This window comes from Watersipora subatra, chromosome 9 (genome assembly GCF_963576615.1).
Source record: "Watersipora subatra chromosome 9, tzWatSuba1.1, whole genome shotgun sequence".
Classification (NCBI taxonomy): domain Eukaryota; kingdom Metazoa; phylum Bryozoa; class Gymnolaemata; order Cheilostomatida; family Watersiporidae; genus Watersipora; species Watersipora subatra.
In genome coordinates, this window is record NC_088716.1 from 53,157,744 (window position 1) to 53,224,946 (window position 67,203).

Sequence of the window (67,203 nt, forward strand, 5' to 3'; positions counted from 1 at the left end):
ATAGCTAACTTGGTATTGGTCATGACAATAGGCATGTGGTGCACAAAAATAGAAACCGTTCAATATTTCTCTGATTGCTAAAATTAAGGCAATGAATTAGTTCATGGGCCAATTCCGACGACTGCGTAAAAAGAGATCATACTAACTTTCCAACTCATGGCTATTAACCATGATGTATTTCAAGTCAGTACAAGCCAGCGACAAATATTGATAAACAACTGAAAAGTCTGTTTCAGAACATACCGGTATGGATACTGTTTGAATGCCATTCTATCACTATTTCATAAAAAAACAATGAATTATGTTTTCGACACCATCTAGACTCTCGTCAACCTAGCTTCAAGAAGTTTGAGACACACGCTGTTTTTATCATTCAAGTCTTAGGCTACATAATTTTTTACCAGTCTTCACTCACTAGAACATCAAGTTTTGATTCTCATGGTGGCAATTTGGCTAGAATTATTTTCGTAGTGTAATAGTTGGAACATTATATCTTTGTATACAGTAAATCTTACAGTCTTTAATCAAGTTGATCTCCTTACATTTTTATAACTACGGATGTGGCATAGAAAATTTGCTGTTCACTCAAAGCCATTTAAATGTTGGTAAGGCTTTCTTTAAATCAAATATGATCATAGCATCTGCAATCACACCGCAGTCATGTTTAAACGGGTTAGAAATGATTTTAATCTAATTTTAGACATTTATTATATGTAACAAGCATTTTTCTGTTAAAGCCATGTTTTCAAATTACTTAAGATGGTAATATATGCGCTTCAACTTCATTGTCGGAGTGCTGTTAGCTTTCATAATGGTGAATTTTATCAAATATATAAATAGGTTTGGCTGATAAAAACAAACTTAAAAGTAGTTAGAAGCAATCATTTTCTTGCTATTAGATTCAACAAAAAAATGCATGATTACGCCACAAGAACCAAATTGCCAATGGCAGTGTAGCAAAAAGTGCTAGCAATGCTATTCTTGGAAGAGGGTTAAGGAGTTATTATTTGAAGATGATGAAAACGCACAATAACATTTGCTTCTTTCAAATTAGCAACAAATGTGTAACTCACATTTCGAATCTGTGTCAACTTCTTTGATATAGCTGAAGGCTCATTAAGAGATTGGTCAGCCTCTGATTCACCCAACATGCCTTGCAGTGGGAGTTCAACTCACGTCTGCGAAAATGTAGAGAGCGGATAGCAAGCTATGGCCTACCTACTTCAAAGTAGTAACACCATGAGAAACACGGAAGATAACATACAGTTTGAGGTAAAAGAACTAACACATCGGCAGTTTATGAAGCAAGATGAACATAGTACACAGATGATGAAAGGTTGATTTTAAAAATTAATTTTCAATGCTTCTTTTGTGTTAACCGCAAGTACACCCAGCCTACACAACACCATGTATACGTAGTTGCTAGAATCGAACGACAGTTGAAACAAATGTGAATAGATATGACTGATGATTAGAACAAACACATGATCACAATTAACAAATCAGTAAAAGGCTTTACAGACTTTTAGGTTAGTTTGGCAAAGGCAACTATTGATCTACAAAAGTATTAATATAATCTCATCATAAAACATAGAGCTTATTAAAAACTGTGTATCATAAGTCTGATTCATATTTACCCAGTAGTGATAATATAGTCACAAAACGTTGATTAAACATTTGAGTTGTCTAATGTCTACTGGTAGTTATCTTGTCTGATTAATAAACTAAAAACCGATCATAATTTTGCATGTTACAGGTCGTCAACAGCTTACAATAATTCTTTACTAATAATTTCTATCTAAAAAAGATTCTGTTTATATTTTAAAATTTTTGCTATTATTACAAACGGACGAACTCGTATTGAGTAATGTTAACAGACTGAGAAGAAAAAATGTAAGCTACATGTATTCTAGAATCAGAGACAATTAGTGTCCGGTTACTAGTCGGATTGGTAATTACTTGAAATATCTCTAAAAGTTCAATGTAAACAAATAATAAACCTAAATTAGCAACGAGTAAGCATTTGTTTCTTACTTATAAAATTCTTCAAACTTAACGAGTCACAGATAACGATATCCAATCACTTCGACGCACCATCACCGGAAATTGGTAGCTGTAGCCTTTCCTTGACACGGGGAACAAATTATCCGACGTAGCGACTCAATTATTTTTGCATCTATGAGCCTGAAATTCAATAAAACAGGGCTTCAATTACCGGTTTACATCGACGCAAAATATACGACATCCTCTTTCGCTATACATGTACATAATATTATATTGAAATCCCTGCCAGAAATACAAGTCGCAGCCTAGTAGCAAGCAGCCGTTCCGCACGCACGTTATTTTCTGCAACCTGCTATCGCTGAAGCAACATGTTTATTGTCGTCTAGACGTTATGGACCGACAAGCAACTAACGATTCGCCAACGCAAACTGTAATGATAAATTGATAAGTATCGTAATTATCTGTGTACCGGTCTTGTAGCAAAAGCCAGAGCTTATCAGGAAGACAGAGACTGGCCGGCCAGGGGGAGGTGTACCAACTACAAGGCATGATCGGAATCTAAATTTAGTTCGTGTTTGTAGTCTACTAGTTTATTACGCGCGCTGCCATCGCGACTGTCTTTGACGGTCTGGCGAGATCATAATTACTAGCATTAAGATGTCACGTGCACTTAATTAATTCTATTACATTTTACTGATTGACAGAAGGAGTATTTTAAATGAGTATAAATAGTTGAACTGTAGCATTGGGACATATTGATAAGTATAGGTTTAAAGATAACAAATGAATAATAACTAACAACTATTTACAGGGGTAAGGAGTGGCCAAAGCCGACTCCTTTGAAGTGGGCTAAATGCCCACTCCATGTGGAAGTCCTTGTATCTGGATGGTAGGACTCCACAGTTAGCTCGAGGCTGACGCTCAAAAACAGGCGTGAGACTTCTTGGGATGTTGGGGTTGAGACAGTATTTTGGATGTGGTTTGGCGGGAGGCTGCAACATCACTGTCATCTGTGGGAGAATACTGGGCTTTAGCTTTCTTAGCAAAAACTGTAGTCATGCAAGCTTGATCAGGTTTTAAATGAACATGGTTTCTTTGGATTACGGGGTGATCATTATCTACAAGATAAGTTCTGGGAGAGTCATGATGATCTATGATTATGCCTGAAGACCATTCCTGTTCAGCCCCAGTCCTTATGAGAACAAAAGCCCTAGGTTGCATTTCAGTTAGAATCCCTGCTTGGCGATCATGATATGCCTTTCTCTTCTCTTGGTTAGCAGCCAAAGCCTTGGCTGGTTCAACAAGTACAAGTTTGAGTAGCTCAGCTGTAATTGGCGGGTCACGTATTGATCTGTTAGACAACATATTTTCCAGACTGAGTGAACATCTTGTCACTGGCAGTTCTCGATATCTCAGTAGTGAGCGGTATACATCTTCCCATCTTCTTCACACTTCTTTGATTCTTCTTCTTTCAAGTTTTTTATTGTCTGCACATAACGCTCAGCCATCCCATTGGACTTTGGATAATGAGGACTTAAGGTCACAATGGTGAAGGACCATTCAGATGCAAACCTTTGCATGATTTAACTGTTAAAAGGCATGTTGTCAGCTAAGATTGGTACAGATAGACCATATACAGCAAACACAGACTTTAGCGCCAGTACCACATCCTCGGCAGTCTTCCTCTTCAGTAATCTCAGCTCAAGGAAGTAAGAGTAGCAGTCAACAAGTACCAGATAGTCTTTGCTTTTATACTCCATGATGTCCATAGCAACTTTGTTCTAAGGAACACTAGGTACCTCACGCGGCATAAGTGGTTCTTTCTGTTGGCCTACAGTAAATCTTGCACATGTGTGGCAGCTCGTAATCTCATTCTTTATATTAGCAGATACTCCAGGCCAGAATAATGACTTTCTAGCACATTCTTGGCACTTCTCAATGCCCAGGTGTCCAGCATGAAATTTTTTTAGCATTGGCTTTCTCAGTGAGCTGAAAACGATCAGGCGTTCTTCAAAGTATAGAAAGCCATCTAGTTCATATATATCAGCTCTTATGCTCCAATAAGGCTGTAGAAGTGTCGAAGCCTGACTTCCCACTGGCCAGTTCCAGCCATCCTTTTGGACAGTCCTTAACAGTGGCATTGCATCATCTTCAGCATAAACATGCCTCATAGTGTCAATTGTACCAGCATTAGCCTGTCTTGACAAGCTGTTGTTTTTGTGTAGTTGTCCCCCCGTTGAGCGGCGAGCAACAACAGCTTGTCACAAGACGTACTGCACCTGATGCATCAGCTGCACTTATAGGGAGTTGTTCTCTTCCGTCTACGCGGCTTGGCCACGATGTTATGTCAGTCGCTCCATTGGTAATCATAACGGATTTCACGCAAAAATTTATGTAGAAAAAAACAAGATTACAACGTTTAACCAAAGACCAGTTTCTGTGATAAACTTTAGTAGAACTTAAGAATAAAATAAACTCAAAATAAAATCCATAAGAACAAATTAAACTGACTGATACAAAAATAGAAATAAAACTGACTGAGCGCACAAATAATCACATGTTTAGTCGCTGTTGTTGCCTAAGTTCTCAAATTCTAATAAAGTTTACTGCAGAGAGGGGTTGCCAGTTAAACGTTCTTATCTTAATTTTTCTACATAAATTTTTGCGTGAAATCCGTTATGATCACCAATGGAGCGACCGGAATAACATCGCAGCTGAGCCGCGTAGACGGAAGAGAACAACTCCTTATAAGTGCAGCTGATGCATCAGGTGCAGTACGTCTTGTGACAAGCTGTTGTTGCTCGCTGCTCGACGGGGGGACAACTACGCAAAAACAACAGCTTGTCAAGACAGGCTATACCAGCATCGGCTTCCAAGCTGTGAACTATAGCAATCTCATTCTCAAGGTCCGCTTAATCGCTAGTAATGATTTAGAGATAAGCTCGGGACAGCGTGTCAGCAACATAAAGGTATTTCCCTGGAACATACGTCAACATTGTATCGCTGAAACCTCAGCAATAATTTTTGTATTTTAGGGGAAACTTTGTGAAGAAGTTTATTCATTATAGGAACCAGAGGTTTGTGATCAGTTTGTGCATGTGCCTTGCGTCCATATAGGTAGCTGTGAAAACGCTCACAGCCAAACACAACAAGCAGTTCATTGTCGATCTGGGGTATTTGCACCCTGTCTTGGTTAAACTTTTCGATGCATAGGCAACAGGTTTACCCTCCTGTAGCAACACAACTCCAAGACCACTCTTCGTGGCATCAACCTGCATATGAGCATTCTTAGTTACACCAAAGTACTGCAAGACTGGTTCAGACGTGCGTAGGCGTTTAATATTTCGGAAGTTTTTCTGTTGCTTGGTTGACCATGACCAGTGGCTATCAGTTCTCAATAGTACCCTCAATGGTTTTATGCAGGCTGACATGTTAGGTATGTAAGCCTGTATGAAAATTGAGGGTACCAATGAACCTCTGTATTCTTTCTCAATCAGTAAGATCTGGCATGGCATTGATTGCAGTCACCTCGGGATTGGGTTGTAGACCATCTTTCAATACTACATGGCCAAGATATGCACCTCAGACTGATTGAATTGGATTATCTATTGATTAAACTTTACATTGGCTGCTTTAGCTTTTGCAAGTAACCTACGGAGATAATTATCATGCTCTTGCTGTGTTTTTCCAGCTACAATAATGTCATCAAAATATACTGAAACACCAGGCAGGTCTCTAAATATCTGTTCAACCTTCTTCTCAAAGACCTCAGCACTTGAGCGGAGCCAAAATGGAATCCTGTTAAAGCAGTATCGGCCATATGGGGGTGTTGAAAGCAGTCAGCAGACTACTCTTTTTTGTGAATTCCACATGCCAGTATCCATGTTTCGTCTCCATAATGGTGTAGTGTTGCATTTCATTAAACCGGAAAGCAATTTCCTCCAGTGTTGGTATTCTGTGGTGTTCACACTTTACAGTTTTGTTTAGATATTTTAGATTCAAGCATATTCTTACAGAACCATCCTTCTCTACACATACCATGCTACTGACCTAATTTGTTGGTTTATCAACTTTTGAAATAACTCCAGAAGCTTTCATACTATCTAGTTCCTTCTTCATTCTGTCCATCATGCTCAGAAGTACACGCCGATGATGGTGGTGGACAACAGGTTCCACTTCCTCATCAATGCATATCTCATGTTCTCCTTCTAGATGTCCAATACCATTGAACACATCTGGGAACTCATTCAAGATTGAGGCATAACAAGTCACCTTATCTACATGACAGATTAATCCAAAGAGCTCTGCAGCTTTTAGACCTAAAATGAGGGGCAGGTTCTCATCAACTACTTCAAAGTGTACTCCATGGTTGATACCGTTATAGTTCACAGAAAGTTGTAGATCACAAACGTTGCTGATCTTCAAACGGTTGTATTCATAAAGGTTTACAGCAGTAGGGAAAAGTTTGGCTTCTAGAGAGTGGATGGTGTTTAAAGTGATAGTTTGTTTCAGCTGCCGTATCAATCTTGAAAGAAATCTATGACTTTCTGCTTGTAGCTCAGATTCATTAGCAAAATCTAAGATTTAACAGACTTAATACTTTCAAAACTGACATCGAAATATTTCGATTGGAGTTGCCTTCTCCAAGTGGCTGACATCAAAATAATTCGACCTAGGTCATGTGACTAGTTTTTGACCTCCGATCGACTAATATTGCCGAAATTCTAATAGCCCTGAGTTTTAGCTTTGTGTACAAAAAACCTTGCCAATATGTTAAATAGAACTGGAAGTATTTGTGAAAACCTCAGGCTATGCCAGAATAGTAACTTTGTCAAGTTTATTAAAAGTTTGACAATATGGCTAGGAATTTTTCCACATCAAGACACTCAATTGATAAAGAAATAGCTGGAAATATTGATGAGTTTGTAAGTGACAGTGAAGATGTCACTGTCATTTACCAACTTATCAATAGATGTAGATTACTCTGATGATGAAGGTAAATAAAATTGAAAATGCTCTCAAAATTAGGCACAGTAAATGAAAACCACAGCATGAGTGAGTGAAAAATGTCAGTGCAGTTTCACTTTATTTAGTTAGTCAAGAAATGGCTTGACGATCAGATGATTTAGATTCACTCATTGATAGATTCCCGATGGTTGTAACTCATCTTGTTAGCCCAATCTTTTATGGCCAGACACATCTTATATGGTTAGTTCCTCTGGCTAAACTATTATTGGATATGTGACTATTGGCTAATAGTAGTAGGTGACTAGATTAGTTCTAAAACTGCTTTTATGTAGTATACTTCTGCAAAGTAGGATATTTTACATTCTACATGCAAAGTCAGACTCAACATTTATGTAGGCTATGGGTAGATGAGGGGTGGAGGGTGAGGGGTGGGGTGTGGAGGGAGAGGAGGGTTGGGGGTGTTGGGGGAGATTCCTCCTCCCCCAATCTACCCTGTCCCAAGCGACTGATTTTTGAAGCAGGGTGTGGACTATTCATACATTTATATGGAATAGCTACTGAGCCATTATAATTGTATTAGATTACAATGATGAAGCGGACAGGAAAGTTGGTGGTGGATCCGATTCAGATAATGATAGGCCTATGGATATCGATGATGATGGTGACCACGTACCAGAAATGAGCAAGAGCGATTCTAAAACAGGCCATTATGTGTTGACTGTTTTTTTTGCCATATCATAGGCCTAACGCAAAATAATGATATGCCAAATCAGATATAAATAATAAAAGTATTTACTGCAATAAGCAATACCTAGTACTCTGTTTCTGAAAATTATCATTTTTGCTTTGAAAAGGCATTCTTTGTCCTGAAATTGCATTAGTTAGAGTCGGCAGAATAAACTGTTTAGTATGACATGAAAGCTCCTCTTTTCAGCTCCACAATCGTGTGCTCATACACAGCTTTACTAGTATTAAGATACGGCCACACGAAACGATTTGTTCGTTAGTTCTGACCAAAATCACGAAATGAATGAAAAACAGAATTATTCGGCCAAAATTCACAGAATTGTGAGAGCTGTGCATGCACACTGAAATCATCGACGAAATGCTTTTAATTGACTAAACAAATTATTAGCGAGCACAATTCTATCAGCTTTCACAATTTATATAGTTCGAGGCACATAAAGCGACACGCAAGAAAAATACTAACGCTACTCGCCATAGTAAATACGGTACAACTGACTTGATTGCGCGAAATATGGCAACACTTTCTACAACGGAAATTTTGCTGCTAAATAAAAATTGTTATTATTAAAAAAGAAACAATTCGTAGCCATAGTGTCCGAACAATAAAAACAAACAATAGCACAATCCAATCAGTTGTATTGTATGTACTGTGTTGAATTGCATTGGTACTTTTATTGTGTGCCGTAATACATTTCTTGGACTAGGCCAATTGCACAAGCTGCTAGAATCGTGCTCCCTAATAATTTGTTTAGTCAATTAAAAGCATTTCGTCGACAATTTCGGTGTGCATGCACAGCATTGACAACTCTGTGAATTTTGGCCGAATAACTCTGTGTTTTTCGTTCATTTCGTGATTTTGGTGAGAACCAGAGAAAAAATCGTTACTTGTGTCCATATCTTTACGGTAGACACATTATACAAATGAAAAACCTTCAAAGTGGCCAGCCACTGGAGAAGGATTGTACTAAAGCAACCAGACGTGAAAGTGTTACAATTCAATTTGCTTGGGATAGCATTTACCGAGCCAACAAACAGGCTATTCATCTGTTTTTCAGTTTTGCTTTTGGGTTTGTGGCATATCTTTTCAAAATGGTTTTTTAGTCCGCAGTTATTACAGGTCTCTCTATAGGCCGGGCATCGGCCTTCAGCATGGCTATATCCGCAATATTTGTATTCTTTGCGAGGCTTGGGCTTCTTAGGGGTAGCACTCGAGTCGCATTGAACGGAATTAACACAAGATTCAAGGGGCTCATTATGTACAGTAATTACAGCTGTGTCGCGGGTAGATAATCTGGACGTTTGCTGTTTTGTGATTTCTACAGCAGGTATGTCATCCAAAGCATTTTGTAGGTTGATGGTCCGGTCCCTAAAAAAATGTTCTTTCAATTTGGTATCAGATAATCCAAATACAATACGACATAGTAGCATTTGATCACGCAACTTACCAAATTCACACTTGGCAGCTTGTGTTTTCAATCGTTTAACAAACATGTCAATAGACTCGCCATCAGTTTGATTCATTGACCAAAATACATACCATTCATACAGCATGTTTCATCTAGAGTTAAAATATGCCTCAAATTTTCTAATACATCAGTTAGTACGCCTCTGCTTTCACCAACTTCATACTCAAACTGACTAAATATCTCTGTAGCCTCCTCACCGGCGTGATTAAGCAGTAAAGCTACTTGACGTCTGTTAATCAAAGCATTCTCAGGCGGAGCAACACGCTTCACATTTGGGTTCAATACCAAATCAATCGCTAGCAAATAATTCTAAAAAAGATCTTTCACTTTTTCCAGTTGTCAGAAACATTTCCTTTAACAGAGAGCTCTCCAGAAGCTTTCAAGCCACTGTTCATCATAAAAATTCAAGGTAGTCGCAGAAGCAAACTACAAAAATGAAAAGCAGAAGCATGAAAAAAAACAAGCCAATCAGCAAAGCACTGTCCAAAAACTTCAGCTGCCACTATGTGATGATAAGTATCGTAGACAATTGTGTACCGTGTACCGGTCTTGTAGCAAAGGTCAGAGCTTATCAGGAAGACAGGGACTGGCTGGCCTGGGGGAAGGGTACCAACTGCAAGGTGTGATCAGAATCTAAATTCAGTTCGTGTTTGTAGTCTACTTGTTTATTACGTGCACTTCCATTGCGACTGTCTATGACGGTCTGGCGCGATCACAATTACTAGCATTAAAATGTCACATGCACTTAATTAATACTATTACACAAACCAAATACGTTTTGACCTATGTTATTCACTAGAAGATATGTATTACATAAACATGGCATGCACACTCATGTAGGCCATGTTTGTCAATCAACGATTTTATAATAGAGTCACGAGAGCTCAAGTTCTTCATTACATGATGTTAGAGGTATAATCTAGAGAGCTGTGTTGATCTCTAACTATTGCAAAATTAATTTTGCAATAGTGAGAAACATAGGACCTTATGAATATATTTCCCAATATCGATTGAGGGAGATAGGCCTACATAATTGTATCAATATTATCACGGAGTGAAGAATAAATGCGCTCATGAGCATATTTATAATGTTTCATAATATAATCTACTACAAGTAGATACCATTGGCTGTCATAGTAAAACAGATTGCTCCCAACTTTTTCCCAAGGATATTTGGAGAACTGTGACTGCATCAGTGGCTGATGGACTTTGTTTCCATTGACCCTGCATGTATTACAACTTCTTACCATCTCGGCAATCTGTTGAGATATGCCAGGCCACCATACAATCTGTCTTGCTCTTTCTCGACACTTGGTTATTCCTAGATGGCCTCCATGCAGAGTTTGGAGAAATTTACTCTTTCAGTTTGAGGAATGATGATACGATCTTCGAGGGTCAGCAGCTTGTTTTGGAGAGAGATGTACGATCTGTTTTCAAAGTAGGGTCGCAGATCGACATCATCGCTAGACAGGTAAGCGGGCCATGAGCCTGAAACAAATTTGATAACCTGAGCGAGAATTTCGTCAGTCGGTGGTAGTTTAGCCAATTCTTGCAACTTACTCTGGGATGCATGTAGACTTTGGGACTGTGACATGCAGAATTCAACTTCCTCAATGAGGCTTAAATCTGCCATGTTTGCCTCTGCTTGGGAGCGAAACAGCGTATCAGCCATCACATTCTATTTACCTGGGATGTGTTCGATGACATAACAAAACCTCATGAGTCTCATTCGAAACCTCTGAATACGAACTGTTAGCTTATTAAGCTCAATGTCATTTAACAAACCGATAAGAGGCTTGTGATCAGTTTGTATGCAGACTGTTAAACTTGTGTACTGTTTTGAAACGACCTACTACCGGTATTTTGGCACTAGGTCCATGTAAGCACTTGTCCGATGCTTGTAAAGGTGCAGACATACATAGCTTGCGAGGTATTATTGACTCGTCTGTGCCTGAATCCAATTTGAATCGTACAGGTATCGGTAATTTGTCAACATTGATTGTTTTAGTCCATGTCGCATCACCACTACTGCTATGTGGCTCATTTACGGTATCGATATACACGTGATCTATGTTTTGTTGGCTATGGTTTAAAGCAGCAGCATCCTGTTCTTATACGACATGTACGTTTGTCTTGTTAGATCTGCATAGCTTCGCGTAATGTCCTGCCTTCTGAAATTTGCAGCAGACTGCAGAATATTTATTGCCCTAAATGGTTTTAAAGTTAGCGTGAATATGGGAAATAGATATGACAGGACCAATAAATTTATGTTGCTATGCGAGAATTTGTACTTATTGATGGTTCGAGTCATACCAGCCTCTACTGTTCTCTGTAAAATAACATAAGCTTTTGCATCTTGCTTGGCAGAGGACCAAAAATTATGGCGCCGAAAATGGCAGCCGTGTCTAGAAAGTGCTCTCGAAAACTGTTTATTTAATGGAAGTTTTTATATTAGTTAAGGCAGCTACATTAGCCTACTGTATCAAAATCGATCGTAGAACACTACTGAGCATTGGGATAATGACTAAAAAACTCCAAAGACACCTCTGGACAGTAGAATATAGAGTTAAAGTCAAGAAACGATCACCTGAGATTTTACGGAGTAAAAAATGTGGCAAGATAAATCAAGCAAGAGTCTCAACAACATAGCGGGATTAAATTAGCTTTTCCTAGCATCTACCTGTCTAATGTGAACAGACTGTATAACAAGGTAGACCAGCTTGAATGCATTGTCGTCAAATTTTCTCCTGAACTGTTGCGTGATTGTTTTGACAGAAACATGGCTCACTGATAATCACTTACTGCCAAATCGCTCTACCAGGATATCGGTCCATTAAAAGTGATAGAAACAATAGCTCTACTAATAAGCAGCAAGGAGATGGATTAATTGTTTATATAAATAATAAGTGGTGCAATAACGCTATGCTAATTTTGACCCATTCAGAGTCGACCCTGGAGATGATGGCAGTCAGACTATGACCATTTTACTTACCTAGGAAATCATTCTGGTTACCTGCATCATCATTCTCGTAGTATACTGCACTTTGTTTGTAACGCCCACTTCTGCAGTAGTTAAGGTCGCTGTGCATAAGATAAACCATAACATTGAATCGCTTGAAAAGGGAAATCCCTAGTCAGTTATCATTGCACTAGGTGACTTCAATAGTGCAAATGTGAGACGTCCCCACTTCTATCAGCAAGTCACATGTACAACCAGAAGGAACAAAACCCTAGATAAATGTTAACTCAATATGAAGGGAAGCAACAGATCCACCGAATTGCTAAAATAGGAAATTCTGATCATGACTCAGTTCTTCTACTACCTAGTTACACTCCAATATCTAAATCAGCAAAAACAAGGAAAATCACCAAACAGGTCTGGAGTAAACACAACATAGACAGACTGCTAAGCTGCCTTGATGATAGTGACAGGTCCCAGTTACTCAGCTCCTGCTCTGATGTCTCCTAATCATGTGATATGCGAATGTATACCATCCAAGTCAGTTAACATCTATGAAAATGATAAAACCTGGATTACTCCAAAAATCAAAATGTTGATTGACAAGTGCACTACTGCCTTTCATGAATAACCAAGAACAACACCGCATAATCAAATCTAAAGTACATCGGGCCATCAGACAAGCTAAGAGACTCTATGCTTCTCAGATTGAGGGGTCCATGCAATCCAACAGTAGTATAGCTTGGTCTAATTTGAAATATATTTTGAAACTAATAGATGTCTCAGAAGTGCTCACTGGATGCTGATGTTTTGAATGAGTTTTATAACAGATTTGAGAAGCAAAATGGTTTGCCTATTCTCCCTGATCTAATGTTATGTGAAGATTTATTCTCTTTTGAAGTTTATGCTGTCATTAGAAATGTACTGGTCAACAATCAACAAAAGCCCTGGCCTAGACAGCACTCCAGCCTGGCTCATGAAACTGACCGCAACATCGTTAGCAAATCCATTTACTAAAATCTTCAACATGGCGGTAGCTGAAGGGACTTTCCCATCAGTCTGGAAAGCTTCAATTACCAAGCTGATTCCAAAGTGTGCAGGTGCGATGTCACCTAGGGACTTTCGTCCAGTCGCATTAACCTCCATCCCAGCTAAATGTCTGGAGAGGCTAGTTAGTAGCCACATAAAATAACTACTCACTGATGAGAGCCAGTTTGCGTACAAGCCAAACCGATCCACCGAAGATGCTCTGATTGTACTTATAAACATAGTAAGCGAACATCTGGGTAAGAACGCTAAGAACTTTGTGTGCACTCTCTTTATTGACTCCACGAGCGCTTTTAACACCATCAATCTAGCGCTGTTAATAAAGAAAATGGTTTCCCAGCCTGGCATTCATCCTAACATAATCAACTTGCTGTACAGCTTTTTAACTCTTTCACTGCCTTTCACTCTCTTTCCCCAATTGCGTAGTAGCTTAATTTTATTATTCGTTGACGACATAACCCACGATCTTTAGGACTTTTATGGTGTTGACAGTGTTGTCCAAAAATTTCTCTATAAACTTAACCTAAAATAACGAAGCAATTTCAAATTTTTGTTTGGGAATTCCCAACATAAAAACAAACATTTTTTGTGTAAGTTTTGTAAGTACTTCCTGAGTTAGAAAAAAGATAATTACTCATGTTGATGACATTATAGCTAATTCAGATTCAGATTTTTGTGATTACACAGATAATTAAAGTAGCAGCACTGACTCTGATGGTGGTGAAGGTAATAGTTTTGTAAAAGTAAGGAAGATTGGAGAGGATCGTTTTAGCTTCATAGCGATCGTAGCTTCACATAGCTTTAGTAATGCACAAAGTATAGATACATTGAATTTTTTGCATGGCAGTGTTTGTTAACAAGTTGGAAAAATAAAAGATATGACAAAAATTTTCTAGATAAAGTTTTAAATTGAAAAAATAGTATATACATATCATTAAGCAATATCGGCAATTTTCGGTAAAATGGCTGGCAGTAGGCTGATAGCTAAATTTGTACATTAACGGCAGTAAAAGGGTTAACCAACCGAGCACAAACTGTGGAGACCTCTGCAAATACATCAGCCATAATCAAATCAACAGGAACACCTCAGGGGTGTGTCATCAGTCCCTTGATGTTCTACGTCTCAGACATGCCATGTCAGCACGATAACATCAAATAAATCAAATATGCTGACGACACGATGTTCCTGGAGTTCCTCACAGCAACGCAAACATCAAACCTCCAAGATGAAGCAGATAATCTCAGTAACTGGTGTCCATGACCTTCTGCTAAACTCTAAAAAAACTAAAGAGTTAATCTTCAGTAACTGTCGCGATAACCCTGTCGTTCACAATCTAGTCATAAACAACTCGACTATTGAGCAGGTGTCAGAATTCACCTATCTTGGCATAGTTCTGAACCAGAAACTAGACTTTAAAGCCAATGCTGAAACGTGTGTATCCAAAGCTCACAAGAGACTACATATTATGAGTGAACTGTGGCAACTGGGTATCAACGCTAGTCTCAACACAACATGCTATAAATCTTTTATCGAAAGTGTTCTGACTTACCATCTGGTAGTTGTCTTCTCCCATCTCACCAATGACTCTAAGAAGTTATTACAAATAATAATAAAATCAGCCATAAAACTTGGTAGTGTTTCGCAGTTGAAGTCTGTCCACCAACTATATGACTGCCGCCTAGCCGTAAAAAGCTTAAGGCTAATAATATCAGAAGCCACACCAATCTTAGTTTTGACAAAACTACCCTCAGAACGTCTGTCTACGATAAAATATAGAGTGAACCTACGCAAACAATGTTTTAGATCTAAGTGTATACCGTATCTTAATCACATTTTTACCAAGGAATATGATTTTTATGGTTTTAAATTTTTATTTTACTTATGTATTTTTCAGTCACCATCAGTTTTTCATGAGCATATATACAAACATTTTTGTTTCTCTTACTGTGACAAATACACACACGCACACACACACGCACACACACACACTTCTACTTTAACTTAAGAGGGTTTTCTCCATGTGTCATTTGTGTCTATTAAGCTGGCAAAGCTTGTGATGCAGTTTTAGAGTGCAACTCTGAGCTAGAGAACAACCTAAAAGAGAAACAACTGAAAGTAAACCCACCAACTGCGGACACGAATCTTGTCAAAATCTTTGCTTTAAGAGACAAAGTACCGAAGTTTAACCAGAATTATCAAAACCAAAAGACAGTAAACACCATGTCATTCCTAACTTTGGCAAGACTTGCTTCAATCCGGGCCATGGGATAAACTGTCTGCCCAACAACTTGATTCAATTCTGTGTAGTCAGCACAAACTCAGACTTTTTTATTTGGTTTTTGACCTTATCATGATAGGGTCACACTGATCAATAGAGTCAATAACAGAGTGCATTACACTTTTAGCAACCAAATAATCCATTCTTGTTTGCTTGTAGACGATAGGGTGTATGATAATCGCCCACAGTGATAGCAAAGGGTATGCAGTCAGGGCACAATTATATGCTTGTCACCTATGCTTTAATAACTAGTAATTCTATTAAAAATTGCGGATGTTTGAAGGGTGTAAAAACAGAATCTAGATTCATCACATTTATGTCGATGTCCAGGTTATTCTGTGTCACCTACAAACCTACAACTGCCTATCTGTTTTGTCTAGAGTTATATGTTTACATCTTTGCTTTTATCTTTCAGTTTGTCTTGCCAAAGCATAATCTCAAACCTACCGATATTTTATTCTTTTTTGGGAGTTGTGGCTTTATGAATATGCTCCAGTCGCGATTCTTTTACTTCTAAATAGACTAATTAGTTTTTGTAAGACTGCTCTGATCAAATATTTACACGATCGATTCTCCATGTCTACATTTCCTGCATTCAACCTGTTTCAGTTTAAAAATTATTTGAAAAATTTTGAAGTGTTTTCTTCTATATCTTGTTATCATGAACATCCATAGGTTCTGGAAGGATACAACTTCTTATTTGTAGTTTGCATCTGTATATATAAATCTTAAAGTTGGTGTGTATGTCCATCTGTATGTCCTTCAGTATGTCCTGCGGTATATCAGGCTATAGCTATTAAAATCTTGGAATTAAAAGCTCGCTTTCTGCTGGATTTGAACTCACGAAGGTCGCAACTGCAAGTTTCGAACCGTGCATTTAGTCACCAACCCACGCTGCTCTTAAAATTCTATTGCTCTTATCACACATCGTATACCCTTTTCTCGATTGCACATGCTAAATGGTGTATTAATGGAATCTCTATGAACTCTATGAAACACAATGCTTTTTCATGTTTATGTGACCTTCTATTTCCGGTTTGTCGTAAGGTTCAATTGCTAAATTGGTAAAGGCTAATACTTTTCATGCGGACAATTGTATTGCCTCAAATAGGAATAGCCTCTACATTCTCTCTGTCCGTTCAGTCAGATAAAGACAGTTCGATATCTTATTTTTACATTTGTACCAGTATTGAGAGATACCTGTATAATTTTCGTATCCAAAGTTTTGATGGATAGCTTCTGCTGGAACAGTAACCTTTTTTTATACACACACACACACTTCTATGCGTGAATCGTTATTAATTCAACATATTCAGGTTTTTTATTTTGTTTTCTCAGTTCGTATTAATTGTAACATTACCAAATCATCTTTTATTGTAATCATAGCAAAATAGAGTTGGTTTAGCTATTACTTGCTAATTATTTCACATTTACATCTAAACACTTTTAGAGTTGTTTTATTTTTTCTCCTAATCTATTTGACCTGAAACAAAACATTTTCCCCATGATATAAAGTTTGAGAGTTACAGTTGTTTGACCAAGTTTGAAAACCTTTACAGTATTGTATTTTTTAAAAATTTATTTAAACTGCACTAAACACTCTTCTCATGATATGAAGTTTGAAAGTTAGAATGGTAACTGTTGTTATATGTTAAATGACATAAATTTTCTATGCAAAGACTTTTATTACCCGGGCAACGCTGGGCATTCATCTATTAATTAATAAAGCTCATCATGAAACTGCTTTCCAATCTTCATAACGACACTTTTGTTCATAAAATTAGTAAATACTGCGAATGTCTTCATTCTTTTTATTGGTAGTCAGATTTTGTGTTGAGATAGATTCTCTACTAATCCTTGAAAAGAGGAAAGTTTTCAAAAGCTACTGGGTTAGTTTTACAGTTAAGTCTTTTTGCAGTAGTGGAAAATGACCTAAAATCTTATTGCTGGGTGTTTCTGAGAGACACTAATTGAACTGTTCCTAGAGTCTGTCTTTACTGCCATTTCTTCTATACAAAAAATACTTTCCATGTAAATTCTCAAATATTGGCGTCAACGTTTTTGGGGTCAAAAGCTTAAAATGACAACGCATTTGTCTGTAACTCGATTTTATAAAATATATAATGCATTTAAAAAGTTGGTAGTCGTTAGAAATTTCTTTATAAAATTGTAAAAGTACAGTTTTCACCCAGATATTTACTGCACTGTTTGTGTTTTTCGAGAAATTGGTTTGGCTTGATTTATTGTAGAGTAGTATGAAAGAAAGGATTGCAGTAGGATTTCTTAGCTTTAAACATTTTTATTTTTAGCATTTATTCAGTCAGACAAGCAGCTCTTATAAAGGATGTATAGTACATCTTGCAAGATCAGCCCTTTATCGGTAAACCATTGTAGCTTCTACTTCACTACTGACTGATATAGGGTTGATATAGAGCTGATATAGGGCTCACATATGGATTCACTTGGAATACTCAAATCATGAAAATAAAATTAAGCAGAATAATTGTTTATGACTATTTAATGTTCAGGAATATATTTTAGGAAAAGAGCATGTGATGAGATAGATGTCTTTAAAAAAGACGATATGGTTATATATTTCATACATGGGACATGGCTACAGGTAGTATCTAAGCTATAGGAGTTGTACATGTCAGTGAGTCAATGTAAAGAGGCAATATAATCTATAACAATCAATGTAAAACATATAATAATCGCTATAAATGCATTATGTTTTAGTAATGCTGTGTGAGTGCATCATCAGTTTATTCTTTTTTCCAGGGGTCTGCAGTCCCAATCACCTGATATACCTACAGTGTCAGGCTCTATTCGAGTAAGTGGAGACAATATTCACATCTTGTTGGTAACCAACTTCTACTAGCTAATCTTGTTGCCTGTAGATATTGAAAGAGTTTAAAATTACAGTTCAAATAATGATGACAGAGTTGATTTGGGCGTGAGAAATCAGGTTCTGTTCCTGGACCAGTCAACCCAAATAATGATCTATTAGTAAGTTTTTTTTGGTAAATTCTTTTGTGCAGTCTATTTGGCTAACAAAATATGATGCAATTCCAATTTGGGTTTGGCATTTTCTATTCAGTGCATAGAAGCATTGTTTTGATTCCTGGGTTTTTTGTGACCAATTACTTGATAGAATTATAGTCAATGTAAATTTGTAAATTCCCTATAATGTAAACGTTCCTGGCACGGATTATTTACGTGTAGTAGCGCTTACTGTACTTTCCATATCATCAGCATGTAGAAAGTACAGTAGGCAGTTATAGTCAGCATGTGATTACGAACTCGGGTTGCTAAGCTCGTAATTACATGCTGCATAAAATTCGATTTTATCAAGCATGTTCTTGTAGGAGGCGCTGTTAGCATGCCTCGGACAAGAAAGTGACAAAGAACTCAAACTAAGGCTATCTTCCAGAACTGATGCTGGTGTGCATGCCCTTGTTAATATAGTCAGCACGCCTATACCTCAGCAGCTGAGGTATTTGTCTTATTTGTACTGAGTAGTTTATCAACAGGTTAAAAGCCTTTGAGTCATAGCTTCTGAATTTCTGTTATCAAGTGATTGGGTTCAATTGTAGCCTAAGTACTTTGATGTATTTTTATTAGGTCACTAATTTACTGTTGTAACGAGGCAGTGTTAATTGACAACACACTTTTATATGAATCAAAGAAGAAACAAGATAGTAAGGACTGATGTATTTAGGTGCTCATTATGAGCCCCACCCATCCTCACCATAGTGCCTTCACCTCGATAAACATTATTTTTCTCCAATCGAGGAATCTTTTCTTACATAAATACAGTAGACACTTCTATAACATATAAAATTTATGCAAAGTTTTGGCTTCGTACTACTGTATGTAAAAAATTCCATATAACGTAAGGTGTCAGGCTGGGGCAAGTTCTCAAATTCAATTTGAATGGGAACGTACATTATCTCACCATACGTGAGAAAAAAATGACGTACATATAGCGTTTTATTTACTATACATACAACTTCCACGACATTTTTGTTTGTTGTGATAGATTGTCAGATGTGTCGACATAACATAGAATAGGTAGCTGCGCAATTGTTCATAAATACTTGAACGTGATCAACTGAATGTCACTAGTTGGAGTATTGTTGAAAGTTCTCTTTTATCCTAACCTTGACCCCTAGATATAGATAAACGGAGAACGGGTAGACACCACTCTTTTTATAAAAGTAGATTTTTGTTTTGCTTTATTGTAGACATGAAATATGTGTTGTTATTTTTACTTTGCAGAGTAGACTTTGCTGTCTAGAAAAAATAAACAAATCATTGTAAATGTACATCGAAGATGTGTCTTTCCAATTAACTTACTGCAAAACTAACGCAATCATAGTCTACAAAATCAGTGAAATTAATTGCAAAAAGGAGAAAAGTTGTCAATGGAAACTAATACCGTAACACTGTAGTAACGGTACAGCCCACAAATTAAAAGAGTTAAGTCTACTCTTTTCTTTTTGTATAGCCGAATGAGTGAATTTGGACAGATCTTAGAACGGAGTAGGCAATTTACACGTATTTTAATGTTCGTATAACATAAAATCTCTATAACGTAAATGTTCCTGGAACGGATTATTTATGTTGTAGGAGCGCCCACTGTACTTCGAATTGATTGTATTTGCATTCTCGTTTTTTAGCAGAATAAAAAGTGTAAAGATATCACTTTGAAACTGTGTCTTGTGCAAGCCAACTTGATTGTTTTTTTTTATTAGCATTATAGCAAGCCAGATGCTAAATTTGTGGGATATTTTGTTTTAGTAATATCAACCTCAGGAATCTGCAGACAGAGCTCAATGGTGTCTTCAGCAAGAACCGTGATATGATAAGGTGGTGTATTGTATTGGTTGTTTTTGTGGTTAGGTGTGAGCAAATGATGCTAGCCGCTAGTGATTGTTATGCCCATAGTCAAGTTGTTATCATGGTTTGTAATGAGTGTTAGACCTTATCAAGTTACTATCATGGTTTGCAGTGAGTGTTATAGACTTTATCAAGTTGTTATCATGGTTTGTAGTGAGTGTTATAGACCTTATCAAGTTACTATCATGGTTTGCAGTGAGTGTTATAGACCTTATCAAGTTACTATCATGGTTTGTAGTGAGTGTTATAGACCTTATCAAGTTACTATCATGGTTTGTAGTGATTGTTATAGACCTTATCAAGTTACTATCATGGTTTGTAGTGAGTGTTATAGACCTTATCAAGTTACTATCATGGTTTGTAGTGAGTGTTATAGACCTTATCAAGTTACTATCACGGTTTGTAATGAGTGTTATAGACCTTATCAAGTTACTATCATGGTTTGTAGTGATTGTTATAGACCTTATCAAGTTACTATCATGGTTTGTAGTGAGTGTTATAGACCTTATCAAGTTACTATCATGGTTTGTAGTGAGTGTTATAGACCTTATCAAGTTACTATCATGGTTTGTAGTGATTGTTATAGACCTTATCAAGTTACTATCATGGTTTGTAGTGAGTGTTATAGACCTTATCAAGTTACTATCATGGTTTGTAGTGAGTGTTATAGACATTATCAAGTTACTATCATGGTTTGTAGTGAGTGTTATAGACCTTATCAAGTTACTATCATGGCTTGTAGTGAGTGTTATAGACATTATCAAGTTACTATCATGGTTTGTAGTGAGTGTTATAGACCTTATCAAGTTACTATCATGGTTTGTAGTGAGTGTTATAGACCTTATCAAGTTACTATCATGGCTTGTAGTGAGTGTTATAGACATTATCAAGTTACTATCATGGTTTGTAGTGAGTGTTATAGACCTTATCAAGTTACTATCATGGTTTGTAGTGATTGTTATAGACCTTATCAAGTTACTATCATGGCTTGTAGTGAGTGTTATAGACATTATCAAGTTACTATCATGGTTTGTAGTGAGTGTTATAGACCTTATCAAGTTGCTATCATGGTTTGCAGTGAGTGTTATAGACCTTATCAAGTTACTATCATGGTCTGTAGTGATTGTTATAGACCTTATCAAGTTACTATCATGGTTTGTAGTGAGTGTTATAGACCTTATCAAGTTACTATCAAGGTTCGTTGTGAGTGATATTTATACACGTTTTAGGGTATTTAATAGAATTAATAGATATATTTGAGAGATGGCTTTGAATACACTTGAATGGGTATATGCATACTTATGTATATTCCTTTGCAGAGTCAGAGACATTCATTTTTCAAATGACAGTGTGGATTGCAGGAAAACTCTCAGCAAAACATACGTTTATCGTCTTGGATTGCTACCATACGAGATGGCTGAAGTCAACATGGCCACATGTGACATGAGCATTATGACATACAAAACCATTGGCTACATCCGGTAAGCATTCAACTGCTTCAGTTTTAATCTCTTGCTTCATAGAATCACAATTTTGATAACTTTTGATAGCTTTAGCTTCCTCTTGTCACTACTACTCTGTTTTGATAGCTTTAGCTTCCTCCTCTTGTCACTACTACTCTGTTTTGATAGCTTTAGCTTCCTCCTCTTGTCACTACTACTCTGTTTTGATAGCTTTAGCTTCCTCTTCTTGTCACTACTACTCTGTTTTGATAGCTTTAGCTTCCTCCTCTTGTCACTACTACTCTGTTTTGATAGCTTTAGCTTCCTCCTCTTGTCACTAATACTCTGTTTTGATAGCTTTAGCTTCCTCCTCTTGTCACTAATACTCTGTTTTGATAGCTTTAGCTTCCTCCTCTTGTCACTACTACTCTGTTTTGATAGCTTTAGCTTCCTCCTCTTGTCACTACTACTCTGTTTTGATAGCTTTAGCTTCCTCTTGTCACTACTACTCTGTTTTGATAGCTTTAGCTTCCTCTTGTCACTACTACTCTGTTTTGATAGCTTTAGCTTCCTCCTCTTGTCACTACTACTCTGTTTTGATAGCTTTAGCTTCCTCTTGTCACTACTACTCTGTTTTGAACATCGTGCGTCTGAGCATTTTGCCAACAAATTTTACAAGTGTGACAAATTTGACTGACTCAAAAAGCCTATTAAATAAATAGTTCCATTCTTGCCAATCTTTTAACTAAGTGTTCCAATTGGTTGTTGAACAGAAAATATTAAATTGAATAAAGATTTTCGCCATTAAATTATGTATGGTTGTATAGCATGTTCATGCCCAAACAGTAACGCAGGTTGATGACAAACATGAAGTCTTATCGTAATAGTTATGTAGCCGAGACTGTCTCCTCAACTAACTGATGAATTAAAAACTATTGGCATTACATCGTATGGTTTGTTGCTCGATAATTTTAATAAATTTTGTTTACTTACTCTTTGTGGAGTGTTGTCATTCTACCTGATTATTTGGATACACCTTGCTAAGTAATTCAAGTCTCTTTTATGCCAGTTTCTATCACTACTACCAATAACTCAATAGCTCAAAACTAGCAAACATTGATCTTCGTTGTTTTTATTTAATTTTAACCAAACCAATTTAATTAGTGCGCAACCAGTTCATAAACTCTTATTTTAGTTGCACTAAAATATGCTAATAGCCTAATCATTGAGTTCTTTACCAAGTTGCCAATAAAAATCTGTAAAAAATTCTTTAAAAATCTGTGTAATTCTGTTCCTTAAAAAGATCTTGAACAAAATTTTAGTAGATTTAATCTGAAAGTATCGGTATTTTTCTTCACCATTTGCAATTGTTTTTTATGTTTGACTGAAGAAGAAAAAGAAAGCAGAAGCTGCTCAGAAGCAAAATATGTGTGAAATGACATCACTAGTTGCTATAGTTAATATCAGCTATTGCGTTCAAATTTTAGCATTACCCGTCTCTATTCTGTCAGTCTTTACAAGTATAGACGTCATAATCACACTTTCACTTTAACTGAGCATTTTAACGATGTTTTGTCGATTTTAATCTCGAAACATCTTGGCAGTCAGATCAAAACAAACATGGAAAACTATCACAAATGATATGAAAATACCGATACTTTCTGATAAAAATCTACTAAAATCTTGTGCAAGTTGATCATTAAAGTCATTCATGATCTGAGTCAATTAAGTTTTAGAATGTTGTACAGGCATTTGTTTCCTTTCAGAAATGTTGCTCAAAAGCTAGCGAGTTACCAGCTAATGTACACATAGCCTTCGAGAACATCTGACTGTGTTAAATTGTATTTACAGGAAACCCAAGCAGGGGTTCAGCTTTGAAAAGTTTGCAAGGGCTGGTGAAACGCTCTCTGGCATCAATGACTTTTCACTCTTTAGAGTGATTCCCGAGTGCGTTGAAAGAAGATGTTTCCAAAGAGTTGTACGAAGTTGTTCTATCTCTATAAAGCCAGGTGCGTGTCTATTTTCACTTAGATCTTCATGTTTTTATTGTCGCTGTTTGTTTACCATTTTTAAAAACACCCTGGCTTATATCTTTAGAGCGCTTTTCTCAACTCTTGTTTGTAGATTATTGTATGTCTTTTTTGGGAAAAAATTTTTCTTTATAAATCATGGGTACCTCGTGAATTCTAGCACTTCACTGAAGTACTGGAAGTGCTTCATTACTTCACTACTTCACTACTTCAGCCATTCAGGATATACAGTAAAGGGAGGCAACTACTGAAGTCAAAAACAAAGAACAATGGAACAGTCATACCAAAGATATGATCTCTTGACAACAGCTGGTATTAACACGGGTAATGTGGGCTTTGCAAAAGGCAGTGAGGAAAAAACGAGAGAAGGGTATATTACATAAAGTCACCACATCTCGTTCATTTTTGAAAATGCTTTTAACAGGAAATACACGTCAAATAACCTGGTTACCAAAAGTTTTAGCACTCAAAACACTCACCTCTTTCAGTAGTACACAACTTTTAAAAGGTGGTAGCGTACAGAACTGGGGGTTACATTGTAGATTTTTATATGTCGGAATTGTGTTTGTAGCCAATCCAATTGAGAGATTAAAAGGTCATTGCATAATCTGGTGGAGACATCATATCTATAATCAATTAAAAAAATCACCCATTGGAAGAGTTGAGTGTTTTGAAAGGGTAAAACTTTTGATTTCTAGGTTATATGAGGTCTATTTTTTGTTGAGAGCATTTTCAAACGCGAACAAGAAGTGGTGACTTTATGTAACATACCCTTCTCTCTTTTTTCTCACCCTTACCTTTTGCAATGCCCATATTACCTTTTGGTAATACCAGTTGTTGTCAAGAGATCATATCTTTGGCATGACTGTTTCATTGTTCTATGCTTATAGCTTCAATAGTTGTCTCCCATAACTGTGTTTCTTGTAATGGCCAAACAGATTAGGCTTACATTTTTTTTACATTTGCATTCTCTAGAACTCAATAATGATTGCTAACTTTTTTATTGAACTTGTGGTGCATTTTTGGTAAGGTGAACGAGTTGTTGAACAGTTCTTTGCAGTTCTTTGCTTTGGTTTGGAGTTGGCAAAGCTCACTTTTGTTTGCAAATAATGATAAGGGTTTCATGTCTGACAAGCAATATTGTAAATATATGGTGAATTTCATCAAGAAATTTCAGAAGATTTTGTTGAAGGTTGTATTTATTCCCATTGGATTTATTTTAGGACTACCGCCAGCTCTTTCGCCATTTAGTAACAGTCATTTTGATAAATGCGAACATTGGAATATAGTTGTATCTGGCCAAGGTTTCATGCATAAACAGGTTGGTTCTCTCAAATCTCATGTTATTCTTTGTTTGTTCTTCATATTAGTCCCAAGCTGTCCAAAGTAGCTTATTCAACCAGTGGGCATTCTTAAATCATTCCCAAACCTTGCACCCTAAAAGAGCCTTAAATGGACTAACATAGATTTTTCAAGTTTCTGTTCTCTAAGGTATTGCTAAATGATGAAAGTTCTTGCTGGAATTGCCTATAATAATGGGGATCATTTTTTTAGAGCGCTGACCTCGAGCCTCTTACTTTCCTGTAGTATTGGTTTAACCTAGCCATGAACTGAGACAGTTTCAGTGACCATCTTCATCCTCAACAAACCCCAGTGCCGAGTCATATTCATGCCTTTGATTACTGCCTGCAGTTCTATTACATTTATAATTAACCCATCAACTTTTCTGAGCCACATCACGTTTTTAATAATGCCTCTACTGAACTCTAAACAACATAAAATAACTAAACTTCTGTCACCACATCAGATGGCAGCACAACAGTCACTTGTCTTAGTCCACTCACCATTTTTCTAAGACTCCTTATCAGTTCCAGTGCACGTGCTAGTAAAGCTAGTAACTTACAATAATAAAAGCCATGTCCTCCGTCTGCAGCCACCTTGTTACATTATTCATCTGCCCAAAAACCTTGTTATCTTATTTTGTGCATGAAATAGCTACATGCCGGTCTCAACCATTTTGCTAGACTGTATGGATAATGCTCAGTCAAATTTTCAAACATGAGAAACAACTCTTCCTTGATGCTTCTGCCAGCATTAACACCTTCTTATCTCTGGATTAATTATATGAATCATTGTCTCCCTCAACTACCTTTAGCACCAATACCTGCTAGTTAGTGAACTGCACTAGATCATTAGTTTTAAGTTTATCTTCTGACAGCAGCTGCCTTAATTCTTTTGCAGAAACTACACTGTCACCATCAACCCAATTGTCATTAACATAGTGATCAGTACCTTTAGGCACTTTACTAGCAGACCATAGAAAGCACCTTAGTGAATTCCTAGTCATTAAATTTGGGGTTGTGCTTGAAGGCAATTTCGTTCTTGTCAAGACATATGACATACTTCAATTGTTTAAATCGCTGCAGATCTTTTGCCACATGTACCTGTAAATAAAGTTTATATAGTTCAACCCGAGAAGCTCTTTTTTTGGCATACAGTTGCATCTACTCAAGGGTGGCTTTTAGTAAAGCTGTTCAGCTCTCAATAGTTCATCCCGAGTCTGAACTTCTGAGGTTAATTTAGCCGCCTCATTGTCATCAGCGATATTACTCCATTTTCTTTGCCCTGCACATCAGGCTTATACTCCTAAATCTTCCAGTTTCTATCTACTTCATATTCAAAATGCTTTCTTCAGTCATTCGACACTGCATACTCGCTGTACCCATTAGCCAATGTAAGTGGCCCCTGCTCCCACCTCTATTCTTTAATCTACTTTGCATCAACTAACGCTGCAACAAATTCACTTTCCGCTATCTGCAACTGCTGCGCACAAACCTTTGCTGTTCCTTCTGCACAGTGTTGTTCCTCAAACAGCTCTTCAAGGTGACATCCAACATGGGAACTGCCCATTGTCTTCCAATGTCTATTGCTATAATTGTGTGAGCATCACAGCCCATTAATTACCAAACTGCAGACTCTCATCATAAAATCCACCACTACCTCACTGAACATCACGTATGTTCACCATTCAGCTTTTTACAACTTTCTTTATTCGTTGACTGGCAAAACCCAATTATAGATCCTTGCTGATGTGTAGTTCCAACTAAAGCGTACTTCACGATCCATTTTTAGTAATAATGGATGGCAGCTCCTAATTTGTTAGCTGCGCAGTAGTGAAAAATTCAGTACTGATGCTTTTATTGGCCATGCTTTTGCTAGATCAGGTGTTCTCAACCTTTGTCATACCAGGGCCCACTTTGGCTAATTCAGCGTATCTATGGCCCAAAAAGTCCCAAATCATTGGTAGTTTTTAATATATACATGTAGATAATATTTACTGTATTGAAAAGATTCCCATATTTATACAGAGTAATGAAAGAAAGCAATATAAAAGTTAATGTGAGCTATGGCACTGGTGTTTACCCACAAGTTCTTCATACCTTGGTTCTACTTAAGATAACGCACACCTGGTATCTTGAGTTACATCCAGGCGGTTCTTTGATTTGGTTTTCAAATTTACCATTCTAGAAAAACCTGACTCACAAAGATATATGGTTGCGGAAGGCAGTAACATCATTAAACTTTTCTTAGCTACTGAAGAATAGCTGGATGCCATTTTTGGCCAAAAATGGTTGAGAGATACATCAACAAATAAATCTCTAGTCTTAAAATAATTTTGTAGCTCTATAAGCTCATCTTGGAGATAATCTTCAATGTCTTCTACTTGTGATTGGAATGGATTTCTCAACAGTTTCAGGGGTGTAAGTTCCAGGTTAGGGAAATATCGATCAAACTCTTCTTTCAGTGCCTTGATATGTGCAATAATGTTCAGCCTTAGCTTAGAGTTCAATGGTCGGGTGCCCACTATCACTGACAGTCTCTTGAAAGAACTGAAGACCCAATTTCTATCTTGCACTTTCAATTTTTCAGCTTTCATTACATCTACTAGCTGGATAAAAGGACTCTTTGGGTGTTAGAGTTTCAAATTCAAGTTATTCAGATGCTCAAATTTATCAACTAAATAGGCTAGTTGCTGCAGGAAGTACTTTTTAATGAAATTGTGATCAACCTTCTTTTTCTCCCTGATAAATAGCTTCAGTTTTTCCTTAGCTCAAACACTTTGACTACTAAGTTGCCCTTAGAAAGTCAGATTACCGTAGTATAAAATGACAGGGCTTTGGGCTCTGCATTCAATTGACACAGAGTTGCTTGAATAATCTGGTATTGAATACACTTCCCTTTACATAGTCTACAGCTTTAATTATATAACATTCTGAAGGTCATCTGAAAGCGTCTTGGAAGCTTGCTAAAAGATAAAGTACTTGTCAGTATATTAATCAGTAAAGCCCAATACACTTGAGCACTTCCTTATGAACCAGATACTGAACCTGAACATTGCTAAAGCACCATCTGTGCAAACACGACATAAAAAGCCCCATGACATACCTTCATACTCAAAAAGTCAGAGACCTTTTTTCACATCTTTTGCTTTTGTAGTTGTCTCAAGAGGCTCACAGAAGAGTATACTTTCCTTGATACCCTCACTGGTTGCATATCGGACAAAGCAGATTAGTTGTGAGATTGAAGCAAAATCAGTGTACTTGTCAAACTAGAATGGAAATAACTCAAATTAGGCTTTATTGACCAACTGTTCTTTGATACTTCTGTTATCCTTCTCTGTACCGTACTGTTGGATATAGGCACATGCACGAGTTTTTTCCCTGCCTCCTCTCAAAATATTCCTTCTGGCCATTAAACGAGCAGCTGGTTTTACTAATTCTTCACCAATAGTATGTGGTATTTTAGCTTTTGCAATGCTCATGCTTACTTCGTAAGAAGCTGAAATCAAATGTTTCTGTTGTGATAGAACACTTGAACTCAGTTTTGGATTTTTGAATGATTGATCCATTCTTTGAAAGTAATCCTGGCTTTTTTCAACGAGATTTGGATGAAAGCATTCCAGGAAACACTTTAGTTTTTGATGGTCATACATGTATAGTGGTTGCCAAGGATTTGATAGCATACTACACATTGAGCTTTGTCCTCATCTAGTGAGTAAAACTGTGTGAATTTGAACTCGATGTAATCTGAATTAAATGTCTCTTTGCCGCCATTTTTTGGATACAGTAATCTTAATAAAAATAAGTTTTTACCATATATCCCCGCATATAGGTAAGCCTATCTCGAGTATAAGCCGACCCTAAAAAAACAGCCCTAAATCATGGAGTTTATAAAAATTCGCGTATAAGCCAACCCTATAAATTGTAACTTGCCGTACATACCCATAAAAGCAAAAAGTTGTCGAAATGGGTTGACTTTTGTAGGTTTAGTACAGAACAATAAAAAAACAATCATCTGTTTGCATTGAGCCAATAGAAAACATGTTTGCATCTCACGTTGAGCTTTGTTTCGCATGTTGAAAAACTTTTTTATAGCTATTTCTTCTTCGCGATGATCAGATGTATTACAGCTACGTAGGTTTCACAAATTGTAGATCAATGAACTATCCGGAAATAGTAGTAGCGATGATGAGTATCTATTTCCAGCAGTAATAATAGTGTCATAAACTATAGTAATAGTGGTAACTCGTCTGACTCGGAACATGCTTAACTTGTAAGGTGTGATTGTGGACTTTAGTCAGTTATTCCTCTTCCAAGCCCTTTACATAGTTTCTCATCCACTGACAGATGAGGGCATTTTAGCGCAATAAAAATAAGCATTCAGACAAAATATATCCTGATATTCTAAGTAGAATATCAGGATACTTTTAAGTACTTAAAACCTTTTAGTTTCAATCTACAGCTGTGTGCTTGATAACCTTGTTCTTAGCGGTGTGAATTCACACAGTTCTTGTTGGCTGATTGATTTAGAAACCTACATGAACGGGTAACTTCTGCATTTATTGTATTACCATATCTTGTGACCCTCTGAAAGTCTGCTGTGGCCTCCTGGGGGCTGCTGGCCCTCTATTGCGAACCTAGATAGATGCCTGTGCTAGATATTTTGTATCATTTTTTCATAATGGACAGTGGCTGGCAAGGTGGCCAAGCTTTCTGCAATTATGACAGGCTCTTTAGTCTTTAATCACATTCCAAAGTTACTTGGGAATTCACACGAATAACAATTGTTTTTTAGTTTTGCTGTAGTACCCATTGCTCACAAAATTGCACTTACTCGAGTAGTCGGTCTCCTCCTTGCTCCTAAGCGGCAACTGCACTCACACTGACCTGTTCAACCAACACTATAGCTAGATTGATACATCCATTAGAAATACGGCCAAGAAAGCTAACTTTGGATTTGCATCGGCTTGTCTGATCAATTAGCGTTACCAACTTTATGTCCTGGCATACAAATAAACCAAGTAAACCAAATTTACAGCAGCTGGCTTCATCTTGCGGTAACTTCATCTTGTATGGAGGAGTTCATAAACTGCATAACGGCTCACATCCAATGCTAGGAGCAGTACAGCTTTTATTTCTGTAATTCTTTGCGTTGTTTTCTGTGAGGGATTTGCATTTTGTAAATGATTACAGATGGGGGATTTTTGTAGCTTAGTTCTAACTCCAGTTTCATATCAGATTGCCAAGCAATCTGATATGAAGCATCAGACTTGGAAGCATCACTGCCAACTTAGCAGTTAGCCGAAAATTTTGAAACTTGTCTTTGAAAATCACTGGGGCATTATAGACTTAGATGTTTGGGAGCACTTGTCCATTTTTTTTGTAATTTGTAACTGTAAATTTTAGTTTTTTAATGTTTTTGTAATTTTTAAATCCAATGCCTCGAATAGTATAAATCGCCTTTGTCAAAGGAACCTGGCAAAGAAACTACTTTTTTGCTTTTGATTGTTATAAGCTGAGTGAGCAACAATTGTGAGCAGCTGAGTGGTTATTTGAATTGGTTATTTATTATTTGATATGCCTTCTAAATGTGAACTCTAAACTGCAGTAGCTTGCAGTTTACAGTAGTCATAGCTTATTGAAGGGAAGCTTGAGAGTGCTTGGTGTCCAGTCTTATTTTATGCAATGCAAACATGGAATGCGAAATGATTTCGGCAGTTATTAGGTGACTTTCTCAATAGTTTTCAATGTGGCCTGCAATAGTTGGGTTGGCAACAAACCCGAACGTTTTTGGGAATACCAAGTTCATCAACTTGTCTATTTCTTTTGTGGCATTAGATATCTTCAGCTTCTGTCTATACTTAACAGGCTGATAGGACTCCTAATGGTCTTGAAACAGTTGTGAAAGTAACTGTTGTGATGATTTAAGTCTTTGACAAAGCTGGAGTTTTCCTGGCTTAGCCTAGCTTTTCCAAATACCCTCAAGTGTTTTCTGTGGTAAGATTTGTAGTCTTCATTTTGAGGTAATAGGTACCAAATGATTTGTTACCTTTCCTGGCAGGTTATTCTTGTTGCTTAAGAAGCTCAGCCTCCTAAGGTTTTTGTAGCCTTCTCATGATTATACCTCTAAAAAGTAAGTTTTAAGAATGTTTACTTATTTACAGGCTGCCCCAATTTGCGTATGTGAACTCATTCTTTTGCAGCACTCTATTTGAAATGTAATCACCAAATCTATATGCCTAATTTTGGATATATCGTAAAATCTCTATTTGAATGCCATGGCGCTCTATTTTTTAACCCTTCCTCTATGTTGGTGATCAAATAGAGGTGGCTTTTAAACAGAGGCTGGCATTGTATGTTTCAAATAGCTTGTTAAAAGTTTGGGAAAATAAATTTAATCTTTTCATTGGCGAAATGATGTCGTCTATATTTTGCACTTTCCTCCGAGTGGAGCAACTTTTACCATTTTAGATATAAAAAATCTGCTAACTTGCTTCCAAGTAGTTGATCTCTAAATAAATATGCACCGGAAATCGATTAAATATATCTACCAGTTGATATATATTGCTTGCAATCAACCTGCGATGATATTATAGCCTGTGCCCTGCTTTGCAGTTTGTTGAAGCTTTCAAGTTTTTATTTCATTCAAAATTGGAAGGCATGTTTTTGTTTTATAATTACATTTAACTATGTTGCATAAAATCTCATTGCACCCAGTGATATGTATACTGCAGTTTGCCAAACTGGCTCTTTATTTGCAATAGAAGAGGAGTTATGACTAGACTAGTCGTAAGACTAGACTAGCTTAAGACTAGTCATTCATGTACCATCATAAATGTAAACGGTTTTTCACATACATCGAAGTATCAAAACTGTGTTAAACGAGAAATTACTATTAGCCTGATGCGGTTATTACCGTATATATCCGGGTATAGGACACATTTTTTTTAAGAAGTTGACCTAAAAACCCAGCTGCATCTTATCCATGGATACTTTTACTCTAAATGTAACATTTTTCTTGGTTATTGAGTGGATGGTAGCAACTGATGCTTTAAGTGTAGTTTATTTATTACACCATAAACACCGTGAAACTACAATGTGTTATAAAATGATTAAAATATGGGAATAAGACATAAGTTGTGTAAAGTTGTGTGGTATAAAATGCAATAATATATGATCAAGTATGTTGATAACAGACTCATACATAAGATAATACATGTGTGTATGAACGTAGCCGAAATTTATTAATTCAAGTTTGCCTGAAAGAACAATATTGATGTAAAATAATGATTAGGTAAAAACATACCTCTATGCCTTCGTTCCAAGAGAGAGTTAATTTATAATTGCATTGTATATATAAGTAAATGTTTGTATAAGTAAATGGTAAAAGTAGTAATGTTGTAGAGGTCTGGAGTATAAATGAAAGTTTTTGGTTATTCCAAAGAAATTTATATCACTTGGGATGAGTGAATCAAATGTTTTTCAAAAATTAAAAAAAACATCAAAATTGTAATAATGATGAAACAAAGGCAGCAGTGATTTCATTTTGGTTCATTGTTGAGTGAGGCAATTTGTTACTATGATGTATGTGTTGTATAAAGATGAGATGAATAGACACTGTGGTTTGTTTGCAATGCTATGAATAAGTTGGCAGCAATGTAACAACAAACAAGTTTACGGAACTAGTTATTTTTATCAAATATAATCATGCTGCTCTATTAGCCTAATGATACAATTCAAATTAGGCTTTTATCATAATATCAAAAATTTATTATTAGAATTTCTAACTTACAATATTTATCAATATTTATCTTCATCGTCACTGTCCTCATTCAGCAATGCAGCCCACTCCTGTTGTGTTATGCAATCATCATAATAGTTCAGCTCATTCTCCTTTTCAGCATCATCATCGTTGTCTGCGTCGTCTATCCAGAGATTGTCGTCTTCTGTGCTGTCTAACATGTTGCCGATAAAACATTTCTTGAATCCTTTTACTACTGTCTTGATTGGCAATTCTTTCCAGGCGTCTACTATCCATTGGCAGATCGTAGGCATGTCGACTTACTTCACGTTGCCCCCCTTGATGAAAGTATGCTCACCATATGCTCACCCTTAATCATCGATTTGGCTTATTTCTGCTTTAATGCTGCTTTGAATGGCTTATTCACAATGACATCTATTGGTTGCAGAATACTAGTCATGCCTCCGGAGGTGACGACAAGGTCTGTATTGTGCTGCTTCAATTTTGATTTAACATTGTTAGTTGTATGGCATCGGAAGGCGTCTAACACCAGCATCGTTTACTGTTTCCCCGACCACCTTTGCATTGCATGCATACTGTTTTCAGCCAGTCATCCATTAAGCTGTCATTGAACCATCTTTGTTCGTGCACCATGACTATCACACCACTCGGAAACTTGTCTTTGGGGACATACGGTGGTAACTTCATGCCATCAACCATACACCCATGCACCACGATGAACCAGTTCTTTCCATTTCCAGTTGATCGCATAGTGACAGACCTTGCACCTTCAATGCTTACTGTGTTCCCGGATGGCTGGTCGAATGTCAGGGGAGTCTGGTCAGGATTTCCAATCTGGCTCATGTTGTAGTCATATTTCTGACGCATCCTGTTGACATAACTTTGAAATTTCATTAGTAACTCCTCATGTTGGCTGGGTAATCGCTGACTAATGGTAGTTTCTCAACTTATTGATAGGTTATTTCTTTCAAAGAATCTCTTGCACCAGTTCATCGGCGCTTTGGATTCTGCAATGCTTTGCTCTTTTGTCAATCTTAGAGCCTGTAAACGAATGGGAGAGGTGCTGACCCTAGGCAGTCTTGACGAGTCTCTTAAATCTATTTAATGAGCACCTTTTCCAGGTTAGGCTGGTAAGCCTTTGAGCCTCTGTTTGTCCTCTTCACCTTTCGCATTTATTTGATGATACTTTCGGCTTTTCTCCATTTTCTGATCATGCATTTTGTCGGATCAAGTTGCCGCTCTGCTGCACGGTTCTTATGTTGATTGATATTCTTGACCACTTCCATTTTAAACTTTGAAGTGTAGCTCTGTCGAGTTGTGTTTGCCATGTTGAAGGGTAATAATTGTTAGAATTATGAGTTACACAGCTTTATTGTTTCGTATCAAGACAGAGACTGACTAACTAAAGAAGCAAAGACAAGACAGCAACAACAGCTAAAAATAGGCGTTATATAAATAGCCAGGTTAGCTTGAACTGGCAATAAGAATAAAGAGCAAAAACAAGGAGATTGAGACATAGTGACCACCCAGCCAGTCACCCAGCAAGGTCACACGAAATATTTATGTAGCTACATTTCAACATCCCCACTTAGCTCATCATATTTTGAGGACCTACATCACCAACCTTAATTTGTTTCTGAGTTCTTCAAAGCGAGCTCGGGCCAATGGCTTAGTCAGAATATCTGCCAACATGGCATTTGTTGGGCAATAAGCTGTGGCTACCGCCTCTCCACTAACTACTTCTTGGACATAATGGTGTTTTATATCCATGTGTTTTAGCCTCTTGCTGCTTTTAGTGTTATTTGCTATTGCACTAGCTGAGGTATTATCCACATTTACTACAGTTGGCCCATGATTAGCCTGACCAAAATCCAGATAGAGTTGCCTCAACCAAACAGCTTCTTTCACAGTATCAAACAGTGCAACATACTCCGAATCCATAGTAGAGAGAGCAACTGTGGCTTGCCTTTTACTAGACCACACTAATGGACTGCCAACACTAAGAAAGACTACTCCACTAGTAGAGTGTCTATCACTCACATCATCACCCCAGCTAGCATCCGAATAGCCTATAACTTCCCCACTTGATGGAATAGAGTGGTTCAAGCCCAGGTGCATAGTACCCTTCAAGTACCTCAACACTCGCTTAGCAGCAGTCAGGTGTGTTACTGTGGGACAACTGTTAAATTTTGAAAGAACCCCCACTGAGTACGAGATGTCTGGCCTTGTAGTTACCGCCAAGTATAAAAGGCTGCCAATGATTGATTGATACTTCTTAATGTCTACTGGTTTGCTGCCGTCATCTTTCACTAGTTTGACGTTACATGCTGCTGGTGTGCATACAGGATTGCACTCTGCCATACCATATCTTTTGAGCATTTGCTCAATGTAAGCATTTTGACGCAAGCTCAGGCATTTGTCATTTCTCTTGACACCAATACCTAAAACAAATTGAAGCTTACCTAAGTCTTGCATTTTGAACCTGCTACCCAGAAGCTGTTTCACAAGATTTAGTTCTAATTGAAAGCTGCACATCACTACCAGGTCATCTACGTACACTGCTATGATGGTTTTTACGCTGCCTTTTTCTCTTACATATAGGCCTATGCATTGATCAGCTGAAGATTGTTGAAATTCAGCTGACTTCAAGAAGCTATCAAGCATGCTATTCCAGCACCTTGGCGATTGCTTAAGACCATATATGGATTTTTTGAGGCGACACACTAGATTTTCTGAGCCTGGCTGTACAAACCCTTCTGGTTGACACATGTATATTTCCTCTTCAAGCACCCCATTCAAAAAGGCAGTTGTGACATCCATTTGATGGATGATCATTTTGTTAGCTACAGCGTAAGATGAAACTGCTCTTAGTGAAGGATACTTAACTACAGGGGCATAAGTTTCCTCATAGTCTAACCCATGCTTTTGCTCAAAACCTCTAGCAACCAAGCGACCTTTGAACCTAGTGACTTGCCCATCTTGATCATATTTGGCCTTAAAAACCCATTTGCTGTCAATTGCCCTTCGATTTTCAGGGAGTTTTACTAGTTCCAACGTGCCATTGTCTACCAACGATTTGTAATCTGCTCTTGCGGCAGCAAGCCATTGCTTGGATTGCAGGCTAGATTTGGCTTCTGAGCAGTTTGCTGGTTCAACTAGATCACATGCACGCAATGCCATGTGCTCTACGCTAACACATGAATAGTCATCAATGCCATACCTAACTGGTGGTTTGTGAGTGCGTTGTGAATAACGACGCTCAGGGGTCACATTGCTAGTTTTTTCTAACTCAACAGGAAGTGTATCAGCAGGAGAAGACAAATCACTACTAGAATCTGACAACTTATCTACACATGTCTCAACGTTGGATAAATGCAGGCCAAGTCTACTTTCATCAAGCACTACATCGCGTCTAGTTACCACTTGATCAGTATTTGGATTGTACAACCTGTATCCTTTACATCTGTTACCATATCCTACAAAAAACCATGCGCTCAGCCTTCACATCAAGTTTTGTCCTAAGCTGATCAGGAATGTGATCATAGGCTGTGCACCCAAATACTTTGAACTTGCTAACATTTGGTTTCCTTTTGAACCACAGTTCATGAGGGGTGGTTTGCGTTGCTTTTGTAGGTAGCCTGTTTCTAATGTAGACAGCAGTCGCCACAGCCTCCGCCCAAAAACGCTGTGGCAGTTCTGACTGCATTATCATGGCCCTAGCTGATTCACAAATGGTTCTATTATATCTCTCTGCTACACCATTCTGTTCAGGTGCGTAACGTATTATAAGTTGGTGGTGTATGCCCTTTGATGCTAAGTACTGCTCAAGAACCGTGCTAACATATTCGCCCCCACCATCACTACGCAAAGCACTTATGGAATGACCCAGCTGATTGGTCGCCAATGCCTCAAACTCTTTCAATTCCTCAAAAACTTCATTTTTTTCTTTCATGAAGTAGAGAAAAGCATATCTAGTAAAGTCATCAATAAATGACACAAAATACAAACTATTGCCAATGGACTTGGTTTTCATAGGACCACAGACATCAGTGTGAATCAACTCTAAAGGTCTATTAGATCTGACACCAACATCTTTTGAAAAAGATTTCCTATGCATTTTTCTAAAAACACAAGGTTCACAAAAATCTAAAAGTACTTTAGACAAACTTATGCCTTCTACCAAGCCATTATTGAATCAAGTCCGAATGGTTTGCTCATTGATGTGTCTTAAGCGCTGATGCCACATGTTGCAGGCCACAGCAGCTTGATGCGTGTTGCATGTATCCAAGTAGTACAGTTTGTTAGTTAGTGTTCCGGTTGCTCCAACTTCACGTCTTTTGTTCTTCAACCATCATCGTGTGTGCTCAAATTGAACTATAAAGTTCTTTGAAGCTGCGGCTCTTACTGAAAACAGGTTGACCTTCATTGCTGGCATGTATAGTACATTGTACATAGTGTTAAGCTTGGATTTGTTGCGTCCTACCATAGTTTCGATATCTGTCTGTCCGATGCCAACAGCCTCCAGGGTGTGACCATCTCCAAGGCTGACCTTTTGATGAGTTTCGAATTCAGTGTACTCCTTGAAAGACTTTTAGCTATAGGTCATGTGACTAGTTGCACCAGAGTCAATCAGCCACTTACACCCCTTAGCATCACTGGTGTCATTAGGTTCGCAGACTACAAAAGTGGAGTTGTCTGCTTCAATACCAGCGGCAGCATGTTTGGCGCTGTGTTGACAATTAGATTCTTGAGAACTTGCTTTTGCCAAGTCTGGGCAGTCCTCTTTTAGATGAAAAACACTCTGGCAGACATAGCAGGCTCTTCTCCTGTTTCTATTATAGCTTGGTCGATTACTATTCCCTGCCACAAGAGCAGAATAAGACTGATGACTACTCATCTTACTCTGTTACCTTCTTTGCTCTTCATTGATGACTGCCTGCTGCACGTAGTTCAAAGTCAAATCGTCTACACGTGCTTCTAGAGCTGTCACCAGCATAGCGTAACTGTCAGGCGGACTGCCTAATAATGTAACTATTTGGTCTTCTAAAATAGGTGCCTTTTCCGCCACTAGTTTGTCAGTGGTTTCCTTCATAAACCGTATGAGCTGCTCTACAGAGGACCCTTCTTGCATTACAGTCCTAAAATATCACTTTTTCAAAAATAGTTTGTTAGACTGTCGCGTTCGAAGTGTTGTTGCAGTGTCTCATGCAGTTTTAGGTGATGTACAAGAGGTTATAAGATGCAGAAAGCTATCACTCACTGACAATACTATCACCAACATGGCTTGGTTAGACTCCTTCGTGTAAGCACTCTTCACTGCCGCATCTGCACTCTCTGCTGGCTCTGGTGTAGTACCATCAATGTAATCCCACAGTTCCTTAGCAATTAGATAGTGTTTCAGCTTAAATTTCCATGTGCTGTAATTCTTTTCAGTAAGCTTATCCAGTGATAGCTTATCATCACTAACACCTGACATTCTGAATTCACGGTATAAGTTTCTTTTTTGCACTGAAGCGAGTCTGGGTCCATAACCTGTTAGAATTATGAGTTACACAACTTTATTGTTTTGTATCAAGACAGAGACTGACTAACTAAAGAAGCAAAGACAGCAACAACAGCTAAAATAGGCGTTATATAAATAGCCAGGTTAGCTTGTACTGGCAATAACAATAAAGAGCAAAAACAAGGAGATTGAGACATAGTGACCACCCAGCCAGTCACCCAGCAAGGTCACACGAAATATTTATGTAGCTACATTTCAACAATAATGAACTGCTATCTTTAAAACTACCGGTAATAGGTAGAATATTTACACTTCCAATGTAGCAAATTGCGTTATGCTATCTGGTGTAGGTTGTGAAATTATGTGGCTATAAATCGAAGTCACTGCTGGTAGTGATGAATGCTATGTATTTATTAATCACCAATACCATCATGAAATCTAAAATAAGATTTCACAAGATTACATATTGTAAAATGCGAAATAATGATGTCACATGTAAAATACATTGACATACAAATACATGATAAATAAAAAATAGAAAATATACAGAGCGTATGTATGAAGTGAAAATGATGAATGCAAAGATAATTGCTAAATAAAGGTGCATAATATTTACCTTTGCTCAATGGCTCTGTCTAAGCTGGTGTCACCAAGCTCAAACAGTTTCTTTCTTATGTGGTCACTGTCCAGTTCTAGAATCAGAGCATGTAGGACCATCCGATCATACATGGTTTTGAAATCACACAGCCTAGCGATAGTGTGTAGATCTGTGATAAATTCGTCAATAGATCTGTTACCCTGTTTACAGGTCAGCAGAGAATGTGTTTTGGCTACCAGATTGACCCTTGGTTTGCAGTAGTCCTCAAGCTTCTCCACTGCCTTATCATAATCAACATTGTCAGTAGCAACTGTCCACGAAAAGGACTCATATATTTGGTTGCCTCTATTGCCAATAATTCTGAGTAGCAAGGCTGTCTTGATCGTGCCAGCCACATCGTCCTTAGAAGTGGCAACTAGAAAGAGTTCAGTAAATACTTTTCACTCATCTGGTAAGTTCGGCCCATCTGCTAATGGTTTTGGTACTAATAACTGTTCCATCTTAAAGCAAAAGAGTCAATTACAATATCAAAAAGAAAACTCGCTCGTGGGCACCATGTTTTATGCTGATGTATATGGATTAGTGAGTTTACAATTTATGCGAAAACATTTATTATCCTTGATTTCCAACCGGAAATGTCACACAAGAGTTCTATATCCAGCAAAACTAACAATGCATATTAATAACATAACCCATATGATACCATAGACATAGGAAACTAAGGAACGCTGTAATTACTGAACAATAAAAACAATAGGTGCAATTGAATAAACTGTGTTGAAGTCGAACAGTCGATCGTTATATATCGATTACGTAGTTGGGGGAGTGTTCCAGCTCTAAGTTCAATGTCATTGCACGCACCGTGTTAGTAACTACTAAACACATAATAATGCACAATTCTCATGCTGGGCATGCTGACTATTAATTGCTGAAGTAAACAAACAAAGCTAACTAGTTTGAAAAAGTTACAGTATGAGAATGTTACACTCCCACCTAATACTGCCGTACAGGCAAAATTACACCCAAATTTATTATAATACTGCAAAACAATAACAGAAATTGATGTACTAACATATACGTGTGTGAAGATTAAAATATACCAAAACAAATGTAACACGCAAAAAATACAACTACATGCTAAGTACAAGGCTGGTAAAGTAGGTGGCTTTACTGGCCATCTACTGGAAGTAGGAGAATTGGTTTTTGGATAGGACGCTCCAGCTTAGCGGCCTTCTCCATGTGTTCGTCTTTGTTCAAGTAGCTATTTGCTACCCTAACCTTTGTTCTTCTGATAAAACCATCAGCGTGTGTTATAGGCTCTTTTATCAGTGCCTTAGGTTACGGATTACGAGACTGGGAGTCAGTGACGATCATCACTAAATCTCCAGTCTGCAGGTTCCTTTGTGGTTGAGTCCATGTTTGTCTCTGGGTTATGTTAGCCATATACTTGGCTTTCTAAGCTTCCCAAAACATTTCTGCAAAGGCTTGTGTCTTCCTTCACATCTTACCTCCATAGACCTCTGTTTTGTCAAGTTCTCCAGGCAAGGCTGGAGCTTCTCTTGGCTTCATTGTAAGCAGATAGTTTGGTGTGGCCACCAGCTCATTTGGTTTGTTTAGATTCTCCTCTGACAGTGGTCTGTAGTTGACAATGTTCGTTGCTTCGTAGAAGTCAGCTCGCAAGGCTTCAGAGTTCATTCTTCTTTTGACGGAGGCTACTAAGCTGTTGAGAACAGACTTTACAGTACAAATTCGCAACTCCCAAGCTCCTCCAGCATGGCTGGCTCCTGGTGCATTACACTTGAACTCTATCATATCTTCTTTTAAGAAGTACCTTGCATTGTCTTTCATGGCTTTAAACTCTACCGTAAATTCATTGTTTGCCTCAACGAGGTTTGTACCGCTGTCACAAAACACAGTTTTGACTGCTCCTCTAATGCAGATGAGGCAGTGTAGAGTGTTAATGAGGGCATCAGTTGTCATTGACTCCAAGAGCTCAATGTGAACTGCTCATGAATACGTGCATGTGGCTAATAGGCCCCAGCGCTTTACTTCTGGTCATCTGTCCTTAAGAGTGTAAGGACCGAAACAGTCTGCACCCATGCGCGTAAAGGGGAGATGAGGGATCTAGTCTTTCCAGTGGAAGGTCTCCCATCTGCTGTCGCATTGGAAGGCCTGTAGTAGCTTAGCAAAATACACATTGATGTATAATTTCTTTGACAAATTTAGATGCCCCTGTCACCCAGTACCCAAGGCCTCTGAGTGCACCTAAGGTAGTGGTTTATCCTTGATGACAAGCCTTTTGGTACACAGAACGAAATAAGTCGTAATATGCAAGAAGCTTTGGGTATGATTACTGGGTGCTTCTCTTGTTCTCTAAGAGCTAACGACTTCTTGGCTTTTCCACCAACCCGAAGTAGACCGTCTTTGTCTCTAAAGGGGGTGAGACTTGCCACAGTGCACTGTTTGTAGGCATCAGCAGTAGGCATCAGCAGTTTGGAGTCTGGAATAACCACTTATGGCTTCCTTATCAGTTCCACCTACATACTTCTTGAGTCTGCGAAGTTTTTCTATTGGGAAACCTCTTTTAGAATCTATCAAGCTGTCAGAAGAAATCCGCCAATCGGCATAGTCTAATGGATCTCCGGTATAGACACTTGGTTCTGGAGGAGCTACATGTAGCAGAGATATGTGCATGTGTTTCGTAATATCATGTGCCAGACAACGTGCTTGTTGTTGGGCATCTTGTTGCACTTTCTCTGGTTTGATTTCTGGCTGAGTAGGTAAATAGCCTAAGCAAGTAGCGTTGTTTGGACTAAGTAATTGCTGAGTCTGGTAAGTCTGGTTTTTCTGATAAGTGTCGAGGTTTGCAGCTGTGTGCTGTACAAGTGAATGGGCAACTGGCTGTGCCGCTGACGATAAAGATATTGTCTGCAAGGGTGCAGTGCTGTTTTGGCGCACTGTATCTGTTTGTGGTGCTTTACCAAGCTTCTGGTGTATCCTTGCTCGTGGAACCCATACATGCTTCCAATTGTCTCTCAGATTCTCTTAGATCTTTATTTACTCCGAGTTGTTCTTCTTTACGTTGAGTGAAGTAGTCTCTGACCGAGTGTGTGTCAGTCCGGAAGTGATAGAATGAGGTTTGCACTTGTTCATTGATTCTATTTTTAAATAAGTAGTTTAATTCATTGTATATGTCGTTAACAAAAAGTTTCACAACTTACAACTTCAGCCAAAAAATTATCAACATAATTATCTGTTTGATTCTCTGCATTGTCTAAAAATTTTTTATTTGATATAGCCCTTTGTTAATGAGTTTAACTAAAACTTGGGACATTTCCAAAACCTTGTTTTCTTTGGCTCTTAGTGCAAGCTGTTGTTCACGCTGGTGCCTAGGTAAGTTTCTCTCATCGGGCTCGCAGTCACCTGATGGTGAGTTTGCATGAGCTGAGCATTTGTTTCACTATCTATTGTCATGCTACTTTCGATTCCTTGGGCAGCAGATTGAAATTCCTGGTTTGCTTGGACTTTTCTGCCATTTGGGCAGTGTAACAAAAAGGTAGTTAGTTTCCTGCTGATAAAGTAAAAAGATCTGCGTTAAAGTGAAGCTGATTTAATGGTCAGCACGCTCAAACAGGAAATGCACACGAAGGGATCGTTGCGGACCGCAAGCAATGCACCAATACACGGCCGCCAGTAAAAGTCCACTCATGAGCAACGTCATTATGTGTACGCCAACAGGGTATGAAGGTTAAACAATTTAGCCTATTTACGAAATATTCTGTCAGGGTTTGCCAGGTTACAATAATAATTTAACCAAATTTAAGCTAATTCAACAAAATTTGAACTAATTTAACCAAAACTTAAGATATTCAAATCTAATAATTCTGCTAACAACAATGAAAAGTGTCAAATATGTGATAAGGGTTAAAACTATACAACTGACTATAACATAGATTGCTTCATAAGGCGCTAGATGTAAACAACTGTTAGCTAAGTTTGGTTGTTTATGTCATACAATAGAAAATCATTGACTTATGGTACGTTTACACTGGCCGACACCGACTCCGATTAGGTGCCAATACCCCGACTCAGACAGGTACCTCCGACATTTCACGTATGGGTGCCGACACCGACTCCCACTTTACATTGCAACGATCAAACGATTTTTGTCGGTACCAACAGCCAATCACAGCGTTTCGCCGTTCTGACCTTCACCCGACCACGCGAAGACGAGTACACATAAAAATCAACGCGCCTGATGTGGAAAATTATATACTAGTACTACACTACTACTACTGCTCCTACTACTACTGCTAGAAGCAACTACTGAATGCCAAGCAATGAATGAATAATGAGGCAATAAAAATCCGAGCAAAGAACTGTACGTACAGTTCTTTCGTCCGAGTAATTACAATAAATAAAATGAATAATGAAGAAGATTGAATGGTGAATGTATATTTGTGGTAGTAGTAGTGTGATGGACGCCGGGCCAACACTTTACACTTCTTGTAATTATTTGTTTGTATATATTTTATATGTCTGTAAATATTTTATTATATGAGTTGTCCTTTTTATTCTCTCTTTATTGCCTTTTTATTGTTGGCCTTGTTACTCGTTATGCTATCAATATTGTCGTCGTTTATGTTGTCATATCAACGCACTAGCGGGCCTAATTATTGGCCATTTAAACATTGCTAGCCGGTGTTCTCACTCGGTCCCGTTAGCCGGAACGGGCAATTTTATTGTATATAAGGGAGCAACGCTCACTTAGTAGACAGAGCAAATGGCCGTACGCTCCTCAGCTAGTGAATTTCCTTCGCTAATAAAACATTGAATGAAATCACACGCAATTTATTTCTGTATGACATAATCTAAATCGTGCCAAGTAAGGACCGGGAAATTTCTTTACAGTTGTACTAGTAGTAGAACTAGTAGTAGTCGTACAACTGGCTATTCACTTTTAATTAATTTAAATTAAAGAAAAAAACTTGATTTTTTGGTACTCTCGCGTTCACATCGTTGCTAGCCATGCTGGTTCACTATTAAAAAGAGAACGAGGGAAAGTTTAATGACAGTCTTCTAGCCTCACATTAAACCTAGCCCTTTCGTTTCATAAACTTAGCACTGTCATTAAAGCCTAGGCTCATTTAACCAGAGGCTCCTAGCTTCTGATTGGCTGATGAGCGTCCGACTTGTCGGTGCAACCGGGCACTGCTGGGTAGCTCCGACACCGACTTTCAGATCGGTGCCGACACCGATTTTTCTGTTCACACCTACCGACACCGACTCATCAAATTTGTCTGTGCACGACAAAATCGGTGACAAAATCGGCCAGTGTAAACGCACCATTACAGTGCACAATGGTTATGTAATACAGTGACCTTAGTATTTGTGGTTAACCTGAGGCAAGAGCTTGTCTCCATGGTGCTGACTTCTTCCAGCTTAATGTTCGTGATGAGTTGAGAGCTTGTCTCCAAAGTGCCGACTTCTTTCAGCTTAATGTTCATGTTGAGAGGAGAGCTTGTCTCTGAGGTGCTGACTTCTTCCAACTTAATGTTCGTGATGAGTTGGGAGCTTTTCTTCAAATTGCTGACTTGTTCTGGCTTACTAATATTGATCGTGTGACAATACACCACTGAGGCTGACTACTTCTGGCTACTCAGGTAATGTTTAGTGCTTTCTTAGGGTTAGAGGCTGACTGGCTTCTAGCTGCTTCAAGGTTGGTTAGTAGAGGCTGACTTCTTCAAGCTTACTTATATTGATCAGTCACAAAGATTTCACTGTAGCAGATTGTATTATGCTATCTGGTGTTAGGTTGCGAAATTGCATAGATATAAGTTGAAGTCACTGCTGGTAGTGATGAATGCTATGTATCTATTGGTCACCAATACCACCGTGAAATCTAAAATAAGATTTCACAAGATTACATATTGTAAAATGCAAAATAATGATGTCCCATGTAAAATACATTATACATGATAAATAAAAAATAGAAATATACAGAGCGTACATATAAAGTGAGAATGATGTATGCAAAGATAATTGCTGAATAAAGGTGCATAATACAGTGAAACATGGATAACTCGCCCTCAGATATAGCGAACACATGGTTAACTCGAATGGATTTGCGTGGTCCATTCCCACGCAATGATAAATGGCTCTATATAACTCGAACTTAACACTGTTAATTCGAACTGTTTTTTGCCCAACGGCTACCGAAACGGTTGCTATCGCTTTAAAAAATCACTTTATTCCAAGCCATAGAGGTAAACCTCAACTTTTCGTAATTCATAAGCGTCGTTATTACCACCATCGGCAAAATTTTTTTGTCAACGACTTTTCTAAAGGTTTGGTGAAATTTGATTTATACCAAACATCCGCGTTGTGATCGCCCTTCGGAAGCGAGGTAAAGTGAGGTAATCTTTGCATAAACTTCTAGAAAAATCGGCAAAATTGATCGTGGGTAAAACGCTCAAAAGAAAAAGATGTCTTTTCTTTTGAGCATTTCAACAACGATCAAGTTTTGCCAATGTCAATCTAAAAAACGTCCTGGCAATAACATCACCTCAAACAACGAACCAATCTCAAGTGATAGAAAAATCTCTATACTTTTTGATAAAAACGTTTTAAACTTTACATTAGAAGCATTTAATTTGAAACAAGCCATTTATGCTTTTGCTTTATATTTAAGTTTATATATGTACTGATGTCTTTTCTTTTGAGCATTTCAACAACGATCAAGTTTTGCCAATGTCAATCTAAAAAACGTCCTGGCAATAACATCACCTCAAACAACGAACCAATCTCAAGTGATAGAAAAATCTCTATACTTTTTGATAAAAATGTTTTAAACTTTACATTAGAAGCATTTAATTTGAAACAAGCCATTTGTGCTTCTGATTTATATTATAGATTGTATATGTACATGTATCTACTAATAAATAAGTAAATACATGGACTTGTGACAGTGCTCTGATAACTTGAACGCTCTGATAATTCGAACACTTTTGCTCGGTCCCTTGAAGTTTGAGTTATCCGAGTTTCACTGTATTTACCTTTTCTGCTCCAGCAAATCGCATGAACAATATCATGTCGTAGGTAGGTATATAAAGTGAAATATGAAAGCCTACATAGAAAAATGTAAAATGTGTAGTAAAGCTTTAGGTGCCTAAAACCTACTGACAGACCAGACCGAACAAACAACCAGCAAGAGGGAATATTGAGCCACTTTGGATTCTATTGGTGGACATAAGATTACTCTACTTCTGCTGACAAATCACCGGTGACAGCACAGACATGACCTGCAAGCAGGCTCACAAAACGGTTACATCATAAGGCACAACTCTCATGCTGGGCATGCTGACTATTAATTGCTGAAGTAAACAAACAAAGCTAGCTAGTTTGAGAAAGCTACAGTGTGAGAATGTTACATCCAATGTGAACATGAAAGTATAATATCAACCAATCATGGAGTAGTATTTGACTCTCATTGGAGCAAAAACCTTTGCTTAAAAAATGTCATCAATCATTCAGCATGATGAATGTCGAATTATTTCACGAAATCATTCTACCAGTTCATAACATTCGTCGAATGATTTTACGAAAATTTATATGATACACCAGTATTTTTTTTAATTAATGGAAATGTAGGACCAACATTAGGATGTGTCCTATGTTGAAGTTCCTTTATAATAGATGTGCGTTTTATTGATATAGAAGTTAGCAAGCAACTGACTAAGAATATAGGTCAGGCAGCGTTGTCATTCACAAGGGCAAAAAACAGAGAATGTAGGAAAGGTCAAAGGGTAACTATATCCAGAGTATAGCATAATGCACTAATGAGCATAAAATGAGATGCTAGCGACACAATGCAAAAAACCATGAGCTATAGGCTGAATAATTTCAACACTCCCACATAGATCATGCATTTTTTGCGACACAGAAGTAAATGACTACCAAATGTACATAGGCCTACATATAGACATAATAAACACGGTAATAGACGAGCACATTAGACTGAAATACCTAACTGGGCTCGGAGATAAATGAATCTGTCCTTGGCTAAAGGCTTGGTAAATATGTCTGCTAACATATTCGCAGTCGGGCAATACGTTGTAGCAATGGATTTGTCGGCTATCGCTTCGCGAGTGTAATGAAATTTTATGTCCATGTGTTTGGTACGCTTATTGTTTTTGGCAAAATTGGCGATGGATATTGCTGACTGATTGTCAACTTGAATAATTGTGGGTGCAGAAGTTGTTTGTGTAACATCTCTGTGCAGATGGCGTAACCACACAGCTTCTTTAGTAGCATTAAATAATGCTATGTACTCAAACTCAGCTGTTGACAGTGCCACTGTGCTTTGTTGTTTGCTCATCCAGCTAATACTCCCACCATTGTTCATGAATACATACCCAGATGTAGAGCGACGATTATCATAGTCATCACCCCAGCTTGCATCTGAGAAGCCTTCAATTTCACCTTTTGACTTGTGGTAAGTCATTCCATAATCAGCAGTGTTTTTCAAATATCGGAGTACACGTTTGGCGGCTGTCAAATGCGTTTCTGTAGGGCATGAGTTGAATTTTGATAACACTCCCACAGAATGTGCTATATCTGGTCGAGTAGCTATAGAGGCGTACAAAAGACTCCCTACAATAGATTGGTAACTGACAGGATCTACAGGTTTGCTTCCATCATCCCTTTGCAGTCGAACATCAGTGGCTGCTGGTGTTGCAACAGGTTTAGCATGTTCCATACCATATTTCCTAAGGATCTGTTCAACATAACTTTTTTGACACAACTTTAGAGTGCTGCCTTGATGCAGAACATTAATACCTAAACAGTAGTGAAGCTCTCCCAAGTCTTTCATCTGAAATCTGTTAGCAAGTGCGGTCTTGACTTTCTTCACATCACTCTCCAGGTTAGCAATGATGACAAGGTCATCTACATAAACTGCAATAATTGTCTTCTGCTCATTATTGTTGCGAATGTATACACACTGATCTGCATTTGATTGAGTAAAGTTCAGAGATTTGAGAAATGTATCTAGCACTATGTTCCAGCACCGCGGGGACTGTTTTAGACCATAGATGGATTTGTTGAGTCGGCATACCAAGTTTTCCTCTCCTGGTTTCACAAAACCTTCCGGTTGTGCCATATACAGTTCTTCATTAAGGTTACCGTTTAGGAATGCAGTAACTACATCCATTTGATGTATCACCATCTCGTTAGCAATGGCATAGGACAAGAGCGTTCTCAAAGAGGAATATTTTACGACTGGTGCATAGGTTTCTTCATAGTCAATACCTGGCATCTTTGCATAGCCTTTTGCTACTAGCCGGCCCTTGAATCGCTCGACCTCACCACTGGCAGTGTATTTTGCTTTGAACACCCACTTGCATCCAATGGCTTTGCGATTCTTGGGCAACTCCACTAATGACCATGTTTCATTTTCCATCAGTGCCTGGTACTCAGATCTAGCTGCATCTAGCCAATGGCTCGATTGAGGATTGTTTATTGCATCCGCGTAACTTGATGGTTCGATTATCTCTCCAGCTAAACATGCAGAGTGATGTATAATACTGCTTGCGTACTCATCAATTCCGTAGCGTTGAGGAGGTTGGTGATGCCGTTCTGAACGTCGGAGTTGATGTGTCACTCTATCCAAGGAGCTATCGAGCGTAGGCGGCGTTGGTGTCACATTTATATCTATACTCTGAGCTGGCTTAGGAGTTGTCTGCTCATCTAGGAGGTCAAACCTTTTTTCGTGAAATTGAACATCTCTTCGGGTGACAACCTTCATGGTACGAGGGTCATAGAGTCTGTAGCCTTTAGACCTTGTGCTATATCCAACGAATACCATACTCTCTGCCTTATCATCCAATTTTTGGCGAAGTTGATCAGGTATATGAGCATAGCAGACACATCCAAACACTTTTAGGTGACTAATTGCAGGTTTCCTGCCATACCACATCTCGTGCGGAGTTGTCTTCATGGCTAGGCTACTCGTAGGTAGACGATTCCTGACATATACGGCGGTTGCGATTGCTTCTGCCCAAAAACGTTTAGGTAGACCAGACTGATTTAGCATAGCCCGACCTGACTCGCAAATGGTACGATTGTACCGTTCTGCCACTCCATTTTGCTCAGGAGAATATCGAATGGTCAGTTCGTGATGTATACCCTGTAACACTAGATATTGTTCAAAGTCACTATTGACATATTCACCACCACCGTCACTACGTAGTGTGCCAATCCTGAGCCCAGTTTGGTTGGTCACTAATGATTCAAATTCTCTAAACCTGTCAAAGACATCAGATTTTTCTCTGAGAAAATACACATGTACAAAGCGGGTATAGTCATCAATGAAGGATACAAAATATCGGCTGCCACCTATTGATACGTTTTGCATTGGACCACAAACATCTGAGTGTACTAACTCTAGAGGCCTAGTACTTCTTACAGGTACAGATTTAAAAGGCTTGCGAGACATTTTACCCATGATGCAAGGTTCACAAATATTTGCATGCACATTAGATAGATCAGCACCTAAGACTAGGTTGTTACGGTAAGCATGTTGGATAGTTTGCATACCAGCATGAGAAAGGCGTTGATGCCATAGGTCAGTTTGCGCAACGGAAGCATTGTGATTCGGTGCTTCAGTGTCTAGGTAGTACAGTTTATCAACCAAAGTCCCCATAGCCTTGACTTTGCCATGTTTGTTCTTTAGCCAACAGCGCGTATGACCAAATTGTACCATGGTATCTCTCTCTGCAGCAGACCTCACAGAAAACAGATTAGCTTTCAGGTCAGGTACATGTAGAACATCATGTATGGTGCATAAATTGGTTACCTTTCGATTGGTTTTGACAAGAACTTCTACATTTCCTGCCCCAATAGCGTCAACTATATGACCGTCTCCAAGAGCAACTTTCTCTGGTGTACTGTACATGGTGTAGCTCTTGAATTTCACCCTATCAGGAGTCATGTGTCGAGTAGCTCCTGAATCTATTAGCCAACGATTAGGCTTGGCCGTATCAGACTGTTCACAGCTACCAGCATTCATCATGAAGGCAAAATCGTCATCCTTCACCGCAGCTTGTTTGGCCTTATGTTCCTGAGTTCTGTGACCGATCGATTTTTGGGTTAGCCTTGAGCAATTACGTCTAATGTGCCCAAGTTGTCCACATTCGTAACAAGTGAGACTCAATTTTCTGCCATATCTACCTGCTGTCAGGGCGCCATCAGGAGTAGTCTGTCTTCTAGCATCAAGATCATTCGTAGTGGTAGGCAGATTTTTCTCTCGACGTTGCTCTTCGTTCAAGAGTGCTTGCTGTACACTAGTTAGCGATAAGTCGTCTACGCGAGCTTCTAAGGCTGTTACTAAGGTTGAGTAGCTTTCAGGTAAGCTTCCTAGCAGTGTAACCACTTGATCCTCCTCAGATATCGGAGCTTTGATTGCGCCAAGCTTATCTGTTAGCTCCTTCATGTACTTTATATGTTGCTCGATTAGTGTTCCTTCTTTCATAACAGTTCTAAAATATCTTTTCTTGAGATAGAGTTTATTTGCTAGGGTGTCCCTTTCAAAGTGAGCTTGTAATTTCTCCCATGCAAGCTTAGGTGTTGTGCATTCTGTGATCAGATATAGAAGTTCATCACTGACTGCTAGTACTATTGTTGACATAGCCTGGTTGAACTTCTTCGTGTATCCATCCTTGACACCTTGCTCCGCTGTGCTATCAGGTTCTTTTATGCTGCCGTCAACGTATCCATACAAGTCTTTAGCGATGAGTAGATGTTTCAGTCTAAATTTCCACGTTGTGTAATTGTTACTGTTTAGCCTCTCAACTGTCCACCTTTCCTCAGCCATTCTGGATTCAGAATATCGATATCAGAGTACAGTGTGTGCAGTGTCTGGGCCCATAACCTGTTGAAGTTCCTTTATAATAGATGTGCGTTTTATTGATATAGAAGTTAGCAAGCAACTGACTAAGAATATAGGTCAGGCAGCGTTGTCATTCACAAGGGCAAAAAACAGAGAATGTAGGAAAGGTCAAAGGGTAACTATATCCAGAGTATAGCATAATGCACTAATGAGCATAAAATGAGATGCTAGCGACACAATGCAAAAAACCATGAGCTATAGGCTGAATAATTTCAACATCCTATACAAAGTTACACAGTTTTTCTATCATTTTTGCGGTCAAATATCCACTACGTCCTATTACATGGTATCATCCTGTCCGCGGGTATTTACGGTAATTATTTCTTTGGTGTTGCGTTCAAAGTTTTAGCGAAAGAAACCGAAAATCTGTTGAATTGGAAAATAGACTTTGATATGAACCCAAACAACGAAAGAAATAATTGTTATTGATGTAACTGAGTCATTATTGGTACGATTTTATGGACATTTTTTTACTGATCACTTGCTATTATGGGTTCGTAAAGATCAATGAATATCTAAGTAGCTGTCAAATGGAGGTGGTGTTCAATTAAACAATGGGAGTCTACTTTTCATCTCTTCGAAAGTGGCAGTCAAATGAAGGTTTAAATAAGGGTAGCATTCAATCAGAGGGTTTTTGGTAGCTTAACACCACTCGAAATTCTGTCAAGCCTAATCCTCTGTCAAGTTTGTAAATTTCAGTATTGCTTCACCACTTTTGTAAATTGACTAACACTGCTGCTGTTAGCTCTTAGGGCTTACTCCAGTCTTTATCACAACAATTGTTTTTGTCCTCTGCTAACACAAGGTACATGTATGAGTACTGACCATAACCTGTAGATTTTGCATTGAAGGATAGTGTTGCTCAGATTGTACTAAAGCTCTTATGGTTTTTAACTAAAGTTAACAGAGTATACACATCTATGAATTTGTACTTGAAGTTATTTGGAAGGATGTTTGGTCTACAGGTTAGTCAAAGATCACCTACATGTAGTTGCTTTCATATCTGTTTGTTTGCTACATGGTTTTTTGCCCACAAGTTAAAAAAGGAAATAAGTTTCAACTAATCATAAACTGATGTGGTTGCTGTCAAGATCCAACATCTTGCGAGTTGAAGGGCCTTTGAGTAACACTGAAGTTCTGTTTCGTTCACCACTGCTTTACTAAGGCACATTCTTGAGGTACTTGCTGTATTCAGCTTTCACATTGATGTATTTGAAGGTGACAACTTGTTCTTGGTTGGGTAAAGGAAAATTTTAAAGCAAGACACTATTTTTGACACCTATTTTAATGGCAGGCATCATTATGCTAAGAGCCTCCATAGCAGCTTACACAAGCAATCTAAGATGAGTGAATATTGATGAGCCGATGTCAAACACCATCTGTGGTAAAATTCCCAATTTAGCGTGCCCAAGACTACTGTCTATGATTGAGATAGAATTTCTCAAAAAGTTTGTCAGCATATCAAAGGGCGCATGGAAGTGATTTGGAGGAGGAAGCAACTTGGGTCCGAATGAGTCCGAATCAATGTTTTTGTTTACACGAATAGGTTTTGTGCTCTGATCTTTTTGATTAGTAAGCCGACATATTTAAACAAGTCACAAAGTAACTTTAAGCACATTGCCATGTTACATCAGTTTTAACCATTTTTATCTAGAAAGGCAAGCTACGGAGAAAACAGAAGGTTTTTTACACTACTGAAGAAAACAGACATCACAGTAATTGGTCCCGTCATTTTTGCTTGTCAGTGCCCTATTATGTTATGCATTTCTTTAACAGATTTTTGACTCTCAATAGTGGCTGTGCCCAGCTTGGCACTAGTTAGCATCAGACAGCCTAAATTCAACAGTGTCTGCTACACTACCACAAATTTTCACTATAAATTTACAATGAGACACCGATTTTTTGGTGCTTCTTTGGTAGTAGACATGACATCATTGACATGCATGATAGTAGCATTACTAATATATGATAATACTAACTGTATAATAAATGTCAACTAATTTTCACTTGTAATGTTTGGTGATGTCCAATATTGAGTCAATTCAGTGTGACTCATGTAACTAGGCATAGTAGAAAACTGTAAAGAATTTTGGTAAACGTTTACATCAGCTTAGTGAGCTTTTCTAAAGGTCTATTTAATTCTGTCATGGTAGTGATAGGTTTTTCTTGCATATCCAGTCCAGCGATTTCTAGTCTCACAATGATGTTTTTTGCCAGTCCATCAGTTATAGGGTGTGGGATCGCCACCACAGCTTTCTTTCACAAGTTTGGTGGTCGATTGTGGTCTGTCAACAACATTACATTGCTGATCTTGAGGTTGTCATGCTGGTGCGTCTACTTTTGGGTTTTAGTAATGTTGTTGATGCATTATATCTTCCACTTATGCCAGAACTCTTCAGCCTGACATTGTGCATATTTCTAGCGAGCTTTGAGTAGGTTTCAGAGAGGATCGCAGCTCGGCTTTTGTGAGAAATGAGTTTGGTGTCAGTAGCATATCTTTTGGGTTATTCATGTATGTTATTGCTATTGAACAGATGCCTGTTCGTTGTGCAGAAGAATTGGCTTGGACAGTAGGCCTACCAGTGCCAGGCTTCAGTTCTTCAATGTCGTGAGTCCTATTTTCCTCACAATCTGTCACAGCTTGTGGAAGAAAGTATATGTCAGTAAAAACGTTTTGATTATTATTAGGGCCAAATTCTGGACACTTTGAAACCTCTGAGTATATTTTTCGCACTACAGGCCTTGTTGTAGGAATCACATATGAATGCAGCACTTTGGTATATAGTGACTGGATCTGCAGGATTCATCATTTGCTATGAGTTTGCTTTGTTGTTGTAATAATGAGACATTGGTCCAAAGACTACTATCAAGTGGTTGTATTTCGTTACTGGTGTGAGGGGGATGGGTAACAATAAGTATTCTATTATCTTTGACTATCTTCAACACTCTATAGCATGCATGGGCAACCTTTGTTCACATGTGGGCCAGATTATGTTTTCCAAGACTGGCCACGGGCCAGGAGTCCTAGTTATAGAGTTGCAATATATGTATACATATATACTTATAGTTTCATATATGCTATGCAGATAAACATATATTAAACTACTGATTTTTTTATTCATTTGTCTAATACTTTACATAGAAAGGGTAAGGAAACAAAAATTGTAAAAGCTAAAAATATTTATTAAGAACGATTTATGGAAACACAGTTTATTAATCTTATAATTACAAATGAGAAAAAAAATATTGAAGCAAATAGTTTATTAATTTTGTAATTACAAATGAGAAAAATTGTAACAAAACCTTTTTCTAATGGGAAATTTGGGCTTGGTGTTTTCTTCACCAGTCCCTCAATGTTTGGTGAAATGCTGGAGGTGGCTACTCTAAGGTTATTTTCAAGGTGATTATCTGTCAGCCTTGTTTTTGATTTTGCATGTTTCATTTTCATAAACAGCTGCTCACATATGTAAGTACTTCCAAATAGAGACATTTTCTTTCTTGCAAAGTCTGTGATCCTGGGGAAAGCTTCTTTACATAGATTTTTATAAAATTCCAGTAACCAATAATCTCTCATTCCTCGTCTTAAGTGTTTATTTCTTTTGAGTTCAATCAATTCCATCTACAATTCTTCGGAAGCCTCTTCAACATTGACATCAAATGGTTAAGAGAAAATAGGTAGATTAGCTTCTTGTAATTTGAGATCTTGAAATCTACTAATGAATTATTTGTGAATTAATGCAAGCTCATCAGCATAGGAAGTACAGTCTGCTTTGCAATGATTTGCAATAATGTCGGAAAATGGAAAGTATTACCATTTCTCAGCTGTTTTTCCCACAGGTGAATTTTGTTTTGAAATGTCCTGATATGATTGTACGACTGATGAACAAATTGGTCCTTTCCTTGTAGTTTTGAATTCAACTCATTCAGATATGAAGTAAAGTCAACAAGAAAAGCGAGATCCCGTACCCAGCCACCATCACTTAATTCAGGGATAGACTTGCCTTTCATTTCCATAAATGTGAAAATTTCACTCCTCAGTTCCTAAAATCGTTTTAACATTTTTCCTTTGCTCAACTATCCCACCTCACAGTAGTAAACCAGATCTCCATGTTCTGCCTCGATATCGTCAAGGAATTATTTAAACTGGCAGTGGTTTAATGCTCGAGATTTTATAAAATTGATACTCGACACTACTTTAGACATGACGTGCTCAAATTTGAGGGACTTGGCGCACAAATTCTCTTGGTGGATTATGCAGTGAAACACATTAAAATCTTTTGTGTCTATGTTCATAGAAGTTAACTCTGTCTTAATTTTAGAAGTTAAGCCAACTTTACTACCAACCATTGCTGGTGCACCATCTGTTGATATACCATGAAGTTTATCAAAATGAAGATTAAATTTAGCCATTAATATTTTCAGTTTTTGGAAAATATCCTCTCCAGTAGTAGTAATTTTCATTGCTTGAAGACCAAGCATATCTTCTGTGATATTGAAATCGGCATCATATTTCTATATTGGTAGCAAGTTCGTCAATCCGTCTTGTTACAGTTCTACGAGACAAACTAATATTATCAATTTTTTTTTACCTGGACACAAAATATCAACTACTGCTTGTAGACACTCTTGCAAAAATTCGCCATCGGAATAATTCGAATGTTTTGCGGTCTTCTCACTAACAATGTAACTAGCACGAATAACATTGTCGGCATCATCACGTTTCTTGATGAAAATTGTCTGCTGCTCTTTCAATTCTTTCATCAGTTTTTCGACTTTTTGTTTTCTACGTTCACCTTGAAAACTATCGTACAAAGATGAGTGTTTGGAAATGTAGTGTCTTTTCACATTATATTCTTTCATGACAGAAACTGACTCTGAACACAATAAACACATTGGTTTTTCTTTGATTTGTGTGAAAAAATAGTCATTGATCCACTTTTCCTTGAACACTCCCGATTCGTTATCCACTTTTCTTTTTTTTGATGACGACATTTTGGGTTAGATGCATTCAAGAAATTTTAAAAAAAATGTATCAGAAATATAGATTTGTTTCTTTGTGGAAAACTGGTAGAGATAATACTACATCAAACAACGAAGATGCTTAGGCCTCTCACCAGGGTGGTATCTTCAGAGCAACTGAATACACAAAAAAGGGGAGAAACAGTCTTTGGCGCTCTTTATTTTGAAAGCCAGCTGCTTATTTTCATTTCCTGGCATCAGTCATCCTTTTACTCGACCCTTTGCGACAGATCCAGGAACTGTAACTCATCACTGAAGAATGTGATCTTGGTTAGAAGTGAACTTTTGTGCTAAATCGTCCTTGACTGCTGAAAATTACTTAACAAAACGTCATGTTTACGTCAGGATTTGGATGCTAAAAGATGATTTTTATTTATTTATGATTACTTCTCGTGAATGCCGAGGTTGATGAGATTCTCATAAAGGGAGTTTTATTGTCATTAAGAGAAATTGTATTTTTGAGATTCTTTTTTACTTTCTAAATTTAAGAATAAAAATTATATTTATCAAAGGTCTCCGCGGGCCGGATGAAAAGCCTTCGCGGGCCGGATTTGGCTCGCAGGCCATAGGCTGCCCATGCATGCTGTATAACTACAATGACTTGCGTGATTGTCCATCACAAGAATTATGGGATCATCTTTTGTGGGTCGGGCAAGTTTAATAATATGTTCTAGTACTTGGATAAATAAATCCTGTGTCATCCATGATGATCCTGTCTGGGGATTCACTAGTCTCAAAGATCCTTCAGATGTCCCTTCCATAAAAGCATCATTCCACCGTTTTCTTGGCAATATCATGACAGATGGCAGTTTGTTACCTATGGCGTTTACAATGCCAACGCAGGTTACCAGTTCACCACTTTCACGACTGGTCAGTTGACTCACTTGCTTTTGGCCATTTAGTGATATTATTTTTGGTACTGTCTGAACGATTGTGAATCCAGACTCATCAAGATTGTATATGCGACCTCCAGCCTCTTTTGTTGATTTCAGTGCTTTCTTGAGCTCATCAAAAAAGAAAGTAATGTTAGGTTGGTTGAATGCGCTAGCACATGCTATAGGCGTAGCCTCTGGTTGACGTAGCGATAACTCCTGGTTCCTTGGCTTGAATCTTGCCATCCATTTGTCACCAGCGGATTTGTTAAAGTGCCAATTTTCTAGTTCACTGACTGCGGTGTCGACTGATAGCTCATACACAAGGCGCATTGCGCCACTTCTGGTCATATCATAATAACGGTTGAAGCAGCTTATTAGGTAATCTTTAATTTCTTTTTCTTGCTCCACTGTAAAGACCATTCAATGTTGAAAAGTAGGAGCCATAGCAGCCTTATTGCTACTGTTGAATTTATCAAGGTATCTGAAATAAATATAATAAAAGTAGAGGGTTTTATTTAAAGATTATTGGTACCAGCTGGTGTTTTAACTAAGATGGCTCTGAAGAAAATCTACATACAGTTTTGCAAGAAACATTGAATCATATTTTATCAAGATAGGCTTAATACAATATTATATCATCATTCGACAAGGTTCTAACTTCTAACCTCTTAAGGGTTGATGTAGGTATTCCATTGCTTTTGGCCACACTTATAGTTTTCCCATCCTCTACTACTTCTTTGGCAGCTTTTCTTATCACATTCTCGGGTACCACTTCTCTGTCTGTTCTCTTTTTGTAAAATTGGGGCATGATTATCTGGAATAATAAAAAATAGGATAGATGGACCACCTTCCTAATCTTCCAGGCATATATCTGCATTCATGTAGGATACTTGAACCACTCGGTTCACCTATCCTACCATGGCATGGCCCATGTATCCTCAGTCAAAGCATTATTAATTTGATAATTTTTGGGATTGAACAATTTTAAATACTTGTCAAAATGCATTGATTGGTTTATTTGATGTTCAACTTTGATATAAAATCACAATCCATAACTTTTTTTTAATAATTACAAAGAGCCAACCAGCATTGACTTATTAGAAATAGTCAACGTTTGCAAGCATAAGGCACCGCACCTGCAACTCTTTGTATGGATGTTGAAAAATGTTAAAAATGGCAACCAGGGCCTCTTTGTTGATTGGCTAAAAAGACTATGGCAGTGGAAAACATTCACAGGTAACACAACTCCTACAATAAGGGGTGGCCTATACATCTTTTGTGACCATCTATCCTATTCCTCCCCTGCATGTTATCTGACTTTTCTACAGCCTTTTGTTGTGTGATTCGTGTTTATGGACCTATAAATTTCTTACCCGCATCTATTGCAAGCTGAATGTTTTACATCTTTTTCTCTAATTATTTTCTAAAAATTAATTTGTAACTTTATGATTATGTTACTATTATGTTCGTTAGGTACGCTATATGGTTGGAGCAATGCTGTCTGTTGGAAGTGGAACATTATCTCTTGAACGATTGAAAGAAATGTTAAACTATCCTGAATTTGGCATGTCCTCAGAAGAGATACGAATAGCCCAACCATACGGTCTGTATCTAACTAACCTAGAGTTCCCCGAGAACCATTGACCGCCACTTTTCGAGGACTTGTTTATGTGGACACAGCTGATGGGTTTATCAATTTATAGACTTTAAAGCTATATTCCAATAGCCAAGTTGTAAAATATCTGTCGTAATAGTTGAAGAATGAACATATTCTATGATTTCAATAACTTGACTGGATTTATCTTTCTGATTATATTTTATTATTGTTAAACTCTATCTTGGTCAGCTACACTTCCATTGTTAATACTGCGTAAGCCACCACAATGATGATACATTTCCAGTTTTTGCCTCGAGATCAAAGCATGGTTTGCATGTGCTGGCTGTTGTGATTCGATAGAGACCATTTCCTTTTATTTCTTGAGACTAAACTTCAAGTTGTGTTTTATATGACACTCATTAATAATAGTTCTGATGTTATCCCAGACAACTTATCTGCAATGTTTGGTTTAACACTCTAATACACCATGTTGAACCTAGCTGTCTGTAATCTCAACGCCCATTGCTATATCTTAAGCGCAGGTTTAGAACAAGGACTGTTGAAAAGAAACTACAATACTCTGGCATCACGTCTGCTCAATATTTCACCATTTTATGTAGGCAAATCATCAATACATGCACTCGAATACATATGCTGGAAGAAGTCGTTATGGATTAGATTGTGGGTACTTCATGGTTCATGTCCTGCATACCTTTTTTTGACTTTTACAAATGTACCAGCTTGTGAAAACAGTTTATACAAGGGTAAAAATTGTATCCTCCAAATTACTCATAGCCGCAGTACTATAATTCATCGATTGCCACACTCTTTATGCGCATAAGTTTATCAACGATGCGAGTGAGTTTTGTCTTTCAGATTCTCATCTAATTGCCAGAGAATTTAGTTTTTAAAATTATCCAAAGAGTGCTATTTAACACATGCGGATAGTAATATTTTTTAGGGAAATCTGGGTCGTATGTACAGCAGGATTTGTTATTCATGTTGGGAGTTATTGGTTAAACCATAACTGTCACGAACAACTTTTATCGTGTTTACTAAGTAAATCGAACACGCTGATTCCGATTTTGTACTCAAAATAAAAATTAGTCCACTAACCTTCAAAGTCATTTAGGCTTTTTTAAAGCGTTTCAATATCTGTTTCGAAAACAACACAATCGGCATTACAAGCTCCGCCCATAAGTATGTGACGAAACCTAGCTTTTTCAGAAACGGAAGTTAGGAATGTTTAGTCCGATTTAGAATAATAGAGATGGGTGTCTTAAAACCCATTATTATCTAAATCCAGCCTGTAAAATAATTTCAGTTTTTTATGAAAGGGATATTAACTATTTAAAATTGCTCGCAGCTTGTTACATGACGTTTAAATGGGCTGGACGCCGAGAAAAATGAGCTCAAAAAGCGCAGTTTTATCACAAACTAGCGTTGTTATCGCGCTTTTTAAATATGCAATGCTAAATAGCTTATCTACCTTTCAGAAAAGACTGATATTATTTTTAAAGCTGAATTTAGATATTAATGGATTTTAAAACACCCATCTCTATTATTCTAAATTGGTCTAAACATCCCAACGTAACTTCTGTTCCTAAAAAGCTAGGTTACGTCATGTATTTATGGGCGGAGCTTGTTATGCCGATCGTGTTGTTTTTGAGACCGATATTAAAACGCTATAAAAAGTCCTTCATTACTCTGAAAGTTAGTGGCCTAATCTTTATTTTGATTACAAAATCGGAATCAGCGTGTCTGATTTACCTAGTGAATACGATAAAAGTTGTTCGTGGCAGTTATGGTTTAAGCTTTTACAGTTTAGTTTGTGAAATGTTTGGAATGAGATTTAAGCTGGACAACTAAACTGCCATAAAATCATAGCACGCCACTATAGTGGAAGGGTTCAAAGATACACCACTAGCTTGTAATTGAATGCCACCTCTAATTGACCACCACTTTTGCATTCACTGTGTTTGATCTTTATAAACCCATTATAAAAAAACAGTAGAAAATTCTCTACAAAATGATACAAATAATGACTAAATTACATCAAATAACAATTTTTGCGCTGTTGCTGTCATGGTCGTTGTTTTTAGTGACGTCTGCTTGGAAAAATCGATCATCACAATTTTCAGAACTACATTCTGATTCAAAGTCACTAAGGTTTAAATCTGACCTGTTGTTTTCAAATTCGTTCATAATGTGGTTGACAACCTGTGTGAAGTTCTTAAAACCTCACTTATAAAAAGCGACAACAACTGTGCTGACTAGAAGGGAATAAGAGCTTCTACTGGTGATGCTTTAGTTGTCCAACTTTATTACTACATGTATATAACATCAGCATCTGCCATGAAGTCTGTAATAGACGATACTAAGAAAAAACAACAAGCTAACCTTGATAGAATTAAATGCAATTACATGATATAATGAGCACAATAGTAAAACATATGAATGAATGTATGATTCAAGACAAATAGTAACAATAATATTCAAGAAAATAAAGAAATATGCATACCATACGCATAGATATGTAGTTGACTGACCTTTTGCCTTCAATGTCAAGCACATTGTTGAAATAAGCTGATTATAAAGTAAGAAATATGATTGAAATCAACATATTGGTTATGTTGATTGCATGAAGGCAAACAGTAAACTAACTAAGAAAGAACAAAAGACTGCTGATCTGGTTGTACGGTGTTGTGACACGGTGTTTTCTCTAAATTCTATTGGTGTATGTTATATCCGGCCATATTTTTGGACCAATTGGTAGTGGACACGCCACAAAGGTCAGATGTTGGCTTGACCACCCACTGGCAGCCATAAAAAAGAAGTACAAAGGCAGGACGTCTGTGGAGCCATTTCAGGTCAAAAATGTTCTTCACAACCTGACCTGAAAACTTGTAAACGTTTTGATGAATGGTGAGCATGATCTTCAGGAATAATGTACAACGTAATAGCAGTCGTTGTCACGGTGTATCAAAATTGATTTTCTAACTCTAAAATACAGGTGGTACAAACAGGCCAATCCTATGACAGGATTGTAAACTTGATCTAGATTAATGAGTTCTCAAATAACCCTATTGGCCCTGCACAGTGTTGTTCATTATGATTACCAATGCAAACCTTTTTGCAGCGTTGGCCCACTAAGCAAATCGTTTTGTGTTTCACATAGTATTTCATTTGCGCTCACATGTATATTTTGTTTGCAATAAGACGAAAGGTAGAGGGAAGTGTGAAGGGCACTGGTTATACCTTAGCCTCACTCCCTAAGATTATTAATTACCAGTGAAATTAGTAAATTAGCTCTCAATCTTCATTGATATATTTTATGTTTATGGATTTAGATCACTTACCTTAAAACCTTTAATTGAACGCCACCTTTATTTGAATGCCATCTCTATTCGACTACCACTGTAGTAGAAGGGATGAAGAATAAAGCGTCACACTTTAATTGAATGCTACTTCCGTTTTACCACCACTTTGACATTCTTTCATTTTTATGAACCCATAATAGCGAGTGATCAGCGGACAAGTGTCTACATAATCGTACTAATAATGACTCAGTTACATCGATAACAATTAATGCTTTCACTGTTTCTGTTCGTATCAAAGCCTGTTTTTCAACTGCAAAGCTTTTCGATTGTTTTTTGTTGAAACTTTGAAAGCACCACCATGGAAGCAATTAATAACTGTATTAGGCTAATAGTAGTTCCTTGTGTAACACAGTCTTGATATTTCAACATATGAGAAAAATCGTTAACATTTACGATAATATATGAACAACTAGTTTTAGGATAAAAGTTGTGCTTATCTCTCCTAACGCTAAAATTTTATAATTATTTGGGCGAAATGCAATAGGCAAAAGTTTTGCTCTGCTAAAAAAATTGTTTGGACGCTAATATTGACGGGTTCAGCAGTGCAGAAGAAGAACTGAGGTCAGAAGACATTGGGGTAAGTGTTACAGCCAGAAAAAGATCAAATCATTTTAAACAAAAGCAACGATCAGAACACAACTGGCCAAGCAAATGATGCAAATATTTTTGTTTCAAAAATGTTAACTTGTGTTTCTGCGTGTATTGTCAGTATGGTTTGGTTATGTTATTAGTTCTTGAATATATATTTGTAGCATTTGATAGATCATTATTATATAATTTATAATTCTGCAGATTTATAGCACATTATTTGATAGCATCATAGCCATCCTTGCGGTTATCTTAACTCGACTTATTAACAAATGTTGCACATGCAACATTTGTTAATACTTCTATAATTACTGTATCTCCTGATTGTCCTTTGATATACCAGATTTTTTGTAATTTGCATTATTAAGTATATCTCCTGCGGTTTAGTAATTGCTCTCTTGTGGTATCTATTTTTGCTAACATCTCCATACAACATTGGCAAAAGCATCGCCAAAACCTTCACCAATGTTGGCATCGCTGGTTTTGATTGAGCAAAGCAAATCACTGAAGCATTCAAGAGGTTTTGTCATTCTTGGAACTTTAAGAGGCTGCTTGTAGATATTTAGGTCTCACTTGATGTTCCTTGTTTAGTAGAAAAATATGAGTTACATGACACACAATACAGCTTCCTTGTGTAAAACCTCTTGCCTTGTCACAATTCGCGCAGAGAGAAGCTTTTAGTGCATGAAGAACATTGACTAGACAGAGGAAACATGCCACTACCTACACCGAAATGCAGTCTAGTCCGAAATTGACTCAGAGCATCAAATACAATCATACATTGACATATGAATGTTCGACATACGAGATATTTAAAATATGCGGAAAATTTCGAGCCAAATTTTGTCTTGAGATACGAGACAAATTTGAGATACAAGTATATAAGAGGGTTCTTGATGCAATCGCTAGGTAGTCGAGTATGCTAGAGGCCACTTACTAAAACAGCATGGCTCAGGCATTCTCGTCGGATCAGTTGGAAAGTTTTAAAAAGTTTGGCTTAAAGTGAAGTCAAAAGCAAGGCAAAAAGAGCCAAGCAGGAAGAAGAGGAAACGTAAAAAACTGAAATTGAAATAGGGGGTAAGAAAGAGTGAGAGGGAGGGAGAGAGGGTCAGAAAGGGTGAGAGGGAGGGAGAGAGAGTAAGAAAAGTTGAGAGGCAGGGAGAAAGGGTGAAAAAAGGGGAGAGAAAGAGTAAGAAAAAGTGAAAGGCAGGGATAGAGGGTGAAAAAGGGTGAGAGGGTGAGAGGCAGGAAGAGGGTAAAAAAAGGCGAGAGAAAGAGTAAGAAAGGGTGAGAGGCAGGGATAGAGGGTGAAAAAGGGTGAGAGGCAGGAAGAGAGGGTGAGAAAAGATGAGAGGCAAGGAGAGAGGGTGAGAAAAGGTGAGAGGCAGGGAGAAAGGCAGGGATAAAGGGAGGGAGGAAAGGAGAGAGGGGGAGAAAGCAACCATGTTGATAGAAACTCTGATTTCCCTGGACTTTGAAGAGGGTAGGCAAAATCACTCGCTGCTCACCACCAGTGAAGAGAGTTTATATTGGCATGTTACTTTACTAAAAGCAAACTTAGCCTATGGCTCATGACTTAGGTCGACTGGCTATTGCTTTAAGAGAAAATTATGCCACCTTTAGGTCAGTTCAAATGGTACAACAAATGGCACAATGAAAGCCTGAAAAGCAAGATGGCAAGTGCACAGGGTGTCAGCAGTTATCCAAAACGAGATGACAACTCCAAGTCTCAAATAATAATTTAAAAATTGCCAAACCAAATATAACAATCATACTAATTCCTGATTGTCTCAGAGCGGATAATTATAATGTCCCAAAATATAACAAATGGTAATACTCGTATATGTTTATGTTACTAATTATGACATTAAAATGATGTGGCGTAAGGTACGAGGTTCTCTATAGGGCATGAGGGAGATATTTATCATAACTTGTAAAATGAAGATGAGATACTCCACATATGCAGATGTGACCACTGCATCAACTTACCTTTTATTTACTACTCTACCCCCTTTGGTTTCCTTAAATCAATCTAATAGACAATCATTTGATCCATCTTTAAAGTTTTCATTTGTTCATTGCACACAAGCTCAGTTATTACTATCCCGTTTAATTTTAATTATTAACCCTTTGGTACAAGATTAATAATGTGATTGGTTCTCTGGTACAAGATTAATAATGTGATTGGTTCTTTGATACAAGACAAATAATGTGATTGGTTCATTGGTACAAGATTAATAATGTGATTGGTTCTTTCGTACAAGGTTAGTAACGTGATTGGTTCTTTGGTACAAGTTTAATAATGTGATTGGTTCTTTGGTACAATATTAATAATGTGATTGGTTCTTTGGTCAAAGATTAATAATGTGATTGGCTCTTTGGTTGAATATGCCAACATTAATAATGTGATGTGCCGTTTGGTTCAAGGTCAGTAATGTAATTGTTTAATATCTCTTATCATAAAACTTTCTGAATGGTTAGATCTGTTTTTTTGGTGAAGCAACAATTAAGAACTACTTTGCTCCATCTGCTGTAAAGTCTGCAATTACCAGCAATAAATTAATTTCAAGCTTAACCATTTTGTGGCCACCTTCCCCAATATTACTTCGGTAAAGCTGGTAACCTGATGGGTTGCCGTTTTACAGATGCACTCATGGTACAAGCATAACATTCAGTGATAGATTTATTAATAATGGCAGTTATGAGAAGCCACAGCATTATTTGTTTGTCTCTATGCTTCATTATAAAAAAAAACAAGATATTTGTCATTGAGACTCTCAAAGTGTTGCATAAGTATTACATAAGCAATTGAAACACAAAAAGTGTTGTGGATGTGTTTAACTTTGCCCAGGGATATCTGCAATGCATAGTATACAGCAGTGCCCTAGTGACTAGCAATACCTAGTATAAGACAGTGCCCTAGTGACTAGCAATACCTACATGTAGTATAAGACAGTGCCCTAGTGACTAGCAATACCTAGCATACAGCAGTGCCCTAGTGACTAGCAATACCTAGCATACAGCAGTGCCCTAGTGACTAGCAATACCTAGTATACAGCAGTGCCCTAGTGACTAGCAATACCTAGTATAAGACAGTGCCCTAGTGACTAGCAATACCTAATATAAGACAATGGCCTAGTGACTAGCAGCTTTTGCTGTTACCAAGTAATGCTGAAGCCTTTGAAACGCGCAGATTGACAACCATAAAAGCCATAAGCCTGCAGTTGTTTTATGTATTAATTTGGATTTAATTATTACATAGCAACAATTTCTTCGTATCAGTCAGGTTTTTCCAAGAATTGCTCGGAGTAATTCATGTTTTTGTTAACATGGTTTTTCGCTTTATTTATTTTAAGTTAGCAAACTAATAACTTAAAATTCATTAGCTTTCCAAATACTTTGCTTGATTATTTGTTTTGTAAAATTTTCATTTTTTAAAAGTTTTGTTGTAATGAAGCAAAAATTAAAAAAAAATGTTCAAGGATATTTACTGAGACATTTTGTTTGCCTCCGCTGGTGAACATTTAACAAGAGGGACCAAATTTTCTTGAAGAATTATTCAGGTGTTTTATTTCATTTGTAGTTCCTTTATATTTTTTACATACTTTTATGTGTGTAGATATTTGTTGTTTACTTTTGTGTTTTTCCATTTCTGTGAGTATTGTATTGTACAGTAAAGATCACAAACATTACTACAGCATAATGTATAACACTATGATCCATGAGTTTTCCATTATTGCAACTTTAAAAGGTTCCTGATATACAGTTTTGATATGCATTATATGTCAAAAATGTTCTGTAAAATAAATAAAGGTGTCAAAACTGGGAGTTGTATACCCTTCAACCAATAAAGAAAAAGAGGAACAACTCACCAAAACGTCCACATTTTCTTGATCAGAAAATCATCAGGTATAAGCTTTACATGCATATTGTACACTTTGTTTTTTGATAGAATTTGCTAGAAAGCAAGTAACAAGAAAATCAACTGTTGACCAGATGCCACACAAATGCCTGTTAATTAGGTGCTACACAAATTCATCTCCAGGTGACACACATATTCTAACCGCTGACTGTTTCAACCTCCTAGAATAGTTGGCTATGGTATATTTCAGGTTTTATTATATAGCTGCATAGCTTTAGCCTTTCACACTTGAACACAAGTAAGTACAGTGGACCCTGTACTTACAAAAGTAATTTGTTCTAAAAGCCATTTCGAAAATCGAAAACTTCGTGAGCAAAAACCAACTGTACCATATAAATTCCCTAATGCATTCCAAGATTTTACAAAACTCGGAAATAACATATGCATAAGTTATAAATGTATGTAATGGTTAAAACACGTAACATATACATGTTGGAATTATATTACTACATAACAAATAGAAAAAGTACATAGCGAAAAAAATAGAAAAATAACAATTAAAAACTATGAACGGTTTGTTTGTTTACTTTTGGCATTGGTAATTTAGACAAGGCTAAGAAAAAAGTGTGAGAAGTTGGAGGATGTTGGTGAGAGGAAGTGAGTGTTGGGTTGTTTTCTAGGTATCATTTTTGCTTAAAATGAAAGTTTTTAAAAATGAAAGTAAAAAGATTTTGTGTACATACACTTGAACTGAAAAACTTTTATACAGAAAACAAAGAACATGAATTATTAGAAATGAAAGTTGTTCTACCATTTATGTGATATAGGATAATTCCAAATTATACAACAAATAAAAACGGAGCATTCGTTGTTGGTTGACCCACTAGCGAA

The 67,203-nt window shown here is 37.5% G+C and overlaps 2 protein-coding genes across 4 annotated transcripts in view; one reads left to right on the forward strand and one right to left on the reverse strand.

Moving 5' to 3' along the window:
* Window positions 1–2,142, reverse strand: part of LOC137403915 (protein RER1-like) — a 6,213-nt gene extending 4,071 nt beyond the window's left edge. Inside the window, exons 1-2 of the mRNA XM_068090023.1 lie at window positions 2,035–2,142; window positions 1,074–1,178 (exon numbers count right to left, since the gene is read on the reverse strand). Of these exons, the coding sequence (XP_067946124.1) occupies window positions 1,074–1,151 (78 nt within the window). The 5' untranslated portion in view covers window positions 1,152–1,178; window positions 2,035–2,142. The remainder of the gene's footprint in view (window positions 1–1,073; window positions 1,179–2,034) is intronic.
* An 8,407-nt stretch (window positions 2,143–10,549) lies between these two features.
* On the forward strand, window positions 10,550–58,977 carry LOC137403602 (tRNA pseudouridine synthase A 2-like). Of its 3 annotated transcripts, none has more exons than XM_068089567.1 (9): window positions 10,550–10,656; window positions 18,012–18,090; window positions 18,249–18,300; window positions 18,836–18,963; window positions 20,271–20,339; window positions 21,689–21,850; window positions 23,663–23,820; window positions 25,065–25,162; window positions 58,359–58,977. In XM_068089567.1, the coding sequence occupies exons 2-9, from the start codon at window positions 18,035–18,037 to the stop codon at window positions 58,527–58,529; spliced, it is 894 nt and encodes a 297-aa protein (XP_067945668.1). In that variant the 5' UTR covers window positions 10,550–10,656; window positions 18,012–18,034; the 3' UTR covers window positions 58,530–58,977. The 3 variants fall into 3 exon arrangements, with proteins under 3 accessions (XP_067945668.1, XP_067945671.1, XP_067945669.1); XM_068089570.1 differs by having other exon boundaries at window positions 21,731–21,850; XM_068089568.1 differs by lacking the exon at window positions 10,550–10,656 and adding an exon at window positions 17,814–17,850.
* The last annotated feature ends 8,226 nt before the right edge of the window (window positions 58,978–67,203 follow it).

Bases quoted from the DNA above. Each gene is read 5' to 3' on its own strand.
- LOC137403602 (XM_068089567.1), top strand. From the start codon at position 18,035: ATGTCTTTAAAAAAGACGATATGGTTATATATTTCATACATGGGACAT. The intron at 18,964-20,270 runs GTATTTGTCTTA...ATTTTGTTTTAG, and splicing joins CCTATACCTCAGCAGCTGAG to TAATATCAACCTCAGGAATC. The intron at 20,340-21,688 runs GTGGTGTATTGT...ATTCCTTTGCAG, and splicing joins AAGAACCGTGATATGATAAG to AGTCAGAGACATTCATTTTT.